Source organism: Oncorhynchus keta, chromosome 19 (assembly GCF_023373465.1).
Source record: "Oncorhynchus keta strain PuntledgeMale-10-30-2019 chromosome 19, Oket_V2, whole genome shotgun sequence".
NCBI classification, from domain to species: Eukaryota; Metazoa; Chordata; class Actinopteri; order Salmoniformes; family Salmonidae; genus Oncorhynchus; species Oncorhynchus keta.
In genome coordinates, this window is record NC_068439.1 from 47,361,573 (window position 1) to 47,416,831 (window position 55,259).

Below are 55,259 nucleotides of genomic sequence, written 5' to 3' on the forward strand. Positions count from 1 at the left end.
AATACATGTATCACTAGCTACTTTAAACTATGCCACTTTGTTTACATACTCATCTCATACTATACTCGATACCATCTACTGCATCTTGCCTATGCCGCTCTGTACCATCACTCATTCATATATCTTTATGTACATATTCTTTATCGCTTTACACTTGTGTGTATAAGGTAGTAGTTTTGGAATTGTTAGTTAGATTACTCGTTGGTTATTACTGCATTGTCGGAACTAGAAGCACAAGCATTTCCCTACACTCGCATTAACATCTGCTAACCATGTGTATGTGACAAATAAATTTGATTTGATTTTGATTTGGCGTTCATAATGGAGGTGGATCCGTCCGAGGCTGGGATAGGAGCCGTTCTCTCTCAGCGCTCGCGTACGCCACCGAAGCTCCGCCCCTGTGCCTTTTTCTCAAGGAAATTGAGCAGGCGTTACGTCCAGAGCCTGCTCCCCTCCAGTGTCCCGTTGGGTGTCTGTACATTCCGTCTGCTGTCTGTGATCGGCTGATCTATTGGGCCCCACACGTCCCCTTCTTCTGGTCATCCAGGCATCGATCGGACAGTGCGCTGTCTGAGTGGGAAGTACTGGTGGCCCACTTTAGCTATGGACGTGTGGGTTTATGTTTCCTCTTGCTCGGTGTGCGCTCAGTTTAAGGCTCCTAGACACCTGCCCAGAGGTAAGCTACACCTCTTACCTGTTCCACAACAGCCATAGTCGCACTTGTCGATCGATTTCCTGACCGATCTCCCCATCACAGGGAAACACCATGATCCTGGTTGTTGTGGATCGTTTCTCTAAGTCCTGTCGTCTCCTTCCTCTGCCCGGTCTCCCTATGGCCCTACAGACTGTGGAGGCCTTGTTTATGCACGTCTTCCGGCACTACGGGGTGCCTGAGGATATTATGTTTGATCGAGGGTCAGGAGGGTGTTCATGGAATGTCTGGTGGTCCCAATCAGCCTTACCTCGGGTTTTCACCCCGAGAGTAACCGGCACATGGAGAGAGTTAACCAGGATGTGGGTAGGTTTCTGAGGTCTTATTGCCAGGACTGGCCGGGGGAGTGGGCAGCGTTTGTGCCCTGGGTAGAGATTGACCAGAACTCGCTCCGCCACTCCTCCACTAACCTCTCCCCCTTCCAGTGTGTACTGGGGTATCAGCCGGTTCTAGCTCCTTGGCATCAGTCAGACCGAGGCTCCTGCGGAGGAGACATGGGACGTCACTCATGTTCACCTTAAGCTCGCCGTGCTGTGCCAGAAAGCCAGCGCATACAGTCAACGCAATGAGGCCGGGTCTGGCTCTCGACCCGAAACCTGCCCCTCCGCCTGCCCTGTCGGAAGCTGGGTCCGCGGTTTGTGGGGCATTTAAAGTCCTGAGGAGATTGAACGAGGTGAGTTATAGGTTACAGATTACTCCCGATTACCGTATTATATTTATATATATATGCTATATATGCTTCTACACCTGCATTGCTTGCTGTTTGGGGTTTTAGGCTGGGTTTCTGTACAGCACTTTGAGATATCAGCTGATGTACGAAGGGCTATATAAATAAAATTTGATTGATTGATTGATTAACCCCTCATTCCATGTGTCTCTCCTCATGCCGGAGGTGGCTGGCCCGCTCCAGGAGTCTGAGGTGCGGGAGGTTCCTCCACCCCCTCTGGACATTGAGGGTGTCCCGGCGTACTACGTTCGATCCATACTGGATTCGAGGCATCAGGCAAGGGGCCTTCAGGACCTCGAGGACTGGGAGGGGTACAAATGCTGGGTTCCGGTGGAGGACCTGTTGGACACTTCAATGCTGCGGGAGTTCCACTGTCTCCGTCCGGATTGCCCTGCACCTCGCCCTCTGGGTCATCCTCGAGGCCGGTGTCGGCGCACTGCTGGAGCCACGCGTCAAGGGTGGAGTACTGTCACGACTTCCATTGAAGTCAGTTCCTCTCCTTGTTCGGGCAGGGCGGTTGGCGTCACTGGTCTTCTAGCCATCGTCGATCCACTTTTCATTTTCCATTTGTTTTGTCTTGTTTTCCTACTCACCTGGTTCTCATTTCCCTCATTAAGTGTTGTGTTTTTAACCCTCTGTTCCCCCCATGTCTTTGTGTGGAATTGTTTGTAAGTGCTTGTGCACATGTTTACTGGTGCGCGTCGGGTTTTGTACCCATGTAGGTTATTTCTTTATGCCGTTGGTTTTGAAATTAAACTGCTCCGGCTATTACCTAGGTCTGCTCTCCTGCGTCTGCCTTCACTGCCACCAGCCGATATGACGGCTTGGTAGACAAAGGAAAGGGGTTGTGACTGAGAAGAAGTGGGAAAGACAAAATGGATTCACTACACACAGTTGATAATTGTATAATGCTTTGCACATCCTTTGCACATCCTTAATCCTTTGCAGATGAATGGCCGCTCTTTCGAGAATAATTGCAATGTATAAATAAGTGCCCGCATGTCGTTGTTGTCTTCTCTGTTGGAATCGCCTGTACGTCTGCTGGAGATTCAGTTCATCAGAGAGACTCTGGTTAACTTCCCCAGAAGTCACAATGTCCTTTGTGGTTGTAGCTTTCTCGGCAGCTCTGGATAGTGTCTGTTGTAATGGATGCATCAGGCCTGAAGATGGTCGTTGCATAGAATAGATGTTTCCGCGGTTGTTGGTATTCTAGTACTAGACTTACGTCATTTCTAGCTGCAGACTAGTAATTATACGTCTCAGATTTGATTTTATTCTATAGTGGTCGACAGTCTCAGAGTTTAACCCTTTCCAGCCGTGTAGCCAAAACTACAGCTGTATGGTCTCCATGGCCTATAGAATTGTAGCCATTCCAACGTGGAGACTCTGTCCCGGCGTTCTCTGACTTAATGTATATTTTGTAGGAAGTGAGTTTTATACTGTGTGGAAGAAGGGGCGGTTCTATGATGCCTAATGTGATGTCTGGGCTCACCGGGGTGGGGCCACTGACTAGTTAATCTTTATATGAAAATCCATACTCTCATTTAGAAGGTTAACATTACATCTTTAATCACACACGTTTCACAATATTTAGACATCAACCTGACAGCTGGGAAATGTACACTTTAAGAGATAGAGTTGTGTTTTTCCTGTCCTTCATGAGATCACCAAATGAAACACATTCATCATGACTGTCCCTTAAGTGTCCACGGACCACTCCCACATTCTCAAAAGTAGATAAACTGTTTAATTATTCAAATGTTTGATATCCAAGGATCTCTCTGTGTTCCACAGTTTACATTCTAATCTCGGCACAACAGAGAATAGGGGCAGCGTATTTTATGACCGACCATAAAACATTTGACTTCCCGCTCTCCCCCTCTATGAGAGAGGGAGCATGGTGTAGAGCGGAACCCCCTGTAATCTGAGAGTTATGACACCACCTGACACCACTGACTGACCACTATACCAGCTGCACTGCGATGGCAATAACAATCTAAAGTAATTTAGACCTTCCATTGTCCATTTCTATCTGTTACCATGACAGTAATTAAGACATTGAAATTGTATTCCTCAATAATAAAAAAATGAAGTAACAATATAAAATAGTTGTTAAAGTTGTCTGTCAATATTCTGTTTTTTAGTTTATTCACTGCTGTGTTTACCACAAGTAAGAGCACATCCATTTTTTGGGATTGTTTTATTACATCACTGTGTTGGTGTCTCAGTGGTAAAACAGTACTGCTTGTCATTTAGTGCTCCAGGTCTAAACCTCTTTCATCTGGTTGTTAATGTCGGTGGGGTATTGATTAACAGAAACGGTATCAATAATTAACTGAAGACAATAAAAATCCCACGTCCTCTGTCACAATGCGAACCCTTCAGCCTAATTTACATTCCTTAAAGGATTGCTGGGCTGGAAAAGATCCAATGAGTTCACTGTGGCTTTCTGTGGAAAAACAGCACACGATAAAGTAACAGCAGCTTTTTCAACCTTGTTTTAACTTCAGCGTATATCAGTTTATTGTACGATTAATGCTAGTTTCCGCTGGTTGAAACCAGTGGTTGAATGTCTCTGGTGATTCTGTGTTTTGCAAGATGCTATTTACCTTTGACTCTCACTTTTCTTTCACTTCTATCTTTTGAACCTGCTCTGGCACAATTTAGTGCTAATACAATGTGGGTCTGTATTGATCTTTGTTTTTACCGCTCTCTCTTCCCCTGTGTCAAAAGGCCTGTGTATTCATAGATGTTTTGTTTCTTACAAATGGAGATTAAGACAGAGTATGAGGAGTATTCCTTTTCCCTCCCACTCATTCTTCATTCCCCTGTTCCACGCTCCTCTGCCCTCCCCTTAATTTCCCCCCTCCATCTCTTCTTTTTTTCCTAGCCCCGTCTACTTCAACCTCTCTGAGTTCCTGCACTTTTCCCCCTCCCTCCCTCCTTCCCACCCACCCATCCCTCCTACTCGGTTCTACCCCGTCTTCCTCTACCTGGTGTGATAGGAGGTGCCTCTGGGGTCTGGTTAATGATCCAACATTGGAGCTGCTGAGCAGACAGACAGATAAGGAGAGACAGGGGGAGTGGAAGAAAGGGAGAGAGAGAGAAGTAAGAGCACGAGGCATGGGGGGAGCCAGGTGAGATCAGAGAGAGGAGAGTGAGGGAGAGGAAAGATAAAGGATTAGGTGATAGTAGTCAGCGTGTTAGTGCCTGTACAGGTGAGTGGACTCTGAATAGGATTTCCCTTCAAGCTACAGGTGGAGAAGGCCTGATACAGGACCAACACAACACTTATCCTTAGCTGGATTTACAGAGTGCTGGAGGAAGGTCTTGAACATCATGTGAAGATCCATGTGGTCACCCTAGCAGCTACACAGACTCACCCTCCGTCCTACCCCTCCTCTCTTCACAGACTACAGGTGAGTCTAACTTTAGTCTTTCCCCCGTGGCATCAATGTATTTGTGCCAAAATGAGACCTGTTGGAGCAACATCAGAACCCAGTTGCAACTAAATGCATCTAGTTTTAATGGGCTCAGGTTGTGACTGTAGTGACTGGCTTGGGGGCCAGTATACTTTTTAAACATGACTGACATACACTTCACACCAATGAATTCATATTTTCCATTTAGAAATTAAATAGTTGTGTCTATAATTACAGAGTGGAAAATGTAGTCTCTTTATCTACTTTATTATGGTTAGTTGTTTGCTGGGTGACTTTACAATCACTGTAATACCATTGTCTAATCTCTGCCCTGTCCAATGTTCAGGGTGAAGTAAAGGTAATTGGGGTCACGTGAAGAGCGGGCGCTAGGCAGTGCGAGATGGCATCGGAGGAGATGTCTGCCATTTCACAGGCTCTGAACCAATTGTGCTATTGTGTGTGCTTTGTCACATTATTTGTAACTTATTTTGTACATAATGTTTCTGCTACCGTCTCCTTTGACCGAAAAGAGCTCCTGGATATCAGTACAGCGATTACTCACCTTGTACTGGACGAAGATTTTTTCTTTAACGAGTCGGACGGAAAGGATTTACTCAGACACCTGACAAGGCCCAAATCACCTTCATTCGCAAGAGACCGATATATTGGGGATGTAAGTCGGGGTGCCTTGTAAGGATCCCACAGCGAGTGGGTAATCCACCTCCACCATCAGTCCTATTTGCCAATGTGCAACCATTGGATAATAAGTGGATGAGCTCCGATCAAGACTATCCTACCAACGGGACATTAAAAAACTGTAATATCTTATGTTTCACTGGGTCATGGCTGAACAATGACATGGATAACATACAGCTGGCTGGGTTTTCGGTGCATCAGGCAAGATAGATGAGGAAGTACAGTTCCCGCTCAGCCCAGTCAAAACTGTTCGCTGCTCTGGCTCCCCAATGGTGGAACACACTCCCTCACGACGCCAGGACAGCGGAGTCAATCACCACCTTCCGGAGACACCTGAAACCCCACCTCTTTAAGGAATACCTAGGATAGGATAAAGTAATCCTTCTCACCCCCCCCCCCCCTAAAAGATTTAGATGCACTATTGTAAAGTGGCTGTTCCACTGGATGTCATAAGGTGAATGCACCAATTTGTAAGTCGCTCTGGATAAGAATGTCTGCTAAATGACTTAAATGTAAATGTAATAGAACAGCTGCCTCTGGGAAGACAAGGACTGGAGGTCTGTCTATTTGTCAATAACAGCTGGTGCACGAAATCTAATATTAATTAAGGAAGTCTCAAGGTTTTGCTCGCCTGAGGTAGAGAATCTTTTAATCCGTTTTAACTCAAGTCTATCAGCATATTACGTGCACAACCAGAGGAAAAATAACTCTAGACCACAATAAACTCCACACAAGATCTCCCTCGCCCTCCATTTGGCAAATCTGACAATAACTTTATCCTCCTGATTCCTGCTTACAATCAAAAACTGAATCAAATTGTATTTGTCACATGCGCTGAATACAACAGGCAGACCTTACAGTGAAATGCTTACTTACAAGCTCTTAACCAACAATGCAGCTAAGAAAATACCTAAAAAAATGAAGAGATAAGAATAATAAATTATTAAAGAGCAGAACCAAATAACAATAGCAGTGCTATATACAGGGGGTACCGGTACAGAGTCAATGTGCGGGGGCACCGGTGTTGAGGTAATATGTACATGTAGGGAGAGTTATTAAAGTGACTATCCATAGATAACAGCAGAGAGTAGCACCAGTGTTCCAGAGGGGGCTGGGGGCTGTCTCATCATTGTCAGTGATCAGGCCTACCACTGTTGTGTCAAATCAAATCAAATCAAATCAAATCAAATCAAATTTTATTTGTCACATACACATGGTTAGCAGATGTTAAATGCGAGTGTAGCGAAATGCTTGTGCTTCTAGTTCCGACAATGCAGTGATAACCAACAAGTAATCTAACTAACAATTCCAAAACTACTGTCTTATACACAGTGTAAGGGGATAAGGAATATGTACATAAGGATATATGAATGAGTGATGGTACAGAGCAGCATACAGTAGATGGTATCGAGTACAGTATATACATATGAGATGAGTGTGTAGACAAAGTAAACAAAGTGGCATAGTTAAAGTGGCTAGTGATACATGTGTTACATAAGGATGCAGTCGATGATGTAGAGTACAGTATATACATATGCATATGAGATGAATAATGTAGGGTAAGTAACATTATATAAGGTAGCATTGTTTAAAGTGGCTAGTGATATATTTACATAATTCCCATCAATTCCCATTATTAAAATGGCTGGAGTTGGGTCAGTGTCAATGACAGTGTGTTGGCAGCAGCCACTCACTGTTAGTGGTGGCTGTTTAACAGTCTGATGGCCTTGAGATAGAAGCTGTTTTTCAGTCTCTCGGTCCCAGCTTTGATGCACCTGTATTGACCTCGCCTTCTGGATGATAGCGGGGTGAACAGGCAGTGGTTCGGGTGGTTGATGTCCTTGATGATCTTTATGGCCTTCCTGTAACAACGGGTGGTGTAGGTGTCCTGGAGGGCAGGTAGTTTGCCCCCGGTGATGCGTTGTGCAGTCCTCACTACCCTCTGGAGAGCCTTACGGTTGAGGGCGGAGCAGTTGCCGTACCAGGCGGTGATACAGTCCGCCAGGATGCTCTCGATTGTGCATCTGTAGAAGTTTGTGAGTGCTTTTGGTGACAAGCCGAATTTCTTCAGCCTCCTGAGGTTGAATAGGCGCTGCTGCGCCTTCTTCACGACGCTGTCTGTGTGAGTGGACCAATTCAGTTTGTCTGTGATGTGTATGCCGAGGAACTTAAACTAGCTACCCTCTCCACTACTGTTCCATCGATGTGGATAGGGGGTGTTCCCTCTGCTGTTTCCTGAAGTCCACAATCATCTCCTTAGTTTTGTTGACGTTGAGTGTGGTTATTTTCCTGACACCACACTTCGAGGGCCCTCACCTCCTCCCTGTAGGCCGTCTCGTCGTTGTTGGTAATCAAGCCTACCACTGTTGTGTCGTCCGCAAACTTGATGATTGAGTTGGAGGCGTGCGTGGCCACGCAGTCGTGGGTGAACAGGGAGTACAGGAGAGGGCTCAGAACGCACCCTTGTGGGGCCCCGTGTTGAGGATCAGCGGGGAGGAGATGTTGTTGCCTACCCTCACCACCTGGGGGCGGCCCGTCAGGAAGTCCAGTACCCAGTTGCACAGGGCGGGGTCGAGACCCAGGGTCTCGAGCTTGATGACGAGCTTGGAGGGTACTATGGTGTTGAATGCCGAGCTGTAGTCGATGAACAGCATTCTCACATAGGTATTCCTCTTGTCCAGGTGGGTTAGGGCAGTGTGCAGTGTGGTTGAGATTGCATCGTCTGTGGACCTATTTGGGCGGTAAGCAAATTGGAGTGGGTCTAGGGTGTCAGGTAGGGTGGAGGTGATATGGTCCTTGACTAGTCTCTCAAAGCACTTCATGATGACGGAAGTGAGTGCTACGGGGCGGTAGTCGTTTAGCTCAGTTACCTTAGCTTTCTTGGGAACAGGAACAATGGTGGCCCTCTTGAAGCATGTGGGAACAGCAGACTGGTATAGGGATTGATTGAATATGTCCGTAAACACACCGGCCAGCTGGTCTGCGCATGCTCTGAGGGCGCGGCTGGGGATGCCGTCTGGGCCTGCAGCCTTGCGAGGGTTAACACGTTTAGATGTCTTACTCACCTCGGCTGCAGTGAAGGAGAGACCGCATGTTTCCGTTGCAGGCCGTGTCAGTGGCACTGTATTGTCCTCAAAGCGGGCAAAAAGTTATTTAGTCTGCCTGGGAGCAAGACATCCTGGTCCGTGACTGGGCTGGATTTCATCTTGTAGTCCGTGATTGACTGTAGACCCTGCCACATGCCTCTTGTGTCTGAGCCGTTGAATTGAGATTCCACTTTGTCTCTGTACTGACGCTTAGCTTGTTTAATAGCCTTGCGGAGGGAATAGCTGCACTGTTTGTATTCAGTCATGTTGCCAGACACCTTGCCCTGATTAAAAGCAGTGGTTCGCGCTTTCAGTTTCACTCGAATGCTGCCATCAATCCACGGTTTCTGGTTAGGGAATGTTTTTATCGTTGCTATGGGAACGACATCTTCGACGCACGTTCTAATGAACTCGCACACCGAATCAGCGTATTTGTCAATATTCCCATCTGACGCAATACGAAACATGTCCCAGTCCACGTGATGGAAGCAGTCTTGGAGTGTAGAGTCAGCTTGGTCTGACCAGCGTTGGACAGACCTCAGCGTGGGAGCCTCTTGTTTTAATTTCTGCCTGTAGGCAGGGATCAGCAAAATGGAGTCGTGGTCAGCTTTTCCGAAAGGGGGCGGGGCAGGGCCTTATATGCGTCGCGGAAGTTAGAGTAACAATGATCCAAGGTTTTACCACCCTGGTTGCGCAATCGATATGCTGATAAAATTTAGGGAGTCTTGTTTTCAGATTGGCTTTGTTAAAATCCCCAGCTACAATGAATGCAACCTCCGGATAAATGTTTTCCAGTTTGCAAAGAGTTAAATAAAGTTCGTTCAGAGCCATCGATGTGTCTGCTTGGGGGATATATACGGCTGTGATTATAATCGAAGAGAATTCTCTTGGAAGATAATGCGGTCTACATTTGATTGTGAGGAATTCTAAATCAGGTGAACAGAAGGATTTGAGTTCCTGTATGTTTCCTTCATCACACCATGTCCCGTTAGTCATGAGGCATACGCCCCCGCCACTCTTCTTACCAGAGAGATGTTTGTTTCTGTCCGCGCGATGCGTGGAGAAACCCGTTGGCTGCACCGCCCTGGATAGCGTCTTCCCAGTAAGCCATGTTTCCGTAAAGCAAAGAACGTTACAGTCTCTGATGTCCCTCTGGAATGCCACCCTTGCTCGGATTTCATCAACCTTGTTGTCGAGAGACTGGACATTGGCAAGAAGAATACTGGGAAGTGGTGTGCGATGTGCCCTTTTTCGGAGTCTGACCAGAACACCGCCGCGTTTCCCTCTTTTTCGTAGTCGTTTCCTTGGGTCGCTGCAAGCGATCCATTCCGTTGTCCTGTTTGTAAGGCAGAACACAGGATCCGCGTCGCGGAAAACATATTCTTGGTCGTACTGATGGTGAGTTGACGCTGATCTTATATTCAGTAGTTCTTCTCGACTGTATGTAATGAAACCTAAGATGACCTGGGGTACTAATGTAAGAAATAACACGTAAAAAAACAAAAAACTGCATAGTTTCCTAGGAACGCGAGCGAGGCGGCCATCTCAGTCGGCGCCGGAAGTTCTGTAGCAAACGTAATGATGGTGTTGGAGTTCTGCCTGGCCATGCAGTCATAAGTGAACAAGGAGTACATGAGGGGACTGAGCTTGCACCCCTGAGGGGCTCCCGTGTTGAGGGTCAGCGTGGCAGATGTGTTGTTACCTAGTCTTACCACCTGGGGGCGACCCGTCAGGAAGTCCAGGATCCAGTTGCAGAGGGAGGTGTTTTGTCCCAGGGTCCTTAGCTTAGTGATGAGCTGTATGGGCACTATGGTGTTGAAAGATGAGCTATAGTCAATGAATAGCATTCTCACATGTGTTCCTTTCTTCCAGGTGTGAAAAGTGTAGAGTGCAATAGAGATTGCATCATATGTGGATCAGTTGGTGCAGTATGCAAATTGGAGTGGGTCTAGGGTTTCTTTGATAATGGTGTTTGATGTGAACCATGTAGAGGAAAAATAAATGCACACCTATTTACGTGAGGTGCTTGCTAGCGGAGTGGAAAGCTTGCAAAAAAGGAGAGACCTTGGATCTGTTGGGACAGTATGTGGGTCTAGGGTGTCCAAGAGGATGCTGTTGATGTGAGCCATGACCAGCCTTTCAAAGCATGTCATTGCTACAGACGTGAGTGCTACGGGTCGATAGTCATTTAAGCGTGTTCCCTTAGTGTTCTTGAGCACAGGGACTATGGTGGTCTGCTTGAAACATGTTGGTATTACAGACTCAGACAGGGAGAGGTTGAAAATGTCAGTAAAGACACTTGCCAGTTGGTCCGCGCATGCTTGGAGTGTACGTCCTGGTAGTCCGTCTGGCTGCAGAGAGCGAGATCCCACAGCCGTCCTAAACAGCTGATGCTCTCATGCATGTTTCAGTGTTACTTGCCTCGAAGCAAGCATAGAAGTAATTTAGCTCATCTGGTAGGCTCGTGTCACTGGGCAGCTTACGGCTGTGCTTCCCTTTGTAGTCTATTATAGTTTGCAACCCCTGCCACATCCGACTAGCATCGGAGCCGGTGTAGTAAGATTCGACCTTAGTTCTGTATTGGCACTTTACCCCTTTGATGGTTCTTCGGAGGGCATAGCGGGATTTCTTATAAGCTTCCGGGTCAGATTCCAGCTCCTTGAAAACCGCAGCTCTACCCTTTAGCTCAGTGTGAATGTTGCCTATAATCCATGGGTTCTGGTTGGGATATGTACGTACAGTCACTGTGGGGACGACATCCTTGATGCACTTACATTTACATTTACATTTAAGTCATTTAGCAGACGCTCTTATCCAGAGCGACTTACAAATTGGTGCATTCACCTTATGACATCCAGTGGAACAGCCACTTTACAATAGTGCATCTAAATCTTTTAAGGGGGGTGAGAAGGATTACTTTATCCTATCCTAGGTATTCCTTAAAGAGGTGGAGTTTCAGGTGTCTCCGGAAGGTGGTGATTGACTCTGCTGTCCTGGCGTCGTGAGGGAGTGTGTTCCACCATTGGGGAGCCAGAGCAGCGAACAGTTTTGACTGGGCTGAGCGGGAACTGTACTTCCTCAGTGGTAGGGAGGCGAGCAGGCCAGAGGTGGATGAACGCAGTGCCCTTGTTTGGGTGTAGGGCCTGATCAGAGCCTGGAGGTACTGAGGTGCCGTTCCCCTCACAGCTCCGTAGGCAAGCACCATGGTCTTGTAGCGGATGCGAGCTTCAACTGGAAGCCAGTGGAGAGAGCGGAGGAGCGGGGTGACGTGAGAGAACTTGGGAAGGTTGAACACCAGACGGGCTGCGGCGTTCTGGATGAGTTGTAGGGGTTTAATGGCACAGGCAGGGAGCCCAGCCAACAGCGAGTTGCAGTAATCCAGACGGGAGATGACAAGTGCCTGGATTAGGACCTGCGCCGCTTCCTGTGTGAGGCAGGGTCGTACTCTGCGGATGTTGTAGAGCATGAACCTACAGGAACGGGCCACCGCCTTGATGTTAGTTGAGAACGACAGGGTGTTGTCCAGGATCACGCCAAGGTTCTTAGCGCTCTGGGAGGAGGACACAATGGAGTTGTCAACCGTGATGGCGAGATCATGGAACGGGCAGTCCTTCCCGGGAGGAAGAGCAGCTCCGTCTTGCCGAGGTTCAGCTTGAGGTGGTGATCCGTCATCCACACTGATATGTCTGCCAGACATGCAGAGATGCGATTCGCCACCTGGTCATCAGAAGGGGGAAAGGAGAAGATTAATTGTGTGTCGTCTGCATAGCAATGATAGGAGAGACCATGTGAGGTTATGACAGAGCCAAGTGACTTGGTGTATAGCGAGAATAGGAGAGGGCCTAGAACAGAGCCCTGGGGGACAACAGTGGTGAGAGCGCGTGGTGAGGAGACAGATTCTCGCCACGCCACCTGGTAGGAGCGACCTGTCAGGTAGGACGCAATCCAAGCGTGGGCCGCGCCGGAGATGCCCAACTCGGAGAGGGTGGAGAGGAGGATCTGATGGTTCACAGTATCGAAGGCAGCCGATAGGTCTAGAAGGATGAGAGCAGAGGAGAGAGAGTTAGCTTTAGCAGTGCGGAGCGCCTCCGTGATACAGAGAAGAGCACTTATTGATAAAGCCAGTGACTGATGTGATGTACTCCTCAATGCCATCGGAAGAATCCCGGAACATATTCCACTCTGTGCTAGCAAAACAGTCCTATAGTTTAGCATCTGCTTCATCTGACCACTTTTTTATAGACCGAGTCACTGGTGCTTCCTGCTTTAATTTATGCTCGTAAACTGGAATCAGGAGGATAGAATTATGGTCAGATTTGCCAAATGGATGGTGAGCGAGAGCTTTGTGCGGAGTAAAGGTGGTCTAGAATTGGTTGTACATTTGGTTTAAATGTACAACCCCCCCATGCTGAAAGAAATTAGGTCAAATTGATTTAAAGTGCATTAAAGTCCCCGGCCACTAGGATCGCCGCCTCTGGATGAACGTTTGCCTGTTTGCTTATGGCGGTATACAGCTCATTGAGTGTGGTTTTAGTGCCAGCATCGGTCTGTGATGGTATGTCCACGGTGATGAAAAATACAGATGAAAACTCTCGAGGAAGATAAGCTGGAGACCACACTAACTCAGGCGAGCAAAACCTCAAGACTTAGATATCGTGCACCAACTGTTGTTTAAATGCATTGGCCTCCGTCCCATGTCTTACCAGAGGCTGCTGTTCTGTCCTGCCTTAGAGTGTATTACCCTCTAGCTGTATGTTATTCATGTCGTCGTTCAGCCACGACTCTGTGAAACATAAGATATTACAGTTTTTAATGTTCCGTTGGTAGGATAAATGTGCTTTCAGTTCATCCCATTTATTTGCAAGTGATTGAACATTAGCTAACAGGACGGAAGGCAAGGGCAGATTAGCCACTCGTTGCCTTATCCTCATAAGAGACGGTAGCAACAACATTATGTATAAAACAAGTTATGAACAAAGCAAAAAACCCATCAAAGTAGGTTGGTTAAGAGCCGAAAATATGGCACCCTTCTCCTCCAGCGCCACCATCAAACAAGAAGTAACCAGTGACTTGCTCAATACGGAAGTGGTCAGTTGACACAGATGTTAAGCTACAGGTCTATTTTGCTAGCACAGACCGGAAAATGTTCTGGGAATCTTCTGATGGCATTGACGAGTACACAACATCTGTCACTGGCTTCATCAATAAGTGCATCGATGATGTCGTCCCCACAGTTACCGTACGTACATAGCACAACCAGAAGCCATGGATTACAGGCAACATCCGCACTGACCTAAAGGGTAGAGCTGCCGCTTTTAAGGAGCGGGACTCTAACCCAAATGCTTATAAGAATTCCCACTATGCTCTTCACTATGTCCTCCGACTGCCCTTAAACAAGCAAAGCGCCAATACAGGACTAAGATTGAATTGTACAACACTGGCTCTGACGCTCGTTGGATGTGGTAGGGCTTGCAAACTATTAAGGACTACAACAGGAAGCACAGCCGTAAGCTTCCCAGTGACACGAGCCTACCAGGCGAGCACAATTACTTCTATGCTCGCTTCGAGGCAAGCAACACTGAAGCCTGCATGAGAACATCAGCTGTTTAGGACGATGATCTCGCTCTCCATAGCCGATGGGAGTAAGAGCTTTAAACAGGTCAACATACACCAGGCCGCAGGGCCAGACGGATTAACGGTACATGTACTCCGAGCATGCGCTGACCAACTGGCCAAGTGTCTTCGCTGACATTTTCAACCTCTCCCTGAACGAGTCTGTAAAAGCAACATGTTTCAAGCAGACCACCATAGTCCCTGCTCAAGAACACTAAGGTAACCTGCCTAAATTACTACCAACCCGTAGCACTCACGTCTGTAGCAATGAAATGCTTTGAAAGGCTGGTCATGGCTCAGCGTTCAACACCATAGTGCCCTCAAAGCTCATCACTAAGCTAAGGACCCTGGGACTAAACAACACCCTCTGATACTGGATCAGGGTTGTGTGCTTAGTCCCCCCTCTATACTCTCTGTTCACCCATGGCCAAGCACGACTTCAACACCATCATTATTAAGTTTGACAAAGATGAGACAGCCTATAGAGAGGAGGTCAGAGACCTGGCCGTGTGGTGCCAGGACAACAACCTCTCCTTCAACGTGATCAAGACAAAGAAGATGATTGTGGACTACTGGAAAAGGATGACCGAGGGTTGTAGTGGAGCAGGTTGAGAGCTTCAAGTTCCTTGGTGTCCACATCACCAAACATTGTTCAAACATACCAAGACAGTCGTGAAGAGGGCAACGCCTAATACAACGCCTAATACCCATCAGGAGACTGAAAAGATTTGGCAAGGGTCCTCAGATGGGAGACAACAAAGTGTGTTTCAAAAATCGTCAAAGACCAAGTATTTTAACCTAAAGCATTTAATAGAGATATTTATAGTACAATATTATGGGGAATGGGAATGAGAGGGCTACTTACACAGTGTTGGACAGAGATCACAGCAGGGATTTAATGAGGGTATGATGCATGAGTTGAGGTGTTCAGAGGCTTGACCAGAGCAGAACAGGATTTGACTGGGAAAACAAAAAACAATAACACCCTACAGAGTTAGACAAAAGAGCTATGAATGAGTTAGTCCAAGCAAGGAGTAAAATCATTGATGTTTAATAATGTGATTGTTTGTGTAAAATTGATAAGGCTACTCAAAGTGCTTGGAGAGGAAACATTCAATGTGCCAGTGGATGAGCTGGCACGTGAGACATGGTTTAAATTCAGGTAATGAGAGAGTTGACAATGGTAGTGGAGTGGTCATCGCCTCTTAATCAAGGAACAGGAAGGGACTTGGCTGTTAATGAAATAGCGGATACATTCCATTATAGCTATGCCATCATAGGTTTGGACAACACATTTCTCTATGAAGTCAAACACAGCCTGAGCATCTCACCCACTTCAAAGTAGGCCAAGAAACATTCCTGAATAAAGCCCTGATTATCCACATACCTGACGATAACAGACAACTGCAAGCAGACTGGTGGCACCATAGGTCCCAGAGTGGTGGGGCAGTTTTTACCCCCTAGGTCCTCAAGTTGTTCCTTATAAGTTAACCTAACTAGGAAAACTCTGAACCCTTTAAGGTATGACAGTGATTAATCAGTTGTAAAAAGGTTTCATATGGGCTGTGATGGGACCAGTTTTTCCTAATCAGGTCAAATGGTTTTAAAAAACTCCTGACTCTGGGGCGATGAAAGCCCTGTCAAACTGCAGCTTCCTTATATTTGTTCATATAAATTATATTTAGACCAGATTAGGAGGGGGATTTCCTCTACCCAGACACATAGACAACAGAACTCACAGGGCTGAGCTTGCTTAATGCATGTTTGCATCATGCAGGCCTATGCAACTGTTGGCCTTATAAAACATTTACTCACATCTGTCATCACGATTATGTTGACTGATTAATTTTGGATTGAAAACACATAGGCAGCCAGCCCAATTTTGAATATAAACTACATTTGATCACATTCACATTTTCTAAAATTTTACTCAATTATTTGGTGACATATGAATATATTTAGTATAGTTGTATCTAAAAATGATAACTTTTTTAATCATTCTAATGTTGATATTTTTAGGAAATTTAACTGAGGAGAATGGTCCTCCCCTTCCTCTGTGGATTCTCCACTGGTCTACATCTGTTGTATTCAGCGCATGTGACAGATAAAACTTGATTTGATTTGATGGGGATGTGTGTGCTAGGCTAACCCTGTGATTTGTATGCATGGATGCTAAATGTATGCTCTGTCAACAGAGACCAAAGCAGTTTTTTATTGACTACTAAATTACCCTTCGCAATCAGTGCAATTGTGAACTGATCAGTGTATTTGGGTAGGATTTTTTGTTCACAGCTGTGTGTGTCCCTGCTAGCGTGTGCATGCATACTCATACACATGAATGGCCCAGGGAGATGTACTGTATATGCACAGACACATTCAAGAAAACACAAACAATTAGTGCTCCCATGAGAGAGTGGGTTTGTGTTTAAGACATGCACCAGCCAATTATTCCTACACACACCAAAAGGTGGCTTTGATTTCGGAAACAATTGTCTGATTTATGAGACTGCCAAAAGGTACACAAATATTAGAGTCACAAGTGTTTAAGTGAATATAAACACAACATGACCATATAATTAGGACAGGACTTTACCTTAGTGATAACAGTTTCTATATGCGTTGTCTTCCCAGGGTGTGATGGTATTTACAGTACCTCCTGTTGGTAGCCCATCAGTTGTGTGCATTATTCATGATGACAGTGTAGAGACCTCTCGCTGAATGCTGGCTGTGTGCCAGTTTAATGACAGATGAGGCAGTGGTGTGTGTGCGCGCGAGTGCGTGCGCATATGTGGGTGGGTGCATGTTTTATGCAACTTGTATGAGTACATGGGTCGGCAGGGTAGCCTAGTGGTTAGAGCGTTGGACTAGTAACCGGAAGGTTGCAAGCTCAAACCCCAGAGCTGACAAAGTACAAATCTGCCGTTCTGCCCCTGAACAGGCAGTTAACCCACTGTTCCTAGGCCGTCATTGAAAATAAGAATTTGTTCTTAACTGACTTGCCTAGTTAAATAAAGGTAAAAAGGTGTGCATAAGCACTTACATTTTGTGTGTAAGTCTACATGTTAATTTGTTTTCTCATCCTGTGACTCCTCACACATCCTCTACCCCTGCCCTCAGCCATGGAGTGCCAGGTGGAGGAGCTGAGGCAGCAGCTGGAGAAACAGACCCTAGTCAACCAGGAGCTGCAGAACCACAACAAGGACCTGGGTACAACCACAATCACGACCCTGACCATGATTATGATCACAACCAAGACTACAGCCATAAAATAAACCATAATCTAAACCACAACTATCACAACCAATGGTCTCCTTTCACCTCTAGAAAGAAGACTGCAGGAGACGGAGAAGTTGCTGCAGGAGCTTCAGAGTCATTACCATGACCTGGGTAAAGGGCTAAATGTGACTATGGCAACCCCCTGTGTGACGAACGGCAGCCATTTGTGTCAGATCACTAACCAAAGTGCAGCATTTATATTAACCCCATGTCCTGTGTGTGGTGTGTATCTATTCCAGACTTCCCTGATCAGAGGATCAGTAATGAAGGGGGACTTGTGGTCAGGAAGAGCAGAGTGGCTGTCATGGCCCCTGAGCCAATCCCAGAGGATCAGCAGGAGATCATAAAGACTAAAGTCAAGAAGACCGTCAGGTGATTGGCTAGCGCTATGCATGCAGCATCATGATATGTACAGTATCATGTGTTATGTGACGTCAGTAGAGTATGCTGGTGTGAATATATAGAAAATGTCTCTTTCCACAGTGAGACGAGTCTGATCATCAAGGCCATCCAGAAGAATGACTTCCTGAGTCGCCTTGACGATGAGCAGATAACCATGATGGTGGAGCTCCTGGTGGCCATCGACTTCAAACCAGGAAATGATGTAATCAAGGAGGGCACTGAGGGAGACAGCATGTACATCGTAGCATGTATGTGTGAATTTCTCAACCATATATGGAGAAACACAACGAACATTTCACAAATAAGGGTTGCTATGTCTGCTTACTATTTCCAATAAAATGATAACCCTCACCTCTCAATGTCCCCCCTCTATCTCTCCCTTTAGCGGGTGAGCTCCTTGTCAGTCAATTTCTCAACCATATACGGAGAAACACAACGAACATTTCACAAATAAGGGTTGCTATGTCTGCTTACTATTTCCAATAAAATGATAACCCTCACCTCTCAATGTCCCCCCTCTATCTCTTCCTTTAGCGGGTGAGCTACTTGTCAGTCAAGCAGATTGTAACCTTCGAACCCTGACCTGTGGGGATGTTTTTGGAGAGTTGGCTATTCTGTATAACTGCAAACGCACAGCCACAGTCAAAGGTGAGATGCTATTATAAAATGTGGATATTGAGAAGTACACAATATGGTAACTGTGTACCTTCCTACATTCTGTATTATGCATGTGCTGTACCGAATATTGCTTGTTGTTATGAATGAATTGTCCCCCTCACTCTCATCGTCGTAGCCAAGACAGTGGTGCGTCTGTGGTTTATGGAGAGACAGATGTATAGAACCATCATGACCAACAAGTCCAAGAAGAAACGTGAACAGCTAATGGGCTTCCTAAAAACGTGAGTTAACACACTTAACCTTACAACTTGCACTCTCTTGGTCACACGCACATGCACCCACCCACCCGCACACTCTGCTAATTCTGCTCTGATATGCTTACGTATCAGGTCTCGGACTCTGAAGGCCCTAAATGACAGTCAGCTCTCTAAGATAATTGACTCCATGGAAGAGGTTTGTACTCAGCCATTTGACACACCTCCCCATACTAGATACATTTTCCAGAGCATTAACATCCAAATCCATATGAAATCTGTTCCTTCTTGTAGGTGAAGTACCAGAACAATGATGTCATTGTGCGTGAGGGGGCGGAGGGCAACACGTTCTACATCATTCTCAAAGGAGAGGTACGGGGGACATGTTTGGCGGTTACAGTGATCCAAAGGACAGTTATGACACATAAATGGGCTGCTACACAGTCACTATGGGAGCTCTTTCTAGAGCACCCAGTTAAATTGTGCTGAAGAATTTATTTTAAATCTCTTAATAGTTAAACTAGTGGGAAAAATCTGAGTTTTCTTAATTTACTGTCATCCTAAATTAAGATATTATATTAATTTATATTAAGTTACTTTCCATGATGTGGAAAGTATTTGTTACTACATTACAAAAGCTGACCCCATTGAATTGGGGGGGAATTACACATCCTTTTTACCTCAGATTGTGGATGTGAAAAAAAGTATAGTTTTATTTTATTTTATTTCACTTTATTTAACCGGGTAGGCTAGTTGAGAACAAGTTCTCATTTGCAACTGCGACCTGGCCAAGATTAAGCAAAGCAGTTCGACACATACTGTACAACAACCAGAGTTACACATGGAATAAACAAATGTACAATCATTAATACAGTAGGAAAGTCTATATACAGGGAGTGCAAATGAGGCAGGCTAAGGGACGTAAGGCAATAAATAGGCCATGGTGGCGAAGTAACTACAATATAGCAATTAAACACTAGAATGGTAGAATGTGCAGAAGATGACTGTGCAAGTAGAGATACTGGGATGCAAAGGAGCTAAATAAATACAGTATGGAGATGAAGTAGTTGGATGGGCTATTTACAGATGGGCTATGTAGTAAACATAATAACAAAAGATAAATTGTTTCAAAGATCTTCAATTTTGTGCTGTTGATTTTGTCATAAGCGCTGGGGTCGCAGGACTGCCATGCTGACCATAATGCTTGCGTTGCGTTGCCAGGCACTAAAATAGAGTGTCTGCATTGCCAGGCGCTAAAATAGAAGTTGCTTCTATTTGTGGCTCAGAATGTGTTGCAATTCCTGCCTCTCCCATCTCCTTATTGATTTATGATAGCAGATACCCACATGCCATCTCCTCATTGCTTATTCTCAGGTGGGTGATTGAAAGACGAACTGAGGTCAGTCATCGTCATGGTAACTATGAAAGTTAAATGCCAATCGCCATATATAGTCCAAAGAAGAAAATGTCTGGAAGCAGGAGAGATGACTAGAAACGATTCGGGTTGACTGTTTTATGTGTGGATTAATTGTCGGAGTAGAGGACCTTGTGCATTTCAGGTAAAATAACAACTCAATGTTCATATCTCAAAACAAATTAGCTAGCAAGAGCAAGCTAGCTAAATATGACACATTAGCTAGGAACTGCAAGCTAGCTTGCTAAATTGCCATAAATGTTTAATGCTTTTTTCATTTTTCCTATTTTGTTGCCTTACAACCTGGAATTCAAATGTATTTTGGGGGGGTTTGTATCATTTGATTTACAAAACATGCCTACCACTTTGAAGATGCAAAATATGTTTTATTGTGAAACAAGCAAGAAATAAGACAAAAAAAAACACAAAACTTTGAGTGTGCATAACACTCCTAAAGCCAATACTTTATAGAGCCAGCAACTACAGCTGCAAGTATCTTGGGGTATGTCTCTATAAGCTTGGCACATCTAGCCACGGGGATTTTTTTTTCAAGGAAAAACTGCTCTCACTCCTTCAAGTTGGATGGGTTCCGTGGATGTACAGCAATCTTTAAGTCAAACCAGAGATTCTCAATTGGATTGATTCTGGGCTATGACTAGGCCATTCCAAGACATTTAAATGTTTCCCACTCGAGTGTTGCTTTAGCAGTATGCTGCTGGAAGTTGAACCTCCGTCCCAGTCTCAAATCTCTGGAAGATTGAAACAGGTTTCCCTCGAATTTCCCTGTATTTAACGCCATCTATCATTCCTTAAATTCTGACCAGTTTCCCAGTCCCTGCCGATGAAAAACATCCCCACAGTGAAGCATGGTGGTGGCAGCATCATGCTGTGGTGGTGTTATCGGGGTGATGCGAGGTGTTGGGTTTGCGCCAGATCGAGTGTTTTCCTAGATGGCCAAAAAGTTCAATTTTAGTCTCATCTGACCAGAGTACTTTCTTCCATATGTTTGGAGAGTCTCCCTCATGCCTTTTGGCGAACACCAAACGGGTTTGCTTATTTATTTCTTTAAGCAATGGCTTTTTTTATGGCCACTTCCATAAAGTGCAGCTCTGTGGAGTGTACGGCTTAAAGTGGTCCTATGGACAGATACTCAGATCTCCGCTGTGGAGCTTTGCAGCTCCTTCAGGGTTACCTTTGGTCTCTTTGCTGCCTCTCAGATTAATGCCCTCCTTGCCTGGTCTGTGAGTTTTGGTGGGCGGCCCTCTCTTGGCAGGTTTGTTGTGGTGCCATATTCTTTCCATTTTTCTATAATGGATTTAATGGTCCTCTGCGGATGTTCAAAGTTTCAGATTTTTTTATAACCCAAACCTGATCTGTACTTCTGCACAACTTTGTTCCTGACCTGTTTGGAGAGCTCTTTGGTCTTCATGGTGCCGCTTGCTTGATGGTGCCGCTTGCTTTGTGGTGTTGCAGACTCTGGGGCCTTTCAGAACAGGTGAGTGTATATTTTTGTTTTAAAAATTTTTGAAACATGTTTTTTTTTCCATTTCACTTCACCAATTTGGACTATTTTGTCAATTACATGAAATCCAAATAAAAATCCATTCAAATTACAGGTTGTAATGCAATAAAATAGGAAAAACTCCAAGGGGATGAATACTTTTGCAAGGCATTATATATATTCCATGAAAAATCAGCCGTTTTCAGCTACAATTTACAACAATAATAATGTCTACACTGTATTTTTTATCAATTTGATGTCATCTTAATAAACCAACAATTGCTTTTCTTTCAAAAACAAGGATATTTCTAAGTGACCCCAAACTTTTGAATGTTAGTGTTTATCTGACTAAACTATCAAAACAAGAATTGTAGTTTGAATTCCGTAAAGTGTGTGTGGAAGAGGTGCCTTTTTTTGCAAGCATAAAACACTAACACTACACATCAAAGTATATCTGACCAAATTATGAAAGGCTAACATTGAATTTTTTGTTTGTTGTTGTCTATCAACAATGACAAGCCACAACGGTCTGACAACTTAGATGGAAATTTACAGAGGATAATAGAGGATGATATTGCCACTTCCATTTGCCACATCTTCAATTTAAGCCTACTAGAAAGTGTGTACACTCAGGCCTGTAGGGAAGCAAAAGCCATTCCGCTACCTCTCCCTAGGAATAGTAAAGCCCCCTTTACTGGCTCAAATAGCCGACCAATCAGCCTGTTAACAATCCTTAGTAAAGTTTTTGAAAAAATTGTCTGACCAGATACAATGCTATTTTACAGTAAAAAAAATTGACAACAGACAAACACAGCACTTACAGAAATGACTGATGGTTGACTCAGAGATATTGATGATAAAATGATTGTGGGGGCTGTTTCGTTAGACTTCAGTGTGGCTTTTGACATTATCGATCATAGTCTGCTGCTGGAAAAATGCATGTGTTATGGTTTACACAATACAAATGTATTAATCAATACAAATGATTTATAACTATCCACTTAAATGTTTTCCGCAACAACAACAAAAAATGATGCGAACTGGGCTCGAACCTGAGATTAAAAAACACGATCAATTATAAGTCAATCGCTTTAGCAGTGTGTGCCACCTCGAAGTGATAATGTTAGCTATAGCCTACATAACTGTTGTTTGAAAAATCCATAAGGCTCTATGTTTTTTCAAACAATGTACAACAAACTTTCTTGTAAGGACCTCATTTATATTGTTTCTAAGAGCACACGGGGGTGTTTGAAACAGATACACAAACATGTGGATTTTGTCATATATGCAAACATTTTTAAATGTTGCCTAATGTTAGTGGTAGCTATTTGTATAGTCAAGGATTCACCAGTGCAATATCTCGCGTCACATTTTGTTACAGACCAACAGAACAAGTAAACCTTGAGTTTGTAAATTTAAAATATCTCTCTGGTGGCGAAGGTTGACCTATTTCTTGAAAATCTAAGATCTTTGATGGGCTGGAAGCAGAAGTTGTGCCAGGATGTAATCACTGCCACCTGGTGAGGTTAGCATAGAGCTAACCTCATCATGTTATCTGATGGGAACAGCTTCATGGGGGCGTGTGTGTGTGTGTCTTCCCTCAGGTCAAGGTGACTAAGAAGTTGAATGGGCAGGAGAAACAGATTCGCAAGATGGGCAAAGGGGAGCATTTCGGGGAATTGGCCCTGATACGGTAACCATGGATACATTAGTAGCTAAGGCTATAAATGGACTTCATGTTGTTCATTAAAATGACCCCGGTGTGCAGTAGCTATTAGTTAATGTGGCTGCTCATAAGTGTGGATGTAACCTGCAGTGAAATCCTGAGGACTGCAACATGTACTGCTGTTGGCCCTGTGACCTGCATCTCCATCGATAAGGAGTGAGTCTGAACCAGTAACATTACATTTCTTAATCGATTGGTTGAATGACTAATGGTCTGGTACGTTACACTTCCAGGGTGTTTGAGGAGACGATCCCCATTGAACACCTGGAGCTCCATGATGAGTGAGTACAAAGACACACTTGCCCCTTTTAGCAGTGCCCTTCTCCTCCTAGTTCTATGTTCACCACTTTAGTCTAGTCAAGCTGTGTAACTGTTGTCTGTGTCCCAGCATCAGCTCTATGGTTTTGGATGAGCCAGATGCTCCAGAGAAGACCAGTCCTAGTTCCCATCTGAGACTGAAGGACCTGATCCCCGTACTGTACCAGGAGGGGCGTTACCAGGGAGAACCTGTCACTCTCGGAGTGGGAGGGTTTGGTCGCGTTGAACTGGTATGTGTGTGAGTTTGGTGTTGTAGTTGTGTTTGGCAAGTTAGAGGCTGAAACCAACTGATTAAGTGTTTAATATTTATTAGGATCCCCAAATTGCTGCTACCGATGCAGTGGCTACTCTTCCTGGGGTCCAAACAGGAAACAACACAACATTAAATACATCATATATATAAATACATAGCACTACATTTACATTTCAATGTAGCCATTCATCAGACACTCCCATCCAGAGCGACCCACATCTAGTTAATTCATCTTAAGATAGTCGATACATAATACAATACAACATGCATACAAATGTCTGTGTCTCTTCACAGTCCCTGTCGTGTTCTTCTATCTGGTTTTATTGCTAGCATGAGTTACCTGAGGTGACAGAGTTACATTTAGTCATGGCTCTATTTAATAATGTGTGTTTCCCAGCCTCTATTCTGGACCTGGGGACTGTGAATAGACAGACCTCTGGTTGCATGTCTTGTGTGATATCGATGAGTGTCCGAGCTGTGTGCCAACTCCTTGAACAGACAGTTCGGTATTTTCAACACATGTATAAGCGGTCATACAGTACAATACGTTTTGTAGGTGATTCTTATGTTGATGATGTAAAGAATATTTGGTGGTCTGCACCCATTAAGAAAATGCCTGTAAAAATGGGTAAATCCACATGCATTGATGAGGGGGGGAAATGGTATGGTTGAGGGGGATGAGGCAAAAGGTATGGCAAATATATGACAGTGTCACCAGAAAAACACCCACACCTCCTCCTCCATGCGTCACGGTGGGAACCACACATATAAACATTATTTTGATTTGTTTAACACTTTTTTGGTTACTACACGATTCCATATGTGTTATTTCATAGTTTGGATGTGTTCACTATTATTCTACAATGTAGAACATAGTCAAACTAAAGAAAACCCTTGAATGAGTAGTTGTGTGTTTGGAAGAATGTGTTTGATTTTTATGATTAAATGACTGATCTTATGTTTTGTTTTATTGTGTTGTATTTTTTTGCTTCCTTGTATTTTGTATGTAACTAGGCCTATGTTGTTATTTTTTTTACTTTTCCTTAGGTCGCAGAAAATTGTGAATTAATTGCCCCCCCCATCTATCTTCAGAGTTCGTACTGTTAAGTGACCTAAACTGGGATATGCTTAACACCCCGACCGTCCTACAATCTAAGTTAGATGCCCTCAATCTCACACAAATTATCAAGGAATCTACCAGGTACAACCCCAAATCCGTAAACACGGGCACGCTCATAGATATCATCCTGACCAACCTGCCCTCCAAATACACCTCTGCTGTCTTCAACCAGGATCTCAGTGATCACTGCCTCATTGACTGCGTCCGTAATGGGTCCGCGGTCAAACGACCAACCCTCATCACTGTCAAACGCTCCCTAAAACACTTCAGCGAGCAGCCTTGATAATCTACCTGGCCCCGGTATCCTGGAAGGATGCCTGGTTAGTCTTTAAAAGTGCTTTCCTCACCATCTCAAATAAGCATGCCACATTCAAAAAATGTAGAACTAAGAACAGATATAGCCCTTGGTTCACTTCAGACTTGACTGCCCTTGACCAGCACAAAAACATCCTGTGGCCTATTTGCATTAGCAAAGAATAGCCCCTGCGATATGCAACTTTTCAGGGAAGTTAGGAACCAATAGACACAGTAAGTTAGAAAACAAAGGCTAGCTTTTTCAAACAGAAATTTGCGTCCTGTGGCACAAATTCCAAAAGTTTTGGGACACTGTAAAGTCCATGGGGAATAAGAGTACCTCCTCACAGCTGCCGACTGCACTGAGGCTAGGAAACACTGTCACCACCGATAAATCCACGATAATCGATAATTTCAACTAGCATTTTTCTATGACTGGCCATGCTTTCCACCTGGCTACCCTTATCCCGGCCAACAGCTCTGCACCCCCCGCAGCACCGCTTCTCCTTCACCCAAATCCAGATAGCTGATGTTCTGAAAGAGTTGCAAAATCTGGACCCCCACAAATCAACTGGGCTAGACAATCTGGACCATCTCTTTCTAAACTTATCCGCCACAATTATTGCAACCCCTATTACTAGCCTGTTCAACCTCTCTTTCGTGTCGTCTGAGATCCCTAAAGATTGGAAAGCTGCCACGGTCATCCCCTTCTTCAAAGGGGGAGACACTCTAGGCCCAAACTGTTCTAGAACTATATCCACCTTCCCTGCCTTTCGAGCACCAAGTTAACAAACAGATCACAGACCATTTCGAATCCCAACGTACCTTTTCCGCTGTGCAATCTGGTTTCTGAGCTGGTCATGGGTGCACCTCAGCCATGCTCAAGGTCCTAAACGATATCATAACAATGGACAATAAAAGACAATACTGTGCAGCCAGCCGTCTTCATCGACCTGGCCAAGGCTTTCAACTCTGTCAATCCCCGCATTCTTATCGTAGACTCAACACCCTTGGTTTCTCAAATGATTGCCTCACCTGGTTCACCAACTACTTCTCAGATAGGGTTCAGTGAGTCAATGGGGGTGCCACAGGGTTCAATTCTCGGGCCAACTCTTTTCTCTCTATATATATCAATGATGTCGCTCTTGCGGCTGGTACCATTCTGTACACTTCCAGCCCTTCTTTGGACACTGTGGTAACACTGGAGTGATAGATGTACAGAGGATGATGTGCAAGTAGAGATACTGGGGTGCAAAAGAGCAAAACTAAATAACAATATGGGGATGTGGTAGTTGGGTGGGCAATTTACAGATGGGCTGTGTACATGTGCAGTGATCGGTAAGCTTCTCTGACAGCTGATGCTTAACGTTAGTGAGGGAGATATAAGTCTCCAGCTTCAGTCAAAACAGAAAGGTAGACGAGAGGTTAAATAAGGAACACAAGGGAATAGAAATCAGGTGTGTGTAATCAAGACAAAACAAAAGGAAAAAGGAAACATGGATCGGTGATGACTAGAAAGCCGAACCCCGTTCCGAGCAAGGAGAGGAGCCGACCTCAGCCGAAGTCGTGACACAAAGACTTACAGATGACCTGGAGCCAGTGTGTTTGGCGACGAATATGATGGGGGGGGGGGGCAGTCAACGAGAGCATAAAGGTCGCAGTGGTGGGTAGTATATGGGGCTTTGGTGACAAAACGGATGGCACTGTGACAACATCTAATTCGCTGAGTAGAGTGTTGGAGGGTATTTTGTAAATGACATCGCCGAAGTCAAGGATTGCTAGGATAGTCAGTTTTAAGAGGGTATGTTTAGCAGCATGAGTGAAGGAGGCTTTGTTGTGATATAGGTTCTAGATTTAATTTTGGATTGGAGATACTTAATGTGAGTCTGGAATGAGTGTTTACAGTCTCACCAGACACCTAGGTATTTGTAGTTGTCCACATATTCTAAGTCAGAACCATCGAGAGTAGTGATGCTAGTCGGGCTGGCGGGTGCGGGCAGCGATCGGTTGCAGAGCATGCATTTAGTTTTACTAGCATTTAAGAGCAGTTGGAGGCCACAGAATAAGTGTTGAATGGCATTGAAGCTCATCTGGAGGTTTGTTAATGCTAAATTGTAATTATTTCGCCACTATGGCCTATTTATTGCTTTACCTTCCTAATCTTACTGCATTTGCACACACCGTATATAGATTATTCTATTGGGTTATTGACTGTACGTTTGTTTATCCCATGTGTAACTATGTTTTGTTGTTTTTGTCACACTGCTTTGCTTTATCTTGGCCAGGTCGCAGTTGTAAATGAGAACTTGTTCCCAACTGGCTTACCTGCTTAAAAAAAGGTTAAATATTAACATTTGAAAAATTAGAATGTATTCTCAGTCAACTCACATGATTACATAAAAATTAAATATACTATATATTGGAATTGTGGATGTTGATTTTGGGAGGCTGCCAATACAGAAAAGGGAACAAACCACTTTTTCTGTTACTTAACTTCAATGAATCACGATCCACCATAGCATGTCAACAATGACAACGGTTGGCTACTGTTTAAGTGATAGTTTGATGGTCAAATCTGTGTATTGGTGTGTGGCCAGCAACTTTTATAGAGAGACAGCAACTAATTATTCATGCCATTTGAGAAAGAAATGTATAGCGTTCTAAGTCCTGCGACCCCAGCGCTTATGACAAAATTAACAGTACAATTGAAGCAATTGATCTTGTCATCATGTTTACTATAAACTTTTCACATTCTCAATCTCAGTAAAAAGGATGTGTAATTCCCCCCAATTCGATGAGGTCAGCTTTTGCAATGTAGTAGCACATACTGTCCACATCATGGAAAGTAGCATAATATAAATTAATTAGATATAAAAAAATATATATAATATCTTAATTTAGGATGACCGTAAATGTAGTAAACTCAGATTTCTCCAATAATAATTTCATATATTTCTTACTAGTTTAACCATTAAGAAATGTAAAATAAATTATTAAGCACAATTTAACTGGGTGCTCTAGAGAGAGCTCCCATTGTGACTTTGTTGCAGCCATTTGTTTGTCGCAACGTTCCTAGTTTTGGATCACTGTAACCACCAAACTTGTCCCCTGTACCTCTCCTTTGAGAATGAAAAAAATATATGTTTCAAGGGATATGTATACTTTCGGAAGGCACTGTAGCACCAGGTTATTGCTCGTTACTCATTCTAATACCTACTGAACCTCCATGTTAACCCTCCTGCTGTGTTCCGGTCGTACCGATTTACAAGTTTTTTTCTCTGAAATATGTATTTCATTTAATCTGATTGTCATAAGGTTCCATGACTTTGTCCATACAGGGCATTTGAACACACAAAATACATTTTGATCGTTTTCATTACATTTTGGGTGTTTTATTTAACTTTTGTACACCTGTGGTGTTCCTGGTCAAAAATGACTGGTCATTAGAAATTAATGGGTGAGGCGACAATTAGCGTTTAAAATTGAGTTCAGGCACATTCATCAGATGGACACACTTCCTCCCCCAGACCCCCACATACATGTGTGTTTGAGCGCACACACACACACACACCTCACTCCCCTTCTTGGCTTCCATAGCAACCTTTCCCCAATAGATTCTTTCCCCCACCGGAACCACACCTGTCGGCATACTTACAAACAATCGCATCATTGTTTCAATAATACATAGGACTTTTCTCGCAGTTCTGGTATGTAAAAAGCTTTTTTGATGCCTTGCTCACAATTCATCCTCTGGCAGCAGAATAACCAAACGATATACTGTATGTAAGGCTCTTGATCATGACACTGGTGAGGAGGAGAGAGGCCAGGAAACTGACAGTGAAGATTCATTAGAGTAGGAAGTGTCAGAAGTTGAAGACAACACAGAATATGATCTAGACCAAGAGACAACCGATGTGGAACAATCCATTGATGAGGTAGAGGGCCCTGCTGAGGTTGTTGTTACATTCCGGTCAAAGAATGGGAATTTGTCCTGGTCTTCATCCCCACCTGAGAGGAGAGGTTGGCTGTCGGCTGAAAATGCTATAAGGATGACCCCAGGGCCAAGGAGATATGCCATATCCTGGGTTGATGACATACAGTTGAAGTTGGAAGTTTGGAAGAACTGTTTGGCCATAATAACCATTGTTATGTTTGGAGGAAAAGGGGGAGGCTTGCAAGCCGTAAAACTCCATCCCAACAGTGAAGAACGGGGGTGGCAGCATCATGTCGTTGGTGGTGCTTTGCTGCAGGAGGGACTGGTGCACTTCACAAGATAGTTTTTTATTTATTAAATGAAGACTGAAAAAACACCAAAACGAAACTTAATGTCTAGTAAGGATAAACAGCACAGTACCAAAGACAGGATCCCACAAACTACAGGTGGAAAAAGGCTTGCCGGTGGAAAAAGTATGATCCCAAATCAGAACCATACCCGGCCAACAAAGAAATAGAAAACATAGATTGCTCACCCTAGTCACTCCCTGACCTAACCAAATAGAGAATTAACTTCTTGATGCACCCATCCCGTTAGCGGGATCATTTTCGTCAACATCCGCTGAATTGCAGAGCACCAAATTCAAATGAAATTATGAAAAATATTTAATTTTCATGAAATCACAAGTGCAATATAGCAAAACACAGTTTAGCTTGTTGTTAATCCACCTGGCATGTCAGATTTAAACAACTTTTCGGCGACAGCATACTGAACGTTTATGTAAGGACATCTCTCTCAGCAGACAAAACATTACAAATAGCTAGCAGCCAAGTAGATTGGTCACAAAAGTCAGAAAAGCAATAAAATGAATCGCTTACTTTTGATGATCTTTGGTTGTTTGCACTCACAAGATAATTTTTATATCCAAAAACCTCAATTTGGTTGGCGCATTATGTTCAGAAATCAACAGGCTCGAGCAATCACGGCCGGGCAGACAAAAATTCCAAATAGTATCCCGTAAAGTTCGTAGAAACATGTAAAATATTTTTTATAATCAATCCTCAGGTTGTTTTAACAAATAATCGATAATATTTCAACTGGACTGTGGCTTCTTCAATAGGAGAGAGAGAGAAAATGTCTGCTCCAAGCTGTTGCGCATGCAAAATGCTGCTGGCACCCAGCCATCCAAGGACGCGATGTGATCTTTCTCGCTCATTTTTCAAATTTTTCAAAAAAGCCTGAAAATATGTCTAAAGACTTTTCACACCATGTGTAAGCCATAGGAAAATTAATCTGGTTGATATCCCTTTAAATGGAGGGAAGGCATGCAATGGAACAGGGAGCTTTCAAAATAAGAGGATATTCCTATTTCCTCAGGGTTTTGCCTGCAATATCAGTTCTGTTACACACTATTTTGACAGTTTTGGAAAATTTAGAGTTTTCTATCCTAATCTGACAATTATATGCATATCCTCGATTCTGGGCTTGATAAATAAGCAGTTTCATTTTGGTTCGTTTTTCATCCAAACCCCATACACTCGACAGGTTAAAAGGAGCTCTACGGTCAGGGCGTGGCAGTAGCCCCCCCAAAAGGTGCGAACACCGGGTGTAAACCTGCACCTATTAGGGAAGGTCCGGGTGGGCATCTACCCTCAGTGGCGGCTCCAGTGCGGGACGCAGACCCCGCTCCGCTCGTGGCTCTGCCAACTTTGGTGGCGCCTCTGGTGCGGGGATCGTCACCGGAAGGTCCGGACCTTGAATCATCGCCGGTGGAATCGAACCGTGGATCATCGCCGGGGACTCCGGACCGTTGATAGTCGCTGGTGGAATCGAACCATATATCGTCATCTGTGGATTCGAACCGTTGATCGTAGCCGGGGACTCCGGACCGTAGATCGTCGCAGAAGGCTCCGGACCGGGAACCGTCGCTGGATGCTCCATGCTCCGGACCGGGAACCGTCGCTGGATTCTCCGGACCGCCGACCGTCGCTGGATTCTCCGGACCGCCGACCGTCGCTGGATTCTCCGGACCGCCGACCGTCGCTGGAGTCTCCGGGCCGCGGATCGTCACTGGAGGGTCCGGGCCACGGATCATCACTGGAGGCTCCGGGCCACGGATCATCACTGGAGGCTCCCACAAACTACAAACTACAGGTGGAAAAAGGCTGCCTAAGTATGATACCCAATCAGAGACAACGATAGACAGCTGCCTCTGATTGGTTGGGAACCATACCTGGCCAACAAAGAAATAGAAAACATAGATTGCCCACCCTAGTCACACTCTGACCTAATCAAATAGAGAATTGAAAGGATCTCTGTCAGGGCATGACAGGTATGTTCAAGCAACAACTCAAGACACCAGTCAGAAAGTTAAAACTTGGTTGCAAATGGATCTTCGAAATGGACAATGACTCCAAGCATACTTCCAAAGTTGTGACAAAATGGCTTAAAATGTCTTATGGCTTGAATCCCGCTAACGGGATCGATATGATAACAGCCAGTGAAAGTGCAGGGCTCCAAATTCAAAACAACGGAAATCTCCTAATTAAAATTCCTTAAACATAGAAGTATTTTACACCATTTTAAAAGATAAACTTGTTGTTAATCCCACCACAGTGTCCGATTTCAAAAAAGCTTTACGACAAAAGCACAGCAAACGATTATGTTAGGTCTGCACCTATTCACAGAAAAACAGCCATTCTTCGAACCAAAGAGAGGAGTCACAAAGAGCAGAAATTGAGATAAAATGAATCACTAACCTTTGATGATCTTCATCAGATGACACTCATAGCACTTCATGTTACACAATACATGTATGTTTTGTAAATCTTAGTTTACATTGGCGCGTTATGTTTAGTAGTTCCAAAACATCCGGTGATTTTGCAGAGAGCCACATCAATTTACAGAAATACTCATAATAAACATTGATAGAAGATACAACTATTGTGCATGGAATTACAGATACAACTGCTGTGTCAGATTTGGAAAAAGCACACCATCTGAGTACAGCGCTCAGACAACAAATCAAGCCATACAGATATCCGCCATGTTGTGGAGTCAACAGAAGTCAGAAATAACATTATAAATATTCACTTACCTTTGATGATCTTCATCAGAATGCACTCCCAGGAATCCCAGTTCCACAATAAATGTTTGATTTGTTCGATAAAGTCCATTATTTATGTCCAAATACCTCATTTTAGTTTGCGGGTTTAGCCCAGTTATCCAAATTCATGACACGCAGGCCAAACGAAAAGTCAAAAACTTCCGCTTACAGTCCATAGAAACATGTCAAACGAAGTATAGAATCAATCTTTAGGATGTTTTTAACATAAATCTTCAATAATGTTCCAACCGGAGAATTCCTTTGTCTTCAGAAATGCAATGGAGCGAAAGCTAACTCTCACATGAACGTGGGTGACCAGCTCATACCACTCTGCCATACCACTGACTCATTCAGCTCCCATTCCCCCCTCCTTCACAGCAGAAGCATAAAACAAGGTTCTAAAGACTGTTGACATCTAGTGGAAGCATTAGGAAGTGCAATTTGACCCCATAGACACTGTATATTCAATATGCAAAGAGTTAAAAAACTACAAACCTCAGATTTCCCACTTCCTGGTTGCATTTTTTTTCTCAGGTTTTTGCCTGCCATAGTTATGTTATACTCACAGACATCATTCAAACAGTTTTAGAAACTTCAGAGTATTTTCTAACCAAATATACTACTAATATGCATATATTAGCAACTGGGCCTGAGTAGCAGGAGGTTACTCTGGGCACCGTATTCATCCAAGCTACACAATACTGCCCCCAACCATATTAAGGACAACAAAGTCAAGGTATTGGAGTGGCCATCACAAAGCCATGACCTCAATCCTACAGAAAATTTGTGGGCAGAACTGAAAAAGCGTTTGCGAGCAAGGAGACCTACAAACCTGACTCAGTTACACCAGCTCTGTCAGGAGAAATTGGCCAAAGTTCACCCAACTTATTGTGGGAAGCTTGTGGAAGGCTACCCGAAACATTTGACCCAAGTTAAACATTTTAAAGGCAATGCTGCCAAATACTAATTGAGTGCACTTACACTTCTGACCCACTGGGAATGTGATGAAAGAAATAATAGCTGAAATAAATCATTCTCTCTACCATTATTCTGACATTTCACATTCTTAAAATAAAGGGGTGATCCTAACTGACCTAAGACATGGCATTTTTTCTAGGATTAAATGTCAGAAATTGTGAAACTGAGTTGAAATGAATTTGGCTAAGGTGTATGTAAACTTCCGAATTCAACTATAAAATCCTGCCACTATTAAAAAAATTGAAATGGTTTCAAAAACAAAATGTACTTGTTAAACTTTGACTCAAAGTAGTTTGTGACAAACAGCACAATATGTTTCGTCTGAGTATGCTATAGTCAAAAACGAGTTGTATGAGCTCAGGTCAATGAGGCCATAAATAGCAAATAGAAGTTGAAAACTTGTAATGTTCACAAGAACTTAAGTTGATAAAAAAGATCTAACACAATGTTAGATGATAATATATGTATTATTATAGATTTGTAATTAGCTATAATGTAATTTTGGACCGGGAACACAGAATTAATTAACATGAAACGAACACAACAGGAGGGTTAAGAGTGTCAGTTATTTGTTTTACTGATGCAGCTGGCATGTATACTGTTGAGTCGCCAGTGTACATGGACACACAGGCTTTATTCAAGGTCAGTATAAAGTCATTAGTAAACACAGAAAACTATAATAGTCCAAGCAGGCTGCCCTGCGGTACACCACATGTTTTGCATTAGAGATGTTTCCATTAAAGATTCATACGTTTTTTTCAGCAATATGTTATGATCCATTGATCATAACATATTTCTGAAAAACATGGATCTTTAATGGTGGCAGCAAAGGCTGCACTGAAGTCTAATAAAACAGATCACACAATCTTCGTATTATCAACTGATGAAAGCTTACTGTTCCCTTTAACGTGCTAGAAAGCTAAATTATATTTTAAATGGCTCTTTTTAGATCAAAAGTTTATAACTGTTGTTTGTTGTTGTTATTGTTGTTTTCCGCAGGTGACCACTCTGCATCATGGAAAGTACTTTGCCATGAAGCGGGTCAGTAAGAAACACATTGTTGCTAAGCGACAGGAGGAGCACGTCCTGTTTGAGAAGAGGATCCTCAAAGCCATCAAGAGTGACTTCATTGTCAGGTGATTGTGGGGTGCTAGGTGACCGCTGACCTCTAACCTTTAATTAACATCCAAGCATCATTATTTAAGCTCACACTTAAATCCTCATTCTTCCCTTGTCAATCGATGGCTTTCATTGGTCACTTAATAAAGTACCATGAAATATAAAGAAAAATCAGCAGACACTGCTGTAGACCTCAAAGCTCCAGGAGGACTGAGGATACTGTACCAACTTTAACCCTGTTTTCTCTCTCTTGATGTTCAGGCTCCATTCTGCCTTCAAAGACACTCGCTACATCTACATGATTATGGAGTTCTGTGTAGGAGGGGAGATCTGGACCAAGCTCAAAGAAGTGTGAGGAAACATGGCTGACTAAGGGCGTTTTCACACATAGTTTTGAGCTATAGAATCAGAGTTTGACTATTTTGTTACATTGTATTTTTTTTCATTTGATTCCATTGGTTTCACATTGCCAAATGTCAAATGAACTAAAATGTCTCAACAAAACCACATGTCCATGCAAGTAATTTGCTATTTGACAAACATTCTCACATTTCTCCATTTATGATGATAATGAAGCGTCACTTGTGTGTCCAAATCTTCATATTACTTTCTCTTTGGTGTTCCAACAAATTGCGGGAGCATCGGATACACTCATAAATGCTTTGCTACTCACAAAATGTTTCAGAGATCTGAAGTTATGATGTTGTGTGCATTTCATAAAATGCTAAGAGTTCAACAACCAATAATAATGTGCGACTCTGGTTCTTTTCCTGTGTTTGGTCCGAACCACACCACGGTATGAATTAAATCGGACCAAGACCACAGTTTTTAAATGAACCATGATGCACTGTTTAGTGCGCTCCCAAGTGCCGAACTAAGGGGGTAAATGTACCAGAGTCTGGAAAAAACAAACAAACCATTTTGGAGTGAAATCCCCCTAAGTCTTCTCATTCAGATAAACACAACTGAGGTTGTAGATTCTTCAAGACATTTAATTAAGATCAACATTGTATTGTCTGCATTGTCTCTGTTTTTTACAGTGGACGATTTGATGAGCCCATTGCTGTATTCTGCGCTGCCTGTGTAGTGGAGGCCTACGCCTACCTTCATAAAAAGGGCATCATGTACAGAGACCTCAAGCCTGAGAATCTGATGCTGGATGCCAAGGGCTATGTTAAACTGGTAGGTGCTACATTACGCTTTCCCTCTGTCACTGCTTCAATCTCTTGTACTTTTTATCTCTTGTCACATGTTTCTGTGTACGTGCCTTCTAATCTCGGCATCCAGAAGTAAATCTTGCTTGCATGTGAACTGTCCAGCTATGAACATTAATGTATATCACAAGAGACTATGTACTTGCGACGCCAAATAGTTAATGCATTCATAACTCTGTGTTTGGATATGTGTGGGGGTTTGAATGTGTGTGTTTTTACACCTAGGTGGACTTTGGCTTTGCTAAGGAGTTAGTGCACGGTAATAAGACCTACTCATTCTGTGGTACTCCGGAATACATGGCCCCAGAAATCATCCAGAACCAGGGACATGACTTTGCTGCTGACTTCTGGTCCCTGGGCATCCTAGTCTATGAGCTGCTGGTGGGGAGGTACTGTACACATCCGCACAGAAAGATTTAAAGCAGCTTGACATTTCAGTTAACAATTCTTGATTTTTGTAAAGTATTATCTAAAATACTGTTTTACCCTCAGACTGTTTTACCTTTCAGCCCTCCATTCTCCAGTTCTGAGCCCGCGAAGATCTACCCTAAAATTTTGGACGGGGTGCTCAAGTTCCCACCTTACATGGGCGAGGGGGCCAAGTCCCTCATCAGTAAACTGTGCAGGTGAGAGATGGGCCACCCTATGTTCTGGGGTGTTAGGTGCTGTTCTAACTGTCTCAGTTAAGTATAAGTGTTTTGATTGGTTGTTGATGTTGTGTTATGGCCCATAGGTCTCGACCGGGTCAGAGGCTGGGAAACACCAAGAATGGGATTAAAGATGTACGCCACCACAGGTAACAATGATGACCCAACCGTCCACTGTGTATGACCCATTATTTGGTCTCTCTCTCTCTCAGGACTCTCACCCTCTCCCCATTTCCTGTGTTCCACTCTAGGTGGTTCAGCAGTATGAACTGGCACAAGCTGCGTGTGGGCCAGGTGGAGGCTCCTACAATCAGACTCATACGTAAGGTCAGTCTAGCCACAGCAGGTAACTTTAAAGGTGTCCTTCGAAGGATTTATAAATGGGTATGAATACTTTATCATTTTTAGGGACATTAGTTTGTACACTCTATGGTCTATAACGGCTATTCCCAAACTGGGGTATGTGTACCCCCAGGTGTAAGCACAATCTGCCGGGGTATGCCAAATAAAAATGTGGTTGATATTTTCAAATAGTCAATTCAGATTTGTTTTTCTCGCCTGAGTAGCCTCGTTTCACTGCCAAAATAAAATAAAATGAAACCACCTAGGTCAAATATGTAGCCTAGTCAAGTAATTAACATCCAATCACATTGCGGCAGGGTAGCCTAGTGGTTAGATCGTTGGACTAGTAACCGAAAGGCTGCAAGTTCAAATCCCCAAGCTGACAAGGTAAAAATCTGTTGTTCAGCCCCTGAACAAGGCAGTTAACCCACTGGATGTCATTGAAAATAAGAATTGCTTGCCTAGTTAAATAAAGGTTAAAATATTAATTGTTACTCTCTCGTGGGAATACCAATAACGGTCTGTATGTAGCCAAACTTAGATGCTGCTCATTCTGGATAAATGGTCCAAAAAAGTAAGACCTGCCTATATAGAGAAAGATATCAGCTCTACTGGTAGTACTAGTACTACACCTGCACCTGTTGAGTTGTTCTGCTTCCACGAGCACATCAAATGTGAGCATCAGTAACTCTACATTTGTTGCTAGCCCAGCTAGCATGGACACTGACAGTTGTGAATCTGATGCACCTAGAGAGCTACTCCCCTCTTACCTGGGAAAGCATCGAACAACAAACAGGGATGTTGGACAATAGAAGAGGTGCAAGTATGATGAGAACTACATTGATTTGGGAGTAGTGCCTTTCCTCAGCCACGGTGTGTTATATGTGTAATGATTTTTGGAGCGAGAATTAAGACAATTTGAGTAGTAATGTCACGAACGTCGTCAGGGAAATGACCGGACCAAGGTGCAGCGTGATGAGCGTCCATTTATTTTGAATGTCGCCAACAAAAACAAGAAACAACAAACACGAACGTGAAGCTTACTAGGGCTATACAGGCCACTAACAAAGTAATCTACCCACAACTAAGGTGGAAAAACAGGCTGCCGAAATATGATTCCCAATCAGAGACAACGATAGACAGCTGTCCCTGATTGAGAACCATACCCGACCAAAACATAGAAACAGAAAACATAGAAATAAAGAAACTAGAATGCCCACCCTGGCCGAACCAAAATAGAGAATAAAAGCCTCTATGGCCAGGGCGTGACTGTACCCACCCCCCAAAGGTGCGGACTCCGACCGCAAAACCTGACTCTATAGGGGATGGTCCAGGTGGGCATCTACTTCGGTGGCGGCTCCGTTGCAGGATGCAGACCCCGCTCCACCTCTGGCTCCCCCCATTTTGGTGGCGCCTCTGGACTGGGGGCCCTCGCTGCAGGCCCTGGACTGGGGGCCCTCGTTGCAGGCCCCGGACTGGGGACCCTCATTGGAGGCTCCGGACTGGAGGCCGTCGTTGGAGGCTCCGGACTGGAGGCCGTCGTTGGAGGCTCCGGACGGGAGGCCGTCGTTGGAGGCTCCGGACGGGAGGCCGTCGTTGGAGGCAGGATATCCTGGGCCATAGAGACGCACTGGCGGCCAGATGTGCTGTGCCGCACCAGCCGTCCTGGCTGGATGCCCACTCTGCACAACGCATCACCGGGGGCAAACTACCTGCCCTCCATGACACCTACAGCACCTGATGTCACAGGAAGGCCAAAAAGATCATCAAAGACATCAACCACCCAAGCTACTGCCTGTTCACACTGCTACCATCCAGAAGGCTAGGTCAGTACAGGTACATCAAAGCTGGGACCGAGAGACTGAAAAACAGCTTCTATCTCAGGGCCATCAGACTGCTAAACAGCATTCACAAACTCAGAGAGGCTGCTGCCTATATTGTGACCCAAACAATGCAACTTTAATAAATGGATTGCTAGTCACTTCATACAATGCCACTCTAAACAATGCCACTTTAATCATGTTTACATATCTTACATTACTCATATCAAATGCATATACTGTATTTATACCATCTATTGCACCTTGCCTATGCCGCTCGGCCATCGCTTATCCATATATGTTCATATTCTCATTTACCCATTTAGATGTGTGTATTAGGTTGTTGTTGGGGAATAGTTAGATTACTTGTTAGATATTTCTGCACTGTCGGAACTAGAAGCACAAGCATTTCGCTTCACTCACATTAACATATGCTAACCATGTGTATGTGCCAAGTAAAATCTGATTTGATTTGAAATAGACTATGTAAATCTCGACAAACAGAAAATACTTCCCTCCCTACCTTGTAGGCCCTCCTAGTATCCAAGACTTGGGTTGACAATCTCTGAATGTCATTAAACTTTTTGTTATTTTGTAACAGATGTCTCTTTCCATTCATCATATGGCCGTTACACAGTTTGGATTGATAGATTTTATTTGTCCTAAAAAATTCATATACACACATTCTGCAATGCAGATGTAGGACAACAGTGGCTAGAAAACATTTCCTAGAAAGGCAGCAACCTAGGAAGAAACCTAGAGAGAAACAGATCAGGGTTTCATAGCCAATGGCAGAAGTGCAGAAACTGGATCAGCAGCACGACCAGATGGACCAGTTAGACTGGGGATGGGGACAGCCAGGAGTCATCAGGCCATGGTGCTAGGGCATTTTCACTGCAACCAAGAGTAGAATTTTGTACTCATTTGAAAACAATAATGCAATTATTCATAGCATTTTGGTGTGGAAGGCTAGTCTAGGCAGGATAATTGTACAAGATCAATAGGGGAGCTTTCTGAGCTGCATGTATCATGTCTTCACTGTTCTTTTATGCATATAATGATGCACCTGGCCTCTCAGGTGCATATCAGCTATTCATATTTGTTCTTGTGGATTCATAATGATAATTGATGCAGCTTTGAATGCTTTTATGCGTGGTATGATTGCTAGTTAGCCTACCGCAGATCTGGACAAATTATCCACCTACCACTATTGTCACTATGTATCACGTTTCAGGAGAAGACAGTGTCAAAGTAACACAAGTTTATTAATAGAACAGGGGGCTGGCAAAACGACAGGTCAATGGCAGGAATAGATCAGTAATTCAGATCAGAGTCCAAAAGGTACAGAATGGCAGGCAGGCTCAGGGTCAGGGCAGGCAGAATGGTCAAAACCGTGAAAACTAGAAAAAGACCGGAGCAAGGGGAAAACTGCTGGTAGGCTTGACGAACAAAACTAACTGGTAACACACAGAGAGCACAGGTATAAATACACTGGGGATAATGGGGAAGATAGGTGACACTTGGAGGGGTTGGAGACAAGCACAAAGACAGTTGAAACAGATCAGGGTGTGACACTGCGAATGGTGGATAGAGGGCAGGATAGACAGTTAGACTGGTTGACAATATTATGGTATAGTAAAAGTTAGCGTGTGGAAAAGCATAGTGCACATTAATATATGGGAGGTGCATTGCAAGCAGATGAGGAAATTTGGCTAGGATGGAAGAAAGTATATAAGAAATCCACAAAAGAGCTAATGTAAACCCGGGAAAAGACACACACTCCCCTGTGCCCAATAAAAAGAAACACACAACCCTCCCCAAAGCAAAATAAATATGTTTGATTATCCTCCCCTATTTTGGACCTCAGTAAATGTGTTTTGCCCTTAAGTAGCTGTCATATCCAGTGTGACTGTCATTCCCAGGCAGCCAATGATATGAGCTCCCCTTCCCCCCCTCTTTTCCTCCAGGGTCCGTGCTACATCAACTTTGATCGCTTCCCCTTCGACCAGGCTCTGGCTGATGAGGAGTTCTCCGGCTGGGACAAAAACCTCTGACTTGAACCAGAACCTGAACCAGTCCAAGTGAGTCAGAGTTCAGAGGTCACGGGTTCACTGATAGATTTACCCAGATCAGACTACTTCTTGGTGACATTGGTTTACCTCTTACCCTTAAGACTCTGAACGCAATGTAGGGGTAGGGACACGTGTGCTCATTGAAAGCTGTATGTGTGTGTTGTGCCCAAAAGAAAGATTCATTCTTTAAAAAAAGTTTGGATGTAATGTCTCATGCTGGACAAAGATATGGTTTTACCGTTGACCCTCATTGTACTTTGTAATTTAGGATGGCATTATTGTTAGTCTCTGTTGCTTGTAACATATACTGTCTGTATAGAATACTCAATGTATGTGTTTCACATTATAATAAATGTATATGTCACCAATGACCCTTAAATGTATACATAGAGGAGAAAAGGTGCTTCAGTACATGCCAACACTGCTGAGTGGAGGCTGAACAGGAATGCAGTCTGTTCTAAATGGAATCCTATACTGTGGTTTGGTACAGAGCACAGGTTTGGTATGACGTCAAGTACTATGTAGTATTTGAACATCATTACACACTTCCTCAGTGTCTGTTAGCTTGACTTAAGCTATTTTACTTGACTGTGGTGAATCAATCAAGTCATCAGACCTCTAAGGACAAACAACTCTTATCAGGAGGGAATAACAAACAACAAATATGCATAATCTGTGATGGTGGTCTGAAGTACATCTGATTTATATTGGATTAAAAAGGAACTGGATGATTGATCAACATGTTTGGTACAAGGGGAGTACAAATTGCCATTGACAATATTACTATTATGATTAATAATATTTTGTATATGATGCCAAGTACAGCTTCCAGTGTTTGTTACTACTGTTTTTCATTTGTGTAAATCTTCCAGGCCATCTTTGTATACTGAACAAAATATAAATGAAACGGTGTTGGTTTCATGTTTCATGAACTGAAATAAAAGATCCCAGACATTTTCAATACACACATTTGTTTACATCCCTACTAGTGAGTATTTCTCCTTTGCCAAGAAAATCCATCCACCTGACAAGTGAGGCACATCAAGAAGCTAATTAAACAGCATGATAATTACAAAGGTGCACCTTGTGCTGGGACCAATAAAAGGCCATTCTAAAATGTGCAGTTTTGTCACAGAACACAGAACACAATGCCAAAGATGTCTCTGAGGGAGAGTGCAATTGACATGCTGACTGCAGGAATTCTATCAGAGCTGTTGCCAGAGAACTGAATATTAATTTGTCCACCATAAACTGCCTCCAATGTTGCTTTAGGGAATTTGGCAGTATGTCCAACTGGCCTCACAGCGTGTTCCAGTTCCCACCAATATCCAGCAACTTCGCATAGCCATTGAAGAAGACTGGGACAACATTCCACAGGCCACAATCAATAGCCTGATCAATTCTATGCAAAGGAGATGTGTCACACTGCATGAGGGAAATGTTGGTCACACCAGATTCTGACGTGTTTTCTGATCCACGTCCCTACCTTTTTTTTAATGTATCTGTGACCAACAGATTCATATCTGTATTCAGTCACGTGAAATCCATAGATTAGGGCCTAAATTATTTATTTCAATTGACTGATTTCCTTATATGAACTGTAACTCAGTAAAACCTTTGAAATTGTTGCATGTTGCATTTATATTTTTATTTAGTATAAATAACAATTTGTTCTTTAGACTCACCTGGTTAAATCAGATCAAATTAAATGTATTTGTCACGTGCGCTGAATACAACAGACCTTACAGTGAAATGCTTACTTACAGGCTCTAACCAATAGTGCAAAAAAGGTGTTAGGTGAACAATGGGTAAGTAAAGAAATAAAACAACAGTAAAAAGACAGTCTATATACAGTAGCGAGGCTATAAAAGTAGCGAGGCTACGTACAGACACCGGTTAGTCAGGCTGATTGAGGTAGTATGTACATGTAGATATGGTTAAAGTGACTATGCATATATAAATAAAGGTTAAATAAATAAATACAGTGTGTTCAGAATGTATTCATACCACTTGACTTAATTCCACATTTTGTTGTGTTACAGCATGCATTCAAAATGGATTAAATATTTTTTTCTCTCTCACCTGTCTCCACACAATACCCTATAATGACAAAGTGAAACATGTTTGAACATTTTTGGAAAATGAAATACAGAAATATCTAATTTACATAATTATTTACACGCCTTTGTCAATACTTTTAGAAGCACCTTTGGCGCTGATTACAGCTTTGAGTCATTTTAGGTTTGTCTGTATGAGCTTTGCACATCTGCATTTGGGGATTTTCTCAAATTACTCCTTGCAGATTTTTTCTTTTGTGGAAAGACTTGAAGATTGCTGTGAACCACCACTCCCGATCTACCTTAACGTTAAATCGGGAGCGGTGGTGAACAGCAATCTTCAAGTCTGTCCACAGATTTTCAAAAGGATTCAAATCTGTGCTTTTGCTGGGCGCCTCACATTCTTGTTCTCAAGACATTCCAGGGCTGCATTTCAAACTTATAAAAAAAACACACCCTCCTCCTCTTACCCTCACCATGTGCCCTAGGGGGAATCCCCACGGCCATCTTTGTCGTTGGTCCAAATTATTAGCCAAGCAAGGGAAGTTGGCAATGTAAGCCTCTCAGCCCCCATTTTTGATTGAGTTTGCGAGGGTACAATTATGTTCACTCCGGAGCCTGAAATACCCCATAATTCAATTCGCAATGATAGTACAACCGCTAAGAAAACTCAAAAAATTAAAACCAACATTAATATTGAGAAGAAAACAAGTTATACAAGTGTAAGTAAAAACGAATGTAGATAAGTTAGAAATTGTGCTACTAATGCACATGACGTCTCAAAAACGTATCATAAAAGTGATTATGTTTTTGTTTGGTTAGCTTTTGGAAACATTAGCTTATGCACATAGCTTTCCCTGACATCACACTTATACATTGTCATTTTCAATTTACTTGATATAGTAGGATGTAAGGCACACACAACAGTTCCATGATGACTGAAAACACAACCGTGGGATTAGTGACACATTTCCGGGCAAGAGCGGTCAATTTAAAATGTATTCATTCTTCCCTTGCCCTGCAAGTGTCAACTTGTCAAACATTATGATACGTCATCAGAAATGTCCACTTAATTTGAGAGCTGAGGGGAGAGGGTGTGGCTTCTAAGTGTTTGGAATGTAGCCCAGTTTGGGCTTTGGCTATATGCTTGAGGTCATTGTCCTGTTGGAACATAAATCTTCACCCGAGTCCAAGGTCAACGCAGGTTCTCATCAAGGAGTTTTTATTTATTTACACCATTCATTGTTCCCTCTATCCTTAACTTAACAGTCTCCTATAGAAGAGCATCCCCATAGCATGAAACTGCCACCACCATGCACCACGGTAAGGATGGTGTTAGATCGGTGATGAGCTGTGCCTGATTTTCTCCAGACATATTGCTTTGCATTCAGGCCAAATGTTTGTCTCATCAGACCACATAATATTTTGCCCTATGATCTCAGAGTCTTTCACATGCCTTTTTTGCAAACTCCAGCCATTCTGTCATTAGCCTGTTTGTCAGCAGAGGCTTCCGAGAGGCCACTCTCCCATAAAGCCCAGATCTGTGGAGCACTGTAGAGACTGTTGTCTGTCTGGCAGTTTATCTCATCTCAGCCAATAACTCTGTACTTCTGTCAGACTGGTCATTGGGTTCTTGGTCCCCTCCCTGATCCAAGGTCCATCTTGCCTGGTTGCTCAGTTTGTTTAGACAGCCAGCTCTAGACAGAGTCTGGGTTGTTCCATATTTTTTCAATTTCCCAATGATGGAGACCACTGTGCTCGTGGAAACTTTGAACACTCAAAAAAAAAATGCTATTCCACAGACATATGACTCATCACAATTATAACTCAAAGAATTTTTGGGGAGCAAAGGTTTTTTCAGAAATATCAAAGGGATAAATGTTTATTGTTGGTGAATTATTGTAACTCCTCAATAAAAAAATATATATACACAGAATATATTTTCTGGTCTTTATTTTAAATTAGCAAGGTATGAGTATACAAACTCTTTTGGAGTGATGAATCACACTTCACCATCTGGCAGTCCAATAGACGAATCTGGGTTTGGCAGATGCCAGGAGAACACTACCTGCTCCAATGCATAGTGCCAACTGTAACGTTTGGTGGAGGAGGAATAATTGTCTGAGGCTGTTTTTAATGGTTCGGGCTAGGCCCCTTAGTTTCAGTGAAGGGAGATCTTAACACCACGGCATACTTGACATTCTAGACAGTTCTGTGCTTCCACCTTTGTGGCAACAGTTTGGGGAAGGCCTGTTCCTGTTTCAGCATGACAATGCCCCTGTGCACAAAGCGAGGTCCATGCAGAAATGGTTTGTCAAGATAGATGTGGAAGAACTTGACTGTCCTGCACAGAGCCCTGACCTCAACCCCATCAATCACCTTTGGGATGAATTGTAATGCCGACTGCGAGCCCCGCCTAATCGCCCAACATCAGTGCCCGACCTCACTAATGCTGTTGTGACTGAATGGAAGTAAGTCCCCTCAGCAATGTTCCAACATTGAGTGGAAAGCCTTCCCATAAGACTGGAGATTGTTATAGCAGCAAAGGGGGGACCAAATCCATATTTGGCCCATCATTTTGGAATGAGATGTTTGACAAGTAGGTATCCACTGTGGAAGGACCACCAGAGGGCAGGCTGGGTTCATGGATAGTAGCCCAACAAGGCATGGGAGACAAGGTAACCAGAGGCAATTAAGCACAGCTGACGGTACTAATGACATACTCTCCTTCCCCTATAAGAGAGAGAATGGAACCAGCAGACTAGGGGGGGAAACTATCTCTGGAAGATGGCCACCGAGAGAGAAGAGCTATCCAGGAAGAACCACTAAGACTGTGACAATCCCGTGACTTTTTGTTGTAGCTTAAAGATAATCTTATTGTGTTCCTGTTTCATCTGGAGAAGAAGATGTATGTTTTTTTCCTTGGAAGATTTTCATTGATTATGTTGCAATGTTTTTGTTGACCAAATGCCCTCAATAGAGAACTGTGTTAAATCAAGAAAACCTACTCCTGACTCGTTTATTCCACACCTTCCCGCTTTAGAGTGACGCCCAATTACTTGGTCCGCTCACACCACATACATTAGTATCATGTAGTATATATTCACATCACAAAATAACTGATTAAAACCTCTTGGTGCTAGGGGGTAGTATTTTCATTTTTGGAAAAAAAACGTTCCCGTTTTAAACCGGATATTTTGTCAGGAAAAGATGCTAGAATATGCATATAATTGACAGCTTTCGATAGAAAACACTAACGTTTCCAAAACTGTAAAGATATTGTCTGTGAGTATATTATCGAATAGATATTAGAAAAACCCCTTGAGGATGGATTCTAAACCACGTTTGCCATGTTTCTGTCGATATTATGGAGCTAATTTGGAATATTTTTCGGCGTCGTGGTGACCCCAATTTCCGGGCGATTTCTCAGCCAAACGTGAGCTGTTTCGCCTACAAAATAATATTTTGGGAAAAAATTAACTTTGGCTATCTACCTGGGAGTCTCGTGAGTGAAATCATCCGAAGTTCAACAAAGGTAACCGATTTAATTGAATTGCTTTTCTGATTTCCGTGACAAGGTTGCCTGCTGCTATCAAGGCATAATGCTATGCTAGGCTATGATAAATTTACACAAATGCTTGTCTAGCGTTGGCTGTAAAGCATATTTTGAAAATCTGAGATGACAGGGTGATTAACAAAAGGCTAAGCTGTGTCTCAATATATTTCATTTGTGATTTTCATGAATAGGAATATTTTCTAGGGATATTTATGTCCTTTGCGTTATGCTAATTAGTTTCAGTCGATGATTACGCTCCCGCATGCGGGTTTGGGAGTTACTAGAGGTGTAAAACACACTGTCTAAGGAAGTCTTTAGATTTTCCGTATCCGAACTAGAGTATATTGTGATAAATTGTAGGCCACGCTATTTGCCTAGAGAGTTTTCAGCTATACTTTTCATGGCTTTTTATTTACCACCACAGACAGATGCTGTCACGAAGACCGCACTCTGTCAACTGTATAAGGAAATAAGCAAACAGGAAACCACTCACCCAGAGGCGGGGCTCCTAGTGGCCAGAGACATTAATGCAGGGAAACTTAAATCAGTTCTACCAAATTTCAGGTTGCACATGTTAAATGTGCAACCAGAGGGGAAAACATTTGAGATCACCTGTACTCCACACAGAAAGATCCGTACAAAGCTCTCCCTCACCCTCCATTTGGTAAATCCGACCACAAATCTATCCTCCGGATTCCTGCTTACAAACAAAAATTAAAGCAGGAAGCACCAGTGACTCAGTCTATAAAAAAGTGGTCAGATTAAGCAGATGCTAAACTACAGGACTGTTTTGCTGTCACAGACTGGAACATGTCCGGTATTCTTCTGATGGCATTGAGTACACCACATCAGTCACAGGCTTTATCAATAAGTGCATTGAGGATGTCGTTCCCACAGTGACTGTACGTACATTCCCCAAACAGAAGCCATGAATTACAGGCAACATTTGCACTGAGATAAAGGGTAGAGCTGCTGCTTTCAAGGTGGGGGACTCTAACCCAGAAGCTTACAAGAAATCCTGCTATGCCCTGCGACGAACCATCAAACAAGCAAAGCGTCAATACAGGGCTAAGATTTGAATCGTACTACACCATTTGCAACGCTCGTCTTATGTGGCAGGGCTTGCAAACTATTAACCTCTTGGTGTTAGGGGGCAGTATTTTTATTTTTGAAAAAAAAAAACATTCTCGTTTTAAACGGGATATTTTGTCAGGAAAACATGCTAGAATATGCATATAATTGACAGCTTTGGATAGAAAACACTCTAACGTTTCCAAAACTGTAAAGATATTGTCTATGACTATAACAGGACTGATGTTGCAGGCGAAAGCCTGAGAAAAATCCAATCCGGAAGTGCCCCAGGTTTTGAAAGCGCTACGTTCCAATGACTCCCTATTCAGCTGTGAATGTACCATCAACGAGCTTACGCTTTCTACGTATTCCCCAAGGTGTCTACAGCATTGTGACGTAGTTTAACGCATTTCTGTTGAAGAATAGCCATAGACGGCCACATTGCGTAAGTGGTCACATGGTGGCTCCGAGAGAGATTCTCGCGTATAATACTGAGGTAGCCATTACTCCAATCGGTCCAACTGAAAAACGAATTGTCCCAACGGATATATTATCGAATAGATATCAGAAAAACACCTTGAGGATGGATTCTAAACAACATTTGTCATGTTTCTGTCGATATTATGGAGCTAATTTGGAATATTTTTCGGTGTTGTGGTGACCGCAATTTCGGGCGATTTCTCGACTTCACGCCAAACGTGAAGAACAAACGGAGCTATTTTGCCTACAAAATATTTTGGGAAAAAATGAACTTTGGCTGTCTACCTGGTTGTCTCATGAGTGAAAACATCCGAAGTTCATCAAAGGTAAACGATTTAACTTGATTGCTTTTCTGATTTCCGTTACAAGGTTGCCTGCTGATAGCAAGGCATAATGCTATGCGTTGGCTGTAAAGCATATTTAGAAAATCTGAGATGACAGGGTGATTAACAAAAGGCTAAGCTGTGTTCCAATATATTTCACTTGTGATTTTCATGAATAGGAATATGTTCTAGGAAGATTTATGTCCGTTGCGTTATGCTAATTAGTGTCAGATGATGACAACGGTCCCGTTCACGGAATGGGGTGTCACTAGAGGTTAAAGAGTACAAAGGGAAGCACAGCCACGAGCTGCCCAGTGACACGAGCCTACCAGATGAGCTAAATAATTTCTATGCTCGCTTCAAGGCAAGCAACACTGAGGCATGCATGAGAGCATCAGCTGTTCCGGACGACTGTGTGATCACGCTCTCCGTAGCCGACGTGAATAAGACCTTTAAACAGGTCAACATACACAAGGCTGCATGGCCAGATGCAGCCATGAAGTGCTTTGAAAGGTTGGTAATGGCTCACATCAACACCATTATCCCAGAAACCCTAGACCCACTCCAATTTGCATACCGCCCAAACAGATCCACAGATGATGCAGTCTCTATTGCACCTCACAGCCCTTTTTCACCTGGACAAAAGGAACACTTGTGTGAGAATGCTATTCATTGACAACAGCTCAGCTTTCAACACCATAGTACCCTCAAAGCTCATCACTAAGCTAAGGATCCTGGGACTAAACACCTCCCTCTGTAACTGGATCCTGGACTTCCTGACGGGCCACCCCCCAGGTGGTGAGGGTAGGTAGCAACACATTTGCCACGCTGATCCTCAACACTGGAGCTCCACAGGGGTGTGTGCTCAATCCCTTCCTGTACTCCCTGTTCACCCACGACTGCATGGCCAAGTTTGCAGATGACACAACAGTGGTAGGCCTGATCACCGACAACGACGAGACCTCCCTATAGGGAGGAGGTCAATGACCTGGAAGGGTGGTGCCAGAATAACAACCTATCCCTCAAAGTAACCAAGACTACGGAGATGATTGTGGACTACAGGAAAAGGAGGACCGAGCACGCCCCCATTCTCATCAACGGGGCTGTAGTGGAGCAGGTTGAGAGCTTCAAGTTCCTTGGTGTCCACATCAACAACAATCTCGAATGGTCCAAACACACCAAGACAGTCGTGAAGAGGGCACAACAAAGCCTATTCCCCCTCAGGAAACTAAAAAGATTTGGCATGGGTCCTGAGATCCTCAAAAGGTTCTACAGCTGCAACATCGAGAGCATCCTGACTGGTTACATCACTGCCTGGTAGGGTACTTACTCGGCCTCCGACCGCAAGGCACTACAGAGGGTAGTGCATACAGCCCAGTACATCATTGGAGCAAAGCTGCCTTCCATCCAGGACCTCTGCACCAGGCGGTGTCAAAGGAAGGCCCTAGCAATTGTCAAAGACCCCAGCCACCCCAGTCATAGAATGTTCTCTCTACTACCACATGCCAAGCGGTACCAGAGTGTCACGCCCTGAGCTTAGTTATCTTAGTTTTCTTTATTATTTTGGTTAGGTCAGAGTTTGACGAGGGTGGTTTGTTTCGTTTTTGTATTGTCTAGGGTTTTTTGTAAGTCTAGGTGTTTATATGTCTATGGTTGCCTAGATTGGTTCTCAATCAGAGGCAACTGTTTATCATTGTCTCTGATTGGGGACCATATTTAGGTAGCCATATTCCTTGGGTAGCTTGTGGGTTCTTTGTCTATGTTTAGTTGCCTGTCTGCACTAGCCATAATAGCTCCACGGTTATGTAATGCTCCGGGTGTCGAGTCAAATGCAGGAGACAGAGTTCAATGCTGTGCGTCTTTTAACAGCACCAACGCACCACAGGGTGCTCACAAAAGTTATGTTCCCAAACACAGGGAATCAAAAAATACAATGGAGAAAATCACGACCAGGCACAAACACGTACCTTTACAACAGAGCCGAAGGTTACAATGAAATAATCCCGCACAACAACCAGGCGGGCCGGCTGTCTAATAAAGACAAACTAATTAACATGAACAGGTGCTACCACTAAACATACAAGGAGGGGGAGGAAAAACAATCAGTGGCAGCTAATAGGCTGGTGACGACGACCGCCGAGCTCCACCCGCCCGGGAAGGGGAAACACCCTCGGTCGGACTCGTGACAGGTTTGTTTTGTTGTTTTGTTCCGTGTTTGTTCTTCCATTAAAATAAGTATGTACGCTTACCACGCTGCGCCTTGGTCTCCTCCATATAATGACCGTGACACAGAGTGCCAAGTCTAGGACAAAACGGCTTTAAACAGTTTTTACTGAAGCCGACTATTTGCATTGTGTGCTCCTCCACCCCCCTCTCTTTTTACTCTGCTGCTACTTTCTGATATCATATACAGTGCCTTGCGAAAGTATTCGGCCCCCTTGAACTATGCAACCTTTTACCACATTTCAGGCTTCAAACATAAAGATATAAAACTGTATTTTTTTGTGAAGAATCAACAACAAGTGAGACACAATCATGAAGTGCAACGACATTTATTGGATATTTCAAACTTTTTTAACAAATCAAAAACTGAAAAATTGGGCGTGCAAAATGAAGTTCCTCAGCGTACACATCACGGACAAACTTAAATGGTCCTCCCACACAGACAGTGTGGTGAAGAAAGAGCAACAGTTCCTCTTCAACGTCAGGAGGCTGAAGAAATTTGGCTTATCATCAAAAACCCTCACAAATTTTTATAGACGCACAATTGAGAGCATCCTGTCGGGCTGTATCACAGCCTGGTACGGCAACTGCAAGGCCCACAAACGCAAGCCTCTCTAGAGGGTGGTGCGGTCTGCACAACGCATCACCGGGGGCAAACTACCTGCCCTCCAGGACACCTACAGCACCCGATGTCACAGGATTGCCAAAAAGATCATCAAGAACAACAACGATCTGAGCCACTGCCTGTTCACCCTGCTATCATCCAGAAGGTGAGGTCAGTACAGGTGCGTCAAAGCTGGGACCGAAAGACTGAAAAACAGCTTCTAACTCAAGGCCATCAGACTGTTAAACAGCCATCGCTAACACAGAGGCTGCTGCCTGCATGCAGACATGAAATCATTGGCCACTTTAATAAATGGATCACTAGTCACTTTAATAATGGCACTTTAATCATGTTTACATATCTTTAATTACTCATCTCATCCTGTATTTTATACCATCTATTACATCGTGCCTATGCCGCTCCGTCATTGCTCATCCATATATTTATATGTATATATTCTTATTCCATTCCTTACTTAGACATGTGTGTTTAGGTAGTTATTGTGGAATTGTTTGATTACATGTTAGATATTGCTGCACGGTCAGAACTAGAAGCACAAGCATTTCTCTACACTCGCATTAAGATCTGCTAACGATGTGTAAGTGACCAATAACATTTGATTTGGCTGTAGCAGCCAGTGATTGTCAAGCAAATAACTGATGGTCTCACGGTAATTGACCACTAATTAACATAAACACAAACCACTGATGCAGACCTTTGGAACATCTACGTTTAAAAAAGTCTAATAAATCCACTTAATATAGCCTCCACCTTCACAGTTAATCCATTATTTATTTTAGACAGGTCTAAAGAAACATGATATGAAGAAAATGTAGACTATTTCAGCAGAACCGAATAACATACTCTGAGTTGTCCTTATGTTAAGGCCCTGATCTGGATATGCTATATACTAGTTCATTTAGCAGACAAGATTTGCTTCCGTGGCATTATTTTATATTATTTCATAGTATGAAAAATAAGATTGAACATAGCTGAATAAAATGGAAAGTATATTTTCTCCAAACGATTTGAGGGAGTGCGCACATGCAGCTATTCTGTGTTGAGCAGTTATCAAAGAAACAGGTACTCCAATATGGTTAATTTAGAGTTATTTATGCAACCTTAATTGTGATACAAACGTTGGGCTGACTATATGTTTTGATTTTTATAACATTCTAATGCTGCATGATGAGACTCTAATTATGATTTGAAAAAGTTGCATGAAAGGCATGAGCTCTGCTTTGTTTTTTTGCGCAGGCTACACACACAGTCTTTCATTCAGAATGTGACAAGCACTTGATAATGCCTTGAATTTCCCTGCGAAAATCCATGCCTTTTGCGGCCAATGGTGGTTGTGCCCTTGGGCTGGATATAATAATTATAATTCCCTTCTCCTGGCTGCACGCGTCGAAGCACCTCTCACTGACATGGCTCTCTTAGATATCTGAAAATCTTATTAGCCAATTCCCGTCACATCTTATTAGCCAATGACTGTCACGTGATCGATGGGGTCCTTCTCACATCCCCGACGACATACACATCGTGGATGCAACTGTGCACATCCTTGTGGAATTCTGAGGCGCATAATGAAGATGTTGTAAGAACTGTCCACATTTACTTTTCGTCAGCCAACAAGATGAGTAGGCCTAACAAACAAACAAAAACACTAGCCTATGTCAATCTACTATCCCTCATAATACAAAGTTGACCCATTCTATTGGTCAATTTGTCCTTCTGTGCGAGAAATAAATATTCCAAATATAGTCTGGGACAGTTGCTACAAGCTTCAGAAAACATATAACTAGTATGTCACGCATCACTACTTCACAGGAGCTATTTGAACTTAATTAAACTGAACTTTTGAACTTTTACTTTTATCAAAATGTGTTTTTTGGCAAAAATGCCAACTGGAACATGTGAACTTTCATGTGGCTTAATAACAAGCGTGTATGCAATCTGTAAATACAATTGCGAAACGTGTTGGTTTAGCCACAGAAAAAAACAGGAAACTTCCCGCTAGTCATGACTGGCTGAGATTTGAAATCAGGAGATGGAGAAAATTATGCATTTGATTGCAGAGATCACTTGCTGGACAGAGAACAGGTGTTTATGGTTAAAACTTCTTAGAGATAGGGGGCAGCATTTCCACTTTTGGATAAATAGCATGCACAATTTCAACTTCTTGCTACTCATGCCAGGAATATCTTATATGCATATGATTAGTAGGTGTGGATAGAAAATACTCTGAAGTTTCTAAAACGGGTTCAATCATGTCTGTGACTATAACATAACTTATGTAGCAGGCAAACCCCCAAGGAAAAACTGTTCAGAATAAAAATATAGTTTTTCCTCTGACAGTTCCCTCAGTTGTCTTTGCCAAGGGAAATTAGATAGCGCCCATTTTACAGTTCCTACGACTTCCACAGGATGTCACCAGTCTTTGGAATTGGGTTGAAGTTAATCATTGGTGAATCGAAAAAGAGGCACATCCTGGAACAACGTTACACTGTTGAGAGTTACGCAAGAGGGAAAAAGGGGCATGTTTTGTTTACTTTCTCTATCGAATACAGTTTGCCCCGTCTACAATTTGATCGATTATTAACGTTTAAAAATACCTAAAGTTGTATTACAAAAGTAGTTTGAAATATTTTGGCAAAGTTTATAGGCAACTTTTGAAATGTTTTGTAGTGACGTTGTGTTTTGGAATTAATCGGGAAAAAAGGACCAATTGTGATGTTTATGGGACATATTGGTGTGCCAACAAAGAAGCTCGTCAAAGGTAATGAATGTTTTAAATTTTATTTCTGCGTTTTGTGTGTCTATGCTAATTATTTTGTTTACGTCCCCTTCAGGTATTTCGGGGTGTTGCATGCTATCAGATAATAGCTTCTCATGCTTTCGCCGAAAAGCATTTTAAAAATCTGACTTGTTGGCTGAATTCACAACGAGTGTAGCTTTAATTCATGCATGTGTGTTTTAATGAATGTTTGAGTTTTAGTTTTAACGAGTGCTATTAGCATTTAGCATAGTGCATTTGCATTTCCAGATGGCTAGATGGGGCGCCTGCGTGTCGGGTGGGCTTAAGAGGTTAATCCAAGTTATTCATTTAGAAAACCCTTTTGCAATTATGTTTGCATAGCTGAAAACTGTTTACTGATTAAAGAAGCAATAAAACTGTCCTTCATTAGAATAGTTAAGTATTTGGATCATCAGCATTTGTGGGTTCGATTACAGGCTCAAAATGGCCCGAAACAAATACTTCTTGTACTGAGAAATTAACCTGTTGCGACGAGCAATCCCGTATCCGGGATCCTATTTATAGCCTCAAGCTCATTACCATAACGCAACGTTAACTATTCATGAAAATCGCAAATTAAATGAAATAAATATATTAGCTCTCAAGCTTAGCCTTTTGTTAACAACACTGTCATCTCAGATTTTCTAAATATGCTTTTGAACCATAGCTAAACAAGCTCCGTTTTGTTCATCACATTTGGGTAAGAAAAAACCCGAAAATTAAGTCATTACAACGCAAACTTTTTTCCAAATTAACTCCATAATATCGACAGAAACATGGCAAACGTTGTTTAGAATCAATCCTCAAGGTGTTTTTCACATATCTATCGATAATAAATCATTCGTGGCAGTTGACTTTCTCCTCTGAAGAAAATGGAACGTGCATGGAGCTGGAGATCACGCAATAATTTCGACGGAGGACACAGGGCGGACACCTGGCAAATGTAGTCTCTTATGGTCAATCTTCCAATGATATGCCTACAAATACGTCACAATGCTGCAGACACCTTGGGGAAACGACAGAAAGTGCAGGCTCATTCCTGGCGCATTCACAGCCATATAAAGAGACATTGGAACACAGGGCATTCAAAAACTGGACCATTTCCTGTATGGAATTTAATCTTGGTTTCGCCTGTAGCATTAGTTCTGGGGCACTCACAGATAATATCTTTGCAGTTTTGGAAACATCAGAGTTTTGTCTTTCCAAGGCTGTCAATTCCATGCATAGTCGAGCATCTTTTCGTGACAAAATATTGCGCTTAAAACGGGCACGTCTTTTTATCCAATAATGACATAGCGCCCCCATAGGTTGAAGAGGTTAACAGTATTCTTACATAGGTATTCCTTTTGTCCAGGCGGGTGAGGGCAGTGTGGCGTGCAATAGAGATTGCATCATCTGTGAATATGTTGTGGCGGTATGCAAATTGGAGTGAGGCCAGGGTGTCTGGGAGGATGGTGTTGATGAGAGACAGCCTTTAAAAGCAT

General features: G+C 43.2%; 1 protein-coding gene across 5 annotated transcripts; it reads left to right on the plus strand.

Annotated features, from left to right (window-relative positions):
* The first annotated feature begins 4,535 nt into the window (after nt 1–4,535).
* Nucleotides 4,536–41,629, plus strand: LOC118398382 (cGMP-dependent protein kinase 1-like). Of its 5 annotated transcripts, XM_035793658.2 has the most exons (22): nt 4,536–4,858; nt 5,208–5,219; nt 17,374–17,463; nt 17,581–17,643; nt 17,772–17,904; nt 18,016–18,182; nt 18,469–18,582; nt 18,728–18,833; nt 18,942–19,005; nt 19,101–19,178; nt 23,326–23,414; nt 23,538–23,603; nt 23,681–23,728; nt 23,836–23,995; nt 34,450–34,586; nt 34,831–34,920; nt 35,610–35,751; nt 36,009–36,172; nt 36,293–36,409; nt 36,517–36,579; nt 36,682–36,757; nt 40,560–41,629. In XM_035793658.2, exons 3-22 carry the CDS (start codon nt 17,376–17,378, stop codon nt 40,644–40,646), a joined length of 2,052 nt encoding a protein of 683 aa, XP_035649551.1. In that variant the 5' UTR covers nt 4,536–4,858; nt 5,208–5,219; nt 17,374–17,375; the 3' UTR covers nt 40,647–41,629. The 5 variants fall into 5 exon arrangements, with proteins under 5 accessions (XP_035649551.1, XP_035649550.1, XP_035649548.1 ...); XM_035793657.2 differs by lacking the exon at nt 5,208–5,219 and having other exon boundaries at nt 4,537–4,858; XM_035793655.2 differs by lacking the exons at nt 4,536–4,858; nt 5,208–5,219 and adding an exon at nt 5,247–5,316.
* The last annotated feature ends 13,630 nt before the right edge of the window (nt 41,630–55,259 follow it).

Excerpts from the sequence above, each read along its gene's own strand:
- LOC118398382 (XM_035793655.2), top strand. The coding sequence starts at position 5,262 with ATGGCATCGGAGGAGATGTCTGCCATTTCACAGGCTCTGAACCAATTG. Across the intron at positions 17,644-17,771 it reads GAGTCATTACCATGACCTGG|ACTTCCCTGATCAGAGGATC; the intron begins GTAAAGGGCTAA and ends TATCTATTCCAG. Across the intron at positions 17,905-18,015 it reads AAAGTCAAGAAGACCGTCAG|TGAGACGAGTCTGATCATCA; the intron begins GTGATTGGCTAG and ends CTCTTTCCACAG.